Genomic DNA, 72,089 nt, shown 5'->3' on the forward strand with positions numbered 1-72,089 from the left:
GAACTTTCTGCCCTGTCTGGGGGCCTGAAATGGTATGTCTAGAAGATGTGAGGACACATCTAGAATCAATGTTAGGGTCCCCCCCCCCCCACCAGATCTCTTACTTGTTTGGAAGTTTTAAGGAGCAAACATTTTGCCCCACCATCCTTTCCCTCAAAGGGGGAAAATTGTAGACTGAGTTTTGGAAGGTTTTCAGGGTTTTGAAGGTGTTCCAGGTCACCCATTATAGTCCTTCAACATTTCTAGTCTACTCACCGTGTAAAAATTATCCTCCAAGATTCCATGGGACATCGAGGTGGAATATGTACTTGCATTCCACACACTGTTGAACAGTGAGCTAGAGAGAGGATTTGAGCTGATTAAATGGCTGACATTTTTAACAACAACGGTTATACTTTGGTTTCCCCCCCCCCCACTTACATTATATTTTAAATTGAAAGGTGGAATACGGTACATGCCAAAGTTTCTTAGCAGGATCTGTGATTGCTGATTGGCAATCACAAGCAAAGAGCATGGCTTAATTGAAAGAAAAATCCTAGATGATCATTAAGTTTTTCATTCAACTGCTGAAGTATATTGTATGCATATGGCTTATTAGCATCAGATCTCTAAGTTGCAATGGCAAAACAATGAGCACAACTGCCAAGAGTTTTGAAGAATCCCTCCTAAAGCTAAGAATACCTTTCTTAGGATCTGATATTAGGATGCTATATCATTTTCTAAAAGATTACCTTCACCTATACAAATATTCCAGATAGAAATCATCAGTATTCTTTTATTTCTCCTTAATATATGTCTGTGTGTATACATACAAACATCCATCCAAGCATATTTGTATTTTGTTTTGTTTTATTTTAGAACCCTTGATTGTTTCATTTTTTTTTAAGGAAAAACTGCCTGGCTGGCGTCTTGTCTTCATAGTAGGTAGCCCATTCTTTCTGGAACCAAATACCATTTCCCTAGATCAGGGCTAGGCAATCTCGGCTCTTTTATGACTCGTGGACTTCAACTCCCAGAATTCCTGAGCCAGCTCGGCTGGCTCAGGAATTCTGGGAGTTGAAGTCCACGAGTCATAAAAGAGCCGAGGTTGCCTACCCCTGCCCTAGATGAACATGATAAGCTTTTTCATTGTAGTCCATTGAGAAATGTCGCCTTGGACAGTCAGATGGGAGGCATATAAATTTAATAAATAACTAAAATGTACTTACATGCTTTCCTAATGATTTGAGGCCCAATGACTGGACAGATTAATCTGATAGGCCAGATATTCCCTGGCACATGAGTCATGTGATGTTCATTTTAAGACACCTTAAATTTCTTGAAGTATCTAACAAAACCTTCCAAGTTGTTGCATCTCTCTCTTAGGTCCCTTTTGCTATTTTGTGAAGGCTAATATGCAGGGTAATTATTAGATCATTGCATTAACCCTCTCTATTGTTTGAACCTTAGGGGGAAACATTTGATTTGCACTTTCTTTCTTGTCTTACTTGGTGTTCCCTTAAGCTTGGACAAAAAAACCACTATTGTCAGCTTGTGTAGCACCGGCATTGGGGATTGGAGAAGAATGTTTACTCCTAGGACTTAAAAGGATAAGAACTGCCTCCTAATTGCCCAATTAGTCCTAATGTCCCCTAGTGTTGACTGTTTAGTTACCGTGCATTGTGTACAGAACTAATTGTGGTGAAAGCAAATGAATGGGAAGGAAACAAACAAGCTACTAGAAAATAATTACATGGAGTGTTTCTCTTTAGTACCTGTAGAGCAGATTTCATTATAGTCAACAGCTTCTAAAGCTGCTTGAGATAGCAGTATTTGTCATTTTCATAGAAACTTGATAATGACATTAATTTATCTTAATGGTCTGTTCTATTGTTATAAATAGTAAAATTAGCTCAAATTGTCTTGCTTTTGCTGGTTTTGGATGGCTCCAAAGGGCCCCACAACAGCAGATGAGTAGGTAATTTGGTGTGCTTGACAGACTTCCAATAATTTGTTATGTGGAACATGAGTAATGTTAGGGCCATTAATGCTCATTTTCCTCTAAATTCATTACTGCCCTTTTCCCTTTTATCTTTTTTCATGCCTGGGCCATTTTTCTACATTTCAAGTGGCTCCCCCAAGCTTATTCATATTCCGCTGTAGTAGCTATTAACATTCTGAACATAGCGAACAGGCAGGTAGGAAAACAACTCTTTATGAAATGATGAGACAGCTGGCCATTTGTGACCCAAAAGCAGGTAAAACAAGGCAGGCTGATTATTAGCAAAGACCATAATTAAGTTCAATCTAATTGTAAAGAAATTTAGATGTTTGCAAAGATTAAGATGGGTAACGCTTGAGGAAATGTCTAGGAAGACTCAAATGCTTTCATAAATCATAATGGTAATAGCAACAATGGTGCCAATGACAATAATTTAGTGCTACTAATTTCTTTTCTTTAGCCTCACAAGACATTTTTATATAAAAAAAATTGACTTTGTCAGCAGCATATTGTATATTTAATTTTTATTTACTGGAGAAATTGTCCTGTTTGAATTAGGTTTGTCAACATGATTAACCATCAAAACAAACTAGGGAGCATTTGCCAAAATACCATCAGCATGCATCAGTGGGTTTGGAATTTTATCAGTTCTTAAATTCTGGTTCTTTCCCCTTCTCTGTTCCTGAACCAGGTTTTCTATTTTAGTTGAGAGGCACAGCGAGGTTTTGTTTTTGTTTTTAATGCTGAGGGTATCTTTTTCTGATCTGGGAAGAAGCATATTAATGGGCAATATCAATGAAAGAAATAATGAAATAGGGAAACTTTAATGCAATTTTGCCAATACACAAAAGATCAAAATATGTGGGGAGCAAGACTGTTGGTGACACAAGCCTTGTAATCATTCTGCCCCCAGATGTACTAATGTAATACACATTTGTTGCATTTGTGTTCTGTATATTTTGGGTGTGCCATTAAATCGTGTGTGTGTGTGTGTGTGTGTGTGTGTGTGTGTGTGTGTGTGTATCTTTTTGAAAAAGTAATTTGAGAAACAGCACTTCAACTCAGCAGTGTGTAAGGGTCAGGAAGATCAAGTGAAAACTTATTGTAAGAATTGTTACTCACATTAAGGGACTGTAGTGTCTGGGGAAATAGTTTTCATGTTGCATTAATTTACTATGCGTGCAAGTCGTGATGGCAGAGCACAAATTAAAGGACAAAGCATTTGTGAAGTTTATGCTACTTTGTGTATCTCTGGATCACGTTGAGTAGTTATGTGCCAATCTACAAAAGTCTCACATAGAGCAATTGACCTGTTCAAAATTCAATAGCCTTTAAGTTTATATGTCTAAGCCCATAAATCATGGAACACATATTCATGGCAGTTTTTTTCAGCACAGGTATTTATGGTATAACTTATTTTGCTCTGTACTGTTTATTAAGAAGTACAATATCTCCTTTGGATTTTTCTGCAGCTAAAATAGTACCACCAATGCACAAGTGGGGGAGAATTTAGCAAGCTGGGAGTTTGCAGAAACACAAAAAATGTATGTGTGCATGTGAGTGTATGCACATATAAAAGGACTTGGTGTATGTCAAAACATAAGAGCATAACCTACCAAATAAGTAGGATACACTCTGCTGGGACATGAAAATAGTATTTTGCCAAAGGGTAATGAATCTCTCATAGGTGTTTGGAGATAATGCCTAATTACACAATAGTTGTAAATTTTATTGGGTTAAATTACAAACATAAATACTTTTTCACTGATACCAAGATTTATGGCTCACATTTCCTTTCAGTCACTGGGAACTGAAGAGGGCTCTTTCTCAACTTCAGATATGTATCTTTGGCATCTTATCCCAGGAGAATTTCAGGGAATTTCTTTTTTCTTTATCATATATATTGTCTACTGAGAGTCAATTTGGATTTTATCAGGATATAAGATAAATTTTAAAATTTCCAAGGCTATATCAGCTGTGGGCTTTTCCAGGATATGCACACCTCTCCATCAGCATATTTATGTTTCTTTAAGTCCCAGGATAAACTCTGTTCAATGGCTGGTGTCCAATACAGATAACTGGACGCTCATCTTTACATTGCCAGTGCATTCCCATGCATTGCCATATTCCCACTAATATAAAGAGGCAAGCCTCCTATGTCTTTGGAGTATGTGTGAGATTTGAAGAAAAGAGGTTTTAAAAGGAGACCTGCCAAATAGTGAAATTGGGTTAAATCTTGACACAAAGTGATTTATTGGTTCCACATGACCATTACCCTCCTAGTATTTCCAATAAAAATGGTATCCTGAGGGAGAGGAGATGCTTGGAAAATGACAGGTGGATTGACCCATGGGTTTGCTGCTCTAGAGCTGTGGATGGGAGAGAAGGGGCAGTATACATTAGTGCAGTCCTATTTGCGCCATTCAGATTTTGTTTGACCCATACCTTGGATACACAAAGCATTCTGGATTTTGGTTTTGCCGAACTGTTGGCCTGAAACTGTCCAGTAAACCAAATGCAATGATTTGCTCTATTCAAAACAAAGCATTTCCTCCATTTCATTCCTATTGCAAGTCTTCTGTAAATGCACACTAAATATTTTTCTGACTTTCATCCTTCCAAAATCATGCATTATTTTCCAAAATGGATATTGCAAGTTCAGACTCAGTAGACAAAAGGACCTAGGGGATTAATTGTTCTTACACTTGGTTATTGGGTGCCTGTTTGGTGAGATTTATTTCAGTTTTTATACCCCGCCAACTGGCAGTTTACAAAAAAGCCTAATTAAAAGATTTTAAAGAAAAAAATCTTATTTGAAAAGTAAGATAGTTCATATTCACTTTCAAAACTAAAACTGAATTAGATATATGTGACATACAGGTATTTACTCATATATGTATAATTTTTCAGAGAATTAGATTGAATTCTTCCAAGGATCAGTGTCCTTGTATGAAGAACTCTGGAACTGATCATTTTTGAGAGGACATCTCACATTGTAAACTACATTGCAGAGTCTGATCAAACACCTACACATATTTGGATGGCTATGTGCATCAGTGCATATGTGAAGGACACAGCATATTTTACGACAGCTGCTACAGTATATTTATAAAGTAATGGGAGTGTACCAGCCCTAATTATATATACTTTAGCATTTAAGGTTGTCAATCATGATCGCTGTAGGAATCAAAGGAAGTTTGATTCTGTTGTTCTGAGATGAAATAATAGAGTAAAACTGTATTTGTAGAAAAAAATAATATACCATAAAAGGGTCATCATCATCATCATCACCATGTTCATCACCAACACATCAATACTATCCCTTTAACCATTTCAGCCTGTTTTTTAAAAAAAAGAAGAAGAAGAAAGGAAAATTGATGGGTCCTGGAATACTTACATATCCAAGAGCTGACAATGGACTTGCTGACTTTCACCTACCCCTTTTAAATAGTCATAGAGAGAGAGTGGCTAGTCTTCAGCCCCAAAGCCATCCATAGATTCATCAACGTAAGTGCAACTCTCTTAATCTATTGAACCAGTTGGCCAGTCCACATGAATAGGCACTAATATATCCCCAGATACCCCTCTTAATAGTCTCTAGCAAAGTTCCATTGGGATTTCGAAAGGTGTATTGGGAGATTACTAGAGAATTAATTTCATTTTTGCTAGTGTGGCCATTTTGTGAAAGGGCAAGACTCCCGGGCAGCCATTTTGTGAATGCAGACACCATGTACTTTCAAATGGCATACATGCTCTGGCCTAAAAAGGCAGTCTATCTTCTCCTGCTTCAGAATAATAACCTCCCGTTCAAAACGTTCTTGCACTGTTCTATTACTTCTGTATGGGTTTAGAAAACCACCAAGGTTCTGGAAAAGGCTTATTACCATAAATTTCATAATGCATATTTATGATAGAATGGATTATAATTTAGTCTCATTTTTCTCTTTAGAGTAATGGAATTGTAAACTTGCTAATGCCCTCTTTGAATCAATGGGTCTTATTAGTTATTTCCCCCTATTCTCCTGTCCCACCTTGCTTAGATTTCACCTGATGGTATAATATGCTGATCATATTTGGTTAACTGATTTACTATTGTCATATATGCTTGAAAATTGAAATAGGAGATTATTACTTTAAGATTACCTTTTCCATCTAAAATTATATCAGAAAATGTCAGTTTTCAGCTGTTGTTTAATGCTAACACTTTCTTTGCTTCTGAATAAGGCAGAAAATTAAGTGCAAAGATTACCCAACATTCATCACTAGGATCCTGCTATACGGCAGCTGTATAGTAAGGAGCACTGCAATCAATACAATAATGAAAATGTACTCAGTGGTAGATTGTTCTTTGTATGTGTTTTTTAAAAAAGAATATGGAAGATAATGCTTTTGTAATGCCGGGTATCAGAGACAGAGTTCATAAATATTTATCCTAATAATGTAAATGCATCCACCTGCTTCATTTATAAAATAATAGCTTTTGAGAAGAAGGCACAAACCTTATTCCATTTAACTGATTTTGCCTAGAGTCCATTAGACTCAGTTATGTATTGTGCTATGGGAACTGCCGCATGTCGGCAGCCCATAATGGTTCATGGAAGATAAATGGAATTAGGCAATTGAATAATTACAGAGCTACTCTCTATAGCGCTATAAGTAAAGGTCTGTCAGCATTTCCATTAGAAAAATCAGCCGCTCGGCTTCAGTGTACATCTGTAAAAGTTTGCTTGGGGATAGCATTCAATAAACCAGAACTTCAGGGGGAAAACAGTTTTCCTACATTTATTTCAACATTTGGTATCTAAACTTTAAAAAATCCTTTCATATCCTTTCTTTAATTGCACATATTAATAATGTAATGGTTTAAAATTATACCTAATAAAATGTAGGAAGAAAATCATCATCATCATCATCATCATCATCATCATCATCATCATCATCATCATCATCACAATCCTAAAAACTCATATGGAGATGGATAGCTTTACTGAATTCAGTGGGACTTTCATCTAAGTAAAACATTATTAGGATTTTGCAGAAACACACATCTTCCTAACTTTGGCTCAAAATGTCAACTTCCTTTAAAGACACAACTGTGCAACCCAGTCTCTTTCTCCTCCCCTGCTCATAGGTAAACTCAGCTAACATGAAAGTGTTGTGTGTTGTTTTTTTTAAAAAACACCAATTGCAGATGTAGAAAGAGATGAAAATGGTAAATGAAATTTTAAAACTAGCGAATCACAGTTGAAAAAACCAAAAGATAACTCCCAATATTTTCCTAAAAACAAAACTGTTCTCCATCTGCATGATACCACTTTCTCAAAAATTGTTCACTGCATTTGTTGATTATTTATAGGTTGTCTGTCTGTCTATTTATATGTCTGCCTGCCTGCCTGTCTGCCTGTCTGTCTATCTATCTATCTATCTATCTATCTATCTATCTATCTATCTATCTATCTATCTATCTATCTATCTATCTATCTATCTATCTATCATCTGATTTTGGAAAACATCAGTATTAAATTTATATCATTGTGCATTGTCAATAACTTATGATTTCATATCATGAAATGGACCCATCCTGAGCTATCATTACTTAGAATCACCATTAAAAATTTTACATGGCAAACTTCATAATGCTTCAACTGCAGAGATCTCCAGCCCTCCATCAAGGATAGCTCTTATCTAAAAGGACTATTGAGCTACCCATCACAGAGCTATAAGAGTCTGCTCTGAAATCTTTCTCACGGACTTCCATTGGAATTATTTCCAAAGATTTGTGTAACACTGTGTCTACTCAAAGGAAAATCCCATTGTGTTTAGTAGAATTATTTTCCAGGTAAGACTATATAGGATTGCATTTAAGAGATAGATATAAGGGTGTAATTCCTTGGTGGACCCTGTTCTTCGAGCAGAATAGATGCTTAGCATCTATAGTTTCTTAGATCTGTCCATTAGTGAGCTAGTTTTCACTGGTGATAAAAAGACTGTGATCCAGAAGAAGGGTTACGATAAGGCTTTGTATGTGGAGTTCCTATCTTTTTCATGTTCTATGTGCAGAATGGGGCAAGCATGACTCACCATACTTATTGGCATATACAAATCATAATAACATTGGACTCATTCACAAGTTCACCTAACAGCTGCACAAATATGCCCTACTACCTTTTTTTCCTAGCATATCCTCATGATATTGTCTTTACTACATCCTCGGATATCTGAGGGAACACCTGCTGCCGGCATCAAGCTCCCTTCGTCCTGTGCGCTCCCACAGGTAGGGTCTTCTCAGGGTACCGCCGGTAAAAGATTGCCGGTGGACAATACCCAGGGCGAGGGCCTTCTCTGTGGGTGCGCCTGCCCTTTGGAACCAGCTGCCTGTAGAGCTTAGGACTGCCCCTGACCTTCGTTCATTCCGCCGGGACCTGAAGACCTGGCTCTTTGAGCTCTCTGGCCTGGTCTGAGAATATTAATTGGGATTTTAACTGTATTTTAACTGGGGTTTTATTGCAAGGTCTATATAATCTTTTTAATTGATTTTAAGTTTTGCAATTGTTGTATTGTTTTTAAAAACCTTGTGAACCGCCCTGAGTCCTACGGGAGAAGGGCGGTATATAAATTAAATAAATAAATAAATAAATAAATAAGTAAATAAGTAAATAAGTAAGTAAATAAATAAATAATGCAGGCAGTTTAAAATCACCATTAGTGGTTCCAATTTTACAGTGGTGTTTTTCCCTTTTCTCTTGAATCACATCTTTATTTGTGAACCGCAGCATATAAAAATAAATGAATAAATTCAGTGGTTGGTACAATATGGTGTGCTTCACTGACAGTGTGGCGGACAATTCTGTCTGCACAGCCCTTATTGACCACCTGTGGCCTCTCTTCTGGTCCCTGAGAATTGCCTCCCAAGGCCATCTTGGAAAATGGCTTCTCTTTGGGGAAGAAGAAATACTGTGGCAAGCATCTTGTGTGCTTACTTCAACAGTACACAAAATTATGTGCCGATACTAAACATTAGATCTGTGCAGATTCTTCATGACAGGAGTTTTATGATGCATGAAATTGTGGATGAAGCACAACTTTTTTCAAATAATGAATGCAGCTGCATTTTTATCCATGTTTTCATGGCTGCTTTGTAATGCCTTCCAGCAAGCAGCCACACAAACCAAGAAAAAGATGCATCGCTTTAATATATTCCTATTTTGAGATGCTGGCAATAAATAGTTGTTTTCAATGGGACTGGGAAACATTTAGGCTTTATTTACCCTGCAGGCAATGGTCCTGATCCAGTTGAGATTATTATTCTGTTGTAATTAAACAAAACTGGAAGTGAGCTGAGATGATTTGCAGGTACCAAGCTAAGAATTGTAGTACAACACATGTGGAAAGTATCAGCTAGGAAAAATGTGTTTTCTTTGATGCTGAAAAATATGCTGAAATAGAAAATTGCTTAACGGTAGATTCCTGTTTATCCACCACCTCTTCATTTATACTTTTATTTATTTCTATTGAATTATTTCTATTTAGACATTACTGTTTTTATGAAAAATTCTGTTTTGAAATATTGAGCAGGGAAGATCAGATTCATACAGTTAATTATTGTTGAGCTATTATATCTTTAAAATCAGGACACGTTTTGGATTTTGTAACATCTGCCCCAGAGAAGGGGTTGTACTGTGTGAATTATTATCCCATTTGAAACACAGAACCTACCTCAAATGGCTTTAAAACCATATTGTAGTGAAATATGGAGTTTATTCCATTAACTACTGACTGAGTCAATTGGAGAAGTGCTGTTATTAATTTCAATGGAAAGCTAAAATGCAGTTCATTTTCTATAATTGCAGGCCCATGGCCTAAAGAGTTCGTAAAAGCTTTTAATCTGAGGCATTTTTAGAAGGGCATGATCAGAATTTCATTTAGAATAATCAGAAGGGACATAATTATGAAAGCCTCTGTAAAACTCAAATGTAAAGAACTTCACTTACTATGATCTAAGTCTCCAGTTTTTCAAACCAATGTTTTAAAAACAGTGGTTAAATCTGCAATCATCTTAATCATGATTCATGTGGAGTAAAGATTAATGTTAACCATATTTTGTTGTTTCTTTGGGCATCTTGTCAGAATTCATTGGATCAAGAAGCATCTGTGGGACATGATTTTAAAGTCAACATAGTAGCCATCCTGCTGCATTTGAAACTCTGCTTGCTTTTTATGTGTACCACACATAAAAGCAGAGCTTTGATCCCATTATTGTAGATACTATCTTCATTTTTTTACCACACTCTGCTGAGACCCCCTGCATGCAATTACCCCATTCTGTGCTTTCGAATACTTTTATGTAGTGTCGATCCATATCCACCACATGGATGCCAAAGGCCTTCATGCTTTCTACCTTAATTGATGAATGTCTTATTTAGCATTGTCTCCTTTTGTCAGTAATCCTTGTTTTTGCCTAGTAGTAGGGAGAAAAGCAACAGTTTCTGTTCTTTTTTCTCTTGCATCTATTCATAAACTCAGAAAAAGATAATTGAACAGGTAGCAGTGCCACGTAAAAACAATGCCAGGGGCCTCCTGTTTGGTCCACAAGCCTTGCTAGTGGAGCACAAATCTGCTTAACCTTAAATTGATATTTTCCCCCTATCTGCAGTAAACATGCTACAAATATATCCTTGAAACCTTTTCCTGCAATGTGCCATGTGTACATAATGTTGGCTTCATTTTGTTCACCAGGCCATGAGTGAGATAGACTTAAGTCATTATTAGCTGTCCTGGGAATTGATATTCTTCTCCTTATTCCAATATTCTCCAAGGGCAGCCCAAAGTACGTAAACTCTGTTAGGCATTGTCATCCAGGACCTTGTGGGGAACTTGGTGACCTTAAACTGAGACAATAAAGGCACCTAGGAACCGAAGCAACAGTGAGAACTGGACACGGAACCACTGATTGGTTCAAAATTGGGAAAGGAGTCCGGCAAGGCTGTATACTGTCGCCTTGCCTGTTTAACTTATATGCAGAGCACATCATGAGAAAGGCAGGGCTAGATGAATCAAAAGTTGGAATTAAGATTGCCGGAAGAAACATCAACAACCTAAGATATGCAGATGATACCACTCTAATGGAAGAAAATGAAGAGGAACTAAAGAGCCTCTTGTTGCGAGTGAAGAAGGAGAGTGCAAAACCTGGGTTGAAAACCAAGATCATGGCATCTGGCCCTCTCAATTCCTGGCAAATAGATGGGGAAGAAATGGAGGTAGTGACAGATTTTATTTTCCTGGGCTCCAAGATCACAGCAGATGGGGACTGTAGCCAAGAAATTAAAAGACGCTTGCTCCTGGGGAGGAAAGCCATGGCAAATCTAGACAGCACACTAAAAAGCAGAGACATCACCCTGTCAACAAAAGTGCGTATAGTCAAGGCTGTGGTCTTCCCAGTTGCAATGTATGGCAGTGAAAGCTGGACCATAAGAAAGGCTGAGCGCCAAAGAATTGAAGCCTTTGAACTATGGTGCTGGAGAAGACTCCTGCGAGTCCCTTGGACTGCAAGGCGATCAAACCGGTCAGTCCTAGAGGAGATCAACCCTGACTGCTCTTTAGAAGGCCAGATCCTGAAGCTAAAACTCAAATACTTTGGCCACCTAATGAGAAGGAAGGACTCACTGGAGAAGAGCCTAATGCTGGAAAAGATTGAGGGCAATAGAAGAAGGGGACGACAGAGAATGAGGTGGCTGGATGGAGTCACTGAAGCAGTAGGCGTGAGCTTAAATGGACTCCAGAAGATGGTAGAGGACAGGAAGGCCTGGAGGAACATTGTCCATAGGGCCGCGATGGGTCGGACATGACTTCGCAACTAACAACAAAGGAACCGACAGTGGGGATAGCAATGTTCACATCTGTTTCATTTTCTGTTGATAGGTAGGCTATGTTTCAATTTAGCTGTGGGGAAAGATAAATAAATCTTAAATTAAATTTGACTTGATTCTAAGTGTTATCATTCCAATCTATGGATCACAATCTATGGGGGAATAATTTTCATATGCTGTTTCAATTTACGAGATGTGCAAAATAAATTTAGTTGATGACACTATAAGGATGAAAATTATAATATGCAGAATGCAGGTGATGTATACTAACAATCTGCACTCTTGTTTTCTACTGAAATCAAGTGCACAAAGTAATGCACAAAGCATCTGTATGCCTCACATTGCTGTCCCTTAAATTGTGCCGAACGATCTCTGTTCCAAATCCCACAACGTCTTAACAGACATGTGCTTTGCCAATGACGAAAGTGATCAAAGCTGTACAACTTTCAGAACTGAATGACTAAGTCAGTAGATCAAGGAGCTTACTTTTAAATCAGTTCTGTTTGTTTTCAGTAAAGACATGTATTTAATTTAGCTCTTAACATAATGTGTATTAATGTAATGCTATCTGGATTCTTCTATAGTTAAATTGGCACCAGTGATGCACAAGAGAGGGATTTAGCAAACTGGGAGTAATCCTGAGATTTGCTACAAAGTGTGTCCATGTCCATGTGTGTGTGTGTGTATGTGTATAAAGAGAATGATTAAAACTTAAGAAGCCTAACTATTTCCCCTTCCCCCTGCCCAAATGCACCTAACCCAATACATTTAGAACATGGGAAGTGGAAAGCTGGATCTGAAAGTGACTGAAGCATTTTGGAAAAAGACATAACTAGCCTGAAACGTTCCATAGGGCTACACTCAGTTTCAGTTCACAATTGTACAATATCTACTTGTTGTTTTTTTTTAAAAAAAAGATAGTTATTTATTACTATGAGAGCACCTGTTTGGTGTCGTGGTTAAGGCACCAAGCTATAAACTGGGAGATCATGAGTTCTAGTCTATCAGGCACAAAGCCAGCTGGGTGACCATGCCCAGTCACTGTTTCTCAGCCCTAAGAAGGAGGTAAAGACAAATCTCTTCCAAAAATGTTGCCAAGAAAATTGCAAGAATTTGTCCAGACAATTGCAGGGGTCAACACTGACCTGAAGGTATATACCCAAATGTATTGATTACTATGGAACACAGCATCAGTCAGTTCAACGTGGTTATAAATACATAGGATGTTGCTACAGAACAAGATTGGGTCTCTGTTAAATGCAAAGTCAAGAAAAATCACAGTCTCACCATTGTCCTTCATATGGTTGAAACAAATGGAAAACATTGACCAAAAGAGGGGGGGGGGAGAAAAATGGGTAATGTATCCATGCTGGTTTTCTTATGCATTACCATGCCATTGTTCCTAGCAAAGAAAGTTAGACAACCTCAGGAACCCAAAGTTGCCTGCTTCCTTCTCTGTTGTTCTGTGGAGCTCTGCCACTTTTATTAACCTGATTTGCCAGTGTTTAATTATCTATTCTAGCGTGTTATATTGCATCATGTTCTTAACAGTTTTTATTTATCCACTATCTAAGTTATTCACTTAGCTTCCTATTTGTCTGGCTGTTAGTCTTATTAAGAGGCAAAAAAGCATCTGGTAGATTGTCACAATTTTAAGGAAGCTATTTAGACTGATAGAGACAAATTGGAAGGAGACATATTTTATCTTGGTTGGGCAAAACCATTCTTAACCGGTTGAGCAGATAAAATAGCCTTCCTAAGGTGATAAGCTAGGAGACCACTAGATGGCAGTACACATTAATTTTCTATATCTCTTTGCTATCATCTAGCAGCCATCCAGAGTTTTGCATGAATGATTTCATTTTTTTTTGCTACAGCTATACACTAGTTGAAATCATAATTCTTTTGATCCCACATAATCTGGATGGATGGGGGGAAGTGTTGCCTCAGCGGCCCTAAATAACTAACTTAATGATGGATGTCAAGAAAAATGGTCAGTCTTTAATCATATTTTCCCTATTCTTTGAGCTGTCTTGGGTTAATATGCCATATACATTGTACAATTCAATTGAAAAAGAAACTGAAATCTTTCGGGGGGGGGAAACTTACAATAGCATAGTTGCATAAGTATGTGCACCCTCTTCTAAGTAAGGATGTGGCTATGATATATACAGCATATCAGAAATGGGACTTAGAAATAGTCCAGGTGGTAAGTCACAAAAATATAAGCATGTCCTGAAACTACTATAATTGATGTAAAGGGAAAGGAGGACTTTTTGTGGTTATTGCGTGGGGACTCAATTTCTTGGGCCAAATGTTTGGTGGGCTATGATACAAAAGGTTTACAAAGCCAGTCTTCTGAAAAGATTGGATATGATAATTGAGCAAACCCGAAGAGCAACCAAGGCTACAGTCTTAAGCAGAGTTATTTAAAAAATAGCCATGCCTAAAATATATTGTACTTCTGAGATCAGGCTAAAATGAGCTTTTTGGTGGACATAGTATGATCACTTTCAAATGGCTTTTCTACAAACTTTGAATTCTTGCCTCCATCTTTTCTCATTTTCTACTCATGTTACAGAGTTTTTTTAAGGATTAAATTATGAATTGTGAAAGACTTTCCCTAGTCTAAATCGTTACTTAAAGAATTGACTCACAATACAGTAGAAAATGCAAACTAAGGTCCTGTCAATGTATAGTAGATGCTGGTTACCTGAACAAGCTGAGAGGATAACAGTCATGGTTCCGACAGATGAAACTCTTAAGGCATTGTTTACCTTAAAGAATCTTTTATTCAAGAAACAAAGTATTGGCACTACATAGTTGAAACCAGAAACTAAATTCCCCTCCCCTGGATACAAAGTAACAAAGTGCAATTCCCTTCTCCAATAAACAATCATAAATCACATTCTCCAATTAGCTTGAAGCCCAGCTTTCTCCCCAGCTCTCTAGCCTGCCAAAACACTATCAGCTCTGGGCCCAAACTCCTTGGGTTCCCACGACTAAATTATTACTGTTATGACTAGCTGGACTCTCATCCCTATTCCTCTCCCAGCAGCAAATAATTCTAAAAGCAATAGAGAAAATGGCTGCATTTCCATCTGTTGTCAAAGCAAGAACATCCGAAATTAGCACCGTTGACCAACATTATGAACAGAATGTAATATATATGAAGAATGACACCGTTTCTACCTCTGCATTGCAAATAACTGTTGTAAATGTGGTATAAATAGCATAATGAGATCCCCTTTATGGTGTGCTCCATTTTGGCTAAACACCAGTGGATTTTTGGATGTACATAATATAGGATGTACGTAACATAATATAGATTGGTCATGACCGTCAGTATATAGTGCAAGGGGGATCTATGCAGATGAAAACATCTGTGACATGCAGACGAACAGACACTTGCGACAGAACGTTAGTACAGATCATATTAATTTTAACCCATGTTTTAAATATATTGTCAGCGATCTCGAGGACTTGCAGAGTAGGAAGAATCTAAGTCAAATCAATAAAGCACACACCTTCCTCCTTCTATTTTCCCCATAGCAGCCACCCTGTGAGTTGAGTTGGGATGAAAGAGTGAGTGATTAGCCCTCGGTCACCCAGCTGCCTTTTGTGGCTAAGATGGGAGTAGAGTTCTTGGTCTCCAGCTTTGTAGCCTGATGCTTTAACCACTAGACCAAACTGCCTCCATTGCTATTGCTAACCATTGACCATTACTACCCTGTATGGCCAACTGACTGTGCTATGTGCTATTGATACAGTGCCCGGTCAAAATTTTGAAGCACTGATATTATTTCTACTCTCTTCCTAAAATGCATTCCCTCTTCATGCCTGTCATCTGAGCCACAAATTTTCCAATGATGATGAAAGCCATACTGCCCTACGAAAGAGGAATTTGATAAAAACCAAACCATGCCATTGGTGTGTAGCCAATCTTGGAAACACTAGATTCTGTGGAACACACAGTGAAATAAGATTGCTGACATTATAGACCAAGGAAACAATTGCATCACCATCATGTGAACAAGAGTCAGGTTGGGCTGTTTAGGTCATATATTAATTTCAAAAAAGAAAAGAAAAGAAAGATGCTCTCATAGAGTACGTGGGTTGCTTTTAAATGGGGATGAGAACTAGGATAATTAACCTGTGAGGTGATGCCCAAACAGACCATAAAACTGCTGGATTCTGAGGGTGCCTTTTCCATCCCAGCATGTAATGCCAAAGTAGACTTATGGAATTTAATATACCACCTCCATGAACAGAGTGTTTCAATCAAGAAGCATATCCTATTCACTGGAGCTGAGCCATGGAGTTCAATTAACTGTTCCTGTAATAAAGTACGCTGCCCATATTGGTACTCTCTATGATGGATTTCTTCCATGCAAGAAGAGATAGAAGAGCAACAATGGGATTTCTTCAATTGACCGGTTTGTGACAATATAAGCCAATGCATATAATAAAAAGATAGATAAAACATACATATTCATAGTAGCAGGAAGCTCAATAAAGTCATGATTATGTTAAAGAACTGAATTGCACTGGAAAGGTCAAGTAGGTTTGGCTCACCAGGAATAGAAAAACATTATAAGATAACAGACAAAAATCAAGACCATACACCACAGCAAAAGGAAAACTCATTTTTATTTTTCTCTTATCCTTCAGTTAATACCACAACACTGGATTTCACAGTATGGTATAGTTTAAGACAGAAGGCACTGAAGAACCAACCCAATGATATAAATGACAATAATAAGGAAATTGGAAAAAAAATAGGGCAAGGATAAGAGAATCCACCTGGTACCAGCTTCCATTAATAGAGATGGTAATCGATAGTACAAAAGCCTAGCGCAGAGTCTATGGTACTCTTTGCCACTATATGAGATGATAGTTTTGCCTGAGCATTCAGTGCAATGGCCTAACTTCAAATGGCATATGCTGAATACAAGACAGCTATGTTCCTCATTAGCATTTAGGCTAACTTGCAATAAAATGCAATGCTTTGTTTACGAAGTTAAAACTGAAAAGTTATATCCCATCATTCACTAAAGGAAGGAAAAACAGTTACGTAACTTGCCCTTGCTTATTATTGAACAAATGTTAAGGCTTAACCCTCAATCTTTGCATCTTGAATGTACTCATAATGGTGGCACAACACATCATGCCAGCTCTTTATTTTACAGCGATATCCTCTTAGCCACAGCCATATTTCTCTCCCCACAATCCTGACTGTTGTGGCTGCTGGGTCCTGAAATGTATCCCATCTTCAAGGAATTTCACAGTGGAATTCTTCACGAAGGTGGGCCATTTTATTACAGCACATATGGAAGCCCACGTACATAGCAATAACCTACTACAGCGTGAAAAGTGTTGCAATAGTAGTACCTCCTCTTATGCATCATATCAACTGCTTTTGAAACAGAGAATTCCAAAAGCAACATGCAAAATAGCATCAGAGACAGTTAGAAAAAATTCATGGAGATACAACATTTCTTATGCAACCCCAGGAAGTTCTTTGGACTTTGGTTTGTGTACAAATGGGAACTTTCACTGCAGTTCTAACTGGGTAATACTGTATGGATCGAAGTCAGGGATCTTCAGACTTGGCCTTTTTATGACTTGTGGGCTGGCTGATGAATTCTGGGAGTTGAAGTCCACAAGTCATAAAAGGGCCAAGTTTGAAGACCCCTGATCTACAGTGTGAAAGCAAAAGATCTTGCATTGCACAGGAGAGAAACAAAATCATATTTGTTGTGTTGGTTTGTTTTTTTTAAAAAAATATCAAAGTCTTACCATTTTCTTTAGAGCAAAGAACTTAAAAAGACATGCCATATTATTCCATATTAGAATGTTTCAGACATGGGAGTGAAGAGAGGCAGGAAAAATGCATGCCCGTATTAGGTAGATGTGAGAGTAAAATACATTCTCAGATAAATAATACTAGCATTATAATACACAATCATTCTAAACGTACTTAACCATTATAAATTAGACAGTTTTCAAGTAGGCCAAGTGACTTTTGCAGAGGGAATCTGGATTCATTTGAAAGCCAACACTGAATGCTTTACAAAAGGATGTCCATGCTCTCCAACTGAACGTTTGTCTTAGAATGTAAGTGTGAATCTGTGTATAAAATAAACCAGCTGTTCTCAGCTCAAAGAAGGTAAATAATTAAGGAAACTACTCCATAAACAACATAGGTTGTTTCAGCATTTTAGGTAAAGGCATCTGGGCTTTTATCAGGAGACAAAATAACGAGGGGAAAATACCATTCTTTCTCCCAGTTACGGGTGTTGAGTTCCTTCTTCCCATTAGACTTCCTGAAATTATAAAATAGCACTCCTAGTAGTAGTTTATCCCTTTTCTAAATTATTTCTCAGCATTTGCATATAAGACACACAAGAAAGCTACAATTAGCTGCGGTATAAAGTGTAAAAATGGTTTTTAGAAAAACATTTTTTTACATAGCAAAACATTCACTTTGGACAGCAATTATCAATGCATGTTAATATTGTAGATCAAACTAATGTCACCTCCAATTAATTTTTGTCACTGTTGCCAGCACTGTTATCATACCCACATTACATTTTATTGGAGGGTACAACCCCCTTTACACATGAAATATTCTAAAACATAATCCAATTATTGCAGTTCTTTTTTTTAAGGTAGGCTTTGGTCCTACTCAGTGAACATAGTCGGGATGAAAAGAAGTTCAAATAAATTTTGTAGGGATTAGCAATTTCGAGATGCATACATCGTTTTGCTCTTTTGAAATGGATTATGAAGTCTTCAAAAACATACATCTTAAGTAGCTAGATTTTTGCTATTAAATCTCTTTAGCAAAAGAGAAAACTGGCAGGACCTAGATGACCATTTTCCAAGAACTGTAATAGGCAATTAAAGTTATATATAGACATGGCAGATTTTCATAAAGCATCACTTTTTTGAAATAATTTATATTGTATCTACTCTAAAATGTTATATATTTCATGAAGAGTCATTGTACACTCTGTCCTTCACTTTCACTTATCAATGTAATCTTTTACTTTTAAAAAATCTAGATCTTTTAGTTGAAGAAATATATTTAGTTCAATGCTCCCCAGTCTGATAAAGTTGACCGTGGCTTCCTTTTATATAAACTGGAACCGTTCTGAAATGGATGATTCCAGCATCAGATGGATTCACTGTTGGTTGAATAGTACCCAATGAATGATCCTTAGCAGATCAAAGGGAGCTGGTACTTCAGAATTCTTATCTAGACCCAATGTTCTTCAGCATTATTATAAATGACTGAGAAAGCTATAGAAAGGATGCTAAGCAGATTTGCAGATGACAAAAAGCTAAGAGGAGAAATTGGTAATACATTAGAAGACCAGCTCAAGGTTCAAAGGATCATGATAGACTTGTATATTGAGTCCTTTCAATGAAATTCAGTTCAATGGCCAGAAATGTAAGGTTTTGCAATTAAGGAGGAAAAAAACCCGATGCACAAATACAATGCAGGTGGCATTTGTTTTGAAAGTAGTGTTGGTGAGAAGGATGTCTTTGTGTCCTGGTAGACCACAGATTAAGTAAGAGCCAGCAATGCGCTGTAACTGCCCAAAGAGCCATTGCAACCTCAGGCTGCTCCAACAGAGGTATAATCTTGAGATTGTGGTAAATGACAGTTCCACTGTGTGCTGGCCTGATCAGATTACATACTGTATGAATAATGCATCTGGTATTGGCAGCCACAGCACAGGAATTGGAAAGAAGGCAGAGAAGAACAAGAGATGAAGAGGGATTTGGCAATTAAATCTTATCGAGAACAATTAAAAGGGCAGGCGATGTTTATCCTAAAGAAGATAAGACTAAGGGGAGACACAAAAATTTGTAATGCCAGAAGAGCTAACATAGGGAAGAAGATGTACATTTATTCCTCATAGTGCCTGCGACAAGAACAGGTGGCAGCTTCACAGAGAGAGATCCAAATTTAAAATTAGGAAGAATATCCTGATTGTGATAGCTATTAAGCACTGGAACAGCCTGATTCTTGGAGTTATGAGTGCTCCATCTCTAGAGGGTCTCAAACAATGGTTGGTTATTTGTTCTAGATAGCCTAGAAGACCTCCAAGTTCCCTTCCTGCCCTATTATTTTATGAATCTTGAAAGTTAAGGAATGGGTGAGCCAAGCTTCCTGTGGCAAAAAGTTCTATTGTACCTATGCCTTGTCCAATGATGATGCAAAATACACAATGAAGACTTAATGGAGGAATAAATTATGCAAAACAGAAAATGCAGACATAATGGCAAGTTCTCATAATTTATTTAGATTACAGGATTTGGAATTATCACAAAAGATACCTGCCTGTAGAAAAGCACATAATATGCACATAGAATGTGCACTGCTCTGAATCTGATGCTGCTTTCATAGGTTGGTCATGCATCAGTGCATGCCTTAGATAATAATACTGATGCAGTTTCAAGCCTCGGGGCAACTATTTATGCTACAAGGGAATCACATAGAGGGGATTCTTACAAGCTATTGCCATGCTTCGCATGAAACATGAGCTTGCTGATTACATGTAGCCAGGGACAAATTGGTACACTATAATTATGATGCCATAAATACTTTTGTTGGACAATGGCCAATAACAATTTTTTTTCTTTCCACCACTCCCTGCTCTCCAATGCATTTGATGATAGAAGTAGAATATCTTTGGGGCAGCAGGCCTTCTTATGGGCTGCTACATGGAACTACTTCCTGCAGCTTCTATGTGGCAGCCATAGCACAAAGAATTGCTCAGGTTCTCATATAAATAGAATCATACTGAAATGTAGGAAAAATATGTAGAAGTTAATCTACTAAATGTTAATGCAGCAACACATTTTAACAATTGAAACAGATGGTTCCAGATGTGCCTTCCATGAACAAAGCTGAAAACTTAAATAAAAAGCACCTTACAGAATAACCATCTCTTGTGTAGGAGGCCTTACATGTCAATTGTTGTTAACCTACTGTCTTTAGGTTATACATCAGTATTTAACAATGCAGAGATCAGCCTAGCAGATAGCTAACATGCCAGCATGTTGGCACCCAAGCTAGGTACAATCCTGCCCCCACTACAATTACTGGAATAGGCTGACCTCCTTAAGCCAACCAAGAAACTGAAGTGTATGCACATGGATACTGCAATGACATAATGATGGGAAATAAAATAATAATAAACAAAACTTGGTAGAAATGGCTACTTTAGGATGGGAAGAACAACACAGTACAATTAAAAATCTTCCTTTCCCACACACCCCCTGTTCACACATATTTGTCAGATATGAAGGTAGCAATTTTTGGCCCAGCTTATTACCAGCTGCATTAGTAGAAAAAAGGTGGGGGAAAACAGCTTTGCCTGAAAAAGTCGAGCCAGCTATTAAAAAAAAAGCTGCTTCAACCAATGTATATGTTCTTTGCGTGTTATACAAGACTTCCTGGCCAGCAGATAACAGTCAATGTTACTTTATTTCTTTGTTCCTTCAACATAGGAACCAGCGCTGAATGGCTCATGCCCATGGTTGAAAGTCCATTGACAGCAACAATCATATCACCACATCTAAAGAGGGAAACAAATGAGGATTAGTAAGTTGCACAACCCACATACTGCAGGAAATGACTTCTCTGAGTTTGAACAACCAATTCTTAGATGCCTCTGTTTGGGTATGATGCAAAACTAGAGGTGACACCATTTTAGTTGCAATGGTTGTGTGAACTGACTGAGGTACACTTGCAAAAAAGAATCGTTCCAAAGACGGAAGCATTTTTTTTTACATTAAATAGACATCCTACAGCAAGTACAATCTCCCACCAGCTCTCTGTCCCTACCGCGCAAAGGGGTATATCTCTTTGAAGGTTATGCTGGTAATTCAGGTTGAAAAAAGTAACAGTTAAATTCAAATGATTTTGAATTTTAATTTCTATTGCCTGATTAATTGAGAACACTTCAGTTAATGGAACAATTTATGGTAGCTTCACTAAAGAGCATAACTATGGGAAATATCTGGAAAGGCAAAAACATTCAGCTTAACATTTAAAATTGTGGGGAAAAAAGAGGAATGTGGCCTGATTTGGTGGGCAGTGGATTCTTTGGTTTGTGGCAGACATTTGAAGGACATCAAATTGGAAAAATGATCCAGATCCTCCTGGGGAAGTTGGAGTCAGTTGTTCACTAGCAAGATTGCTGTGAAGAATTTACCAGGGATCTGTTAGTTAAAGTATTTGCTAAAAGTTGGACTCTAGCCTTGAAGCAGGTGCCATGAAGGTAAATGAGGCTCAGTCTGGCTTGGTTATCTGGGAGGAATTTGATCCTGTTTGGGTACAGGGTTCTTAGAACTTTAAGCTAGGATCTCTGTTCCTCCCAAAAGGTGACATGCAGTTAGGATCTGGCAATGGGAATGAAGGAGTGGTCCTGCCAGTTTTGAAGGAGGAACTGGTTCATTCCCTTCTTAAAAAGAAAAAAGCCATTGTGGAACATAATCTGGTAGACAACTTCCGTCCTGTTTCCAACCTTCCCTTTCTGCTGAAAAACAGCAAAATAGTCCCAACTCAGGGTCACATGGCCATGGAACACGACAACTGGTTGTAAATGCAAGCAAGTTGCCAACCAGCCCAATTCTGATGATGTGACTGCAAGAGGGGGAAGCAGTCATAAGTAGCTTTGAATGGCCATCAATGCCAGTTGCAAAGAGAAGACTATTTTGAGAACACTGTAAATCAAACTCCTTGCCCATTGCAGGATCTGTACTTTACAAAGAACTACTCCTCAAACACAAAGTACACACATTTCATATTGCCCTGAGCAGTGTTTCTCAACCCTGGCAACTTTAAGATGTGTGAACTTCAACTCCCAGGATTTGGGAAGTTGAAGTCCATACATCTTAAGGCTACCAAGATTAAGAAACACTGGAGTTGAGAATGAATCTGCAGTATCAACTGTAAGCCCTGATGACTTCCTTACCTTGTTAAAATTGATAAAAAAAACAAAAAGGAGCCTTACTTGAGTCTTCCATCAAAATATGCTGGTGTTCCTAGAACAATTGTTTTAATGAAGAAAGGCTGGTTTGTGTGATTTTCCTCGTAGCCACCAACAATGCTAAATCCCCAGCTGGCTAGATTGCTCCTTCTTAATACAACATCATGGTAACTATGTAGGCAGCTGTGGGGGGAAAAAGGCAAGGAGTCGTAAAATCTATTAAACAAATCCGTTAGACCTCTAACAAATCTATAATAACTCTTTCAGGCTTGCCTGTGTACAACGAATGAATGATTTTTAATACTTAACGCAGTAATTATTCAGTAAGATACATTTCTAAAGAAAAACTCTTCTTTCCCTGACGGGTGTGGCACACCTTTTTAAATTTCCAGGCAAAATGTTAAGTCACCTGACCTCATACCCAACCTTGGTCAATATTCTATGAGATCAAGAATGCTGATGCTTAGACAGTAACTAATTTTTGGAGAGCCTTGGGAAAAATAGCCTGAGGTCTTGAAGGGGGTCGATACATTTAAAAAATAAAATAGCAAATAATAAAGGTATGACAAATCACTTTTGTGGGCCCTTTTAAAATGGACTCCTTTTTTTTTTTTACCAAACAGGGCCTGCTTCTTTGTTTTGTTGCTTTTGGTTTTCACAAAGCAAATACGGGTTAATCCTGATAGTGTGAGAGAAATGCTAAAAAGAGTACCGCTCTACAAATCACTTATATTTATAGAAACATTCTTAAAAATTACAATAATGTCTTCTATTTTTAACACACTGACTGTACAGTAAGAGAATGGTACGTGCAGGACTTACAAAGAGCTTCTAAGGCTGAGCACAGAAGACGGCTTGATTCTTCAATCCTGCTCAGAAAAAAAATTGCAGAAGCTATAGTGGAGAGGAAGAAGATGAAATTACTCATACCTTGGAAGTCCTAACCACATGACCCAAGATGGCGACCAGCTAGCATCATATTCATTCTCACTGATGGTGCTCAGCTGCTCATCATTTGCCTGGGGCTGTTCTTCTGCAATCTGGACCTCTAGAGCCTTCAGAACAACGACCGAGGAAGCAGCACTGGCTTTGAGCATAGCCACAGCCTCGCTGTGACTCAGATTGGTCAGATCAATGCCATTAATATTCATCAACACATCGCCTGGATAAAAACAAACAAGAGATCCTGTTGAGGTGATATTCCATTGCAAATGCATCCCACTAAGTTGTTATTGTCTGTGCTTATCTAACAACAGGATCTCATGTATGTACAGATGCGGGGGGACATGTGGTAGCTTGCGTCATGCCTGACAGAACTACAATGTCTGCTATTTCTAGGCTTCAATGTCAGTGGCTCTTGTAAACCAGCATTTTCCAATCAGGCTAGTATGCTGAAAAGGGGCAGTCCTTCCTTCCTTCCTTCCTTCCTTCCTTCCTTCCTTCCTTCCTTCCTTCCTTCCTTCCTTCCTTCCTTCCTTCCTTCCTTCCTTCCTTCCTTCCTTCCTTCCTCCCTCCCTTCCCTTCCCTCCCTTCCCTTCCCTTCCCTTCCCTTCCCTTCACTTCCCTTCCCTTCACTTCCCTTCCAACAGACTGGCTCAATATTGCCTTCTGATGTTACCTCTTTTGATCCTGCCATCTCTTGCAAGACAGCCGTGAGGTTGTACACTTGTAACAAATATTGGCAATTCCCCACTTTTGCTGCCTCGACCTCCTGCTACTGTCATGCCAAGGGACTCGTGGGGCTCCTTCTTCACTGTGATGTGCTTCTCTTGACAAGTCACACATTGTGAGAGGTCCTACAAAAATATATATATTTAAGAGTTTAGGCATACATTTCACTTGGGTTAAATCTGAAGGAGGGGAGTCAAATTATCTGCACATGCAGATCCCGATGTGGAACAAATAGTCATGTAGACTTTGCCAGCATCCATTAACTATAGCTCAACAATTTTTAATATTTAAATATGCTTATAAAAAGTATGCACTATGCATTTTAAAATATATTTCACAGAAGATTTCATACCTAAAGGAATACCTTAAGGATAATAGTTTAAAAATGGGATATATTAGAGTTGTTCACCACAGAACTGTTATTAAAATTGAGTATATCGATGCAAATGGATTTCTTTAAAAACATTTTACAAGTAAACCACTGCCACAGCCTTACTGACAGATCTTTCATTTAAAGCCTCACATAACTATTTAAAAGACAGTAATTTTTCCCCCAACGACTTAAATGCCCATCCACAAATCTTCTTACAAATACAAAATATTGGTAGTCTGCCTAATCAACCTGTATGATCTAAAAATCTTTTTTTTTTGCTGTTTGGATTGCTTGTAAGCCGCCCTGAGTCTTCGGAGAAGGGCGGGATATAAATGGAATTAAAATAAAATAAAATAAAATAAAATAAAATAACAATACAATATATACAATTTTGGGGAGGGAGAATATGTGTGTGTTTTTGGAGGTGGTACCTAGGCTCATATCCTTTTGGATCTGAATGTACATTTTCAAGTTGAGAAATTGTGTAATGGAAGGTGGCACATTCCTGTTTGTTCTGCTGGGATATTTTAAGTGCCTGTCCTTTTTTAGAGGATAATATTTTTAATCATAAAGCTTAACAGATGACTGTGGGAATAGCTATGCTATCCAGTAGAGGGTGCATTTTTCCAACTTCCTAGACATCCAATCATACAATATGTTTAATCTTAACAAAAAATGTATAGACCAAGTCATTCTTTCAGCAATCAACACTATAGAGGTAAGGGGTAAATCTTGTTTTTTCATTCCCCCCCCCTTGATTTCCCAATTTTGGGTTCGTTCCATTTTAGTCTACAATTTCTTAAAAAGAGTACACATATTTTCCCCCATTTCTTAGTATACATTTCCCTTTAGTAATACCTATTTTATATATTGGTTTGCTTAATACCTACACTTTTTAAAAAACCCAGTTCGCTAATACATTACTTTTTATATATTATTTTCATTCATACATTAAATTTGTATGGATATTCCCTCCCATATGGATTTTAGTACCTAGTTAACTGGAAAACTGTATTAAGAATTCTGTAAAAATATAATCACTGAAATGCACTGAACGCATTTCAATTCATTTATTTGTTTTTAGGAAATGCAGAGGTAAATTTACATTAGAATATAAATTTAAATAACTTGTCCATTCCCAAACTTACTCTATGTGGGCTTGGCCTGTTGCTGTGATACAGTTGATAGGATTGGTGATGGCTGTTGAGATGTGTTCCCCCATCTCTGAGAATGCTTACAATTTGGGACTTTGTAGGCCTTGAAATGGTTAGGTTCACCCTCTCGCCACTGGCCTGCGGATTCACATGAAACATGAACAGAGGATTGGGGCATAAATACTGGCTACCTCTGAGAGCAAAGAATAGTCAAAATACAGGCAGTCTTCGTTAAGCTTAGCTACTGTTTGAAGTTACAACAAATCCACCAAAAGCCATTCAGGACCAGTTCTGGAATTCCATCACACACACACACACACTCACACACCATGGTCACATGACTGCTTGGCAACCAGCTCACCTTTATGGCCAGTTCAGCACTCCTCAGTCATGTGACCATGATTCACAATGTTTTTTGCTGGTTTCTGGAAGTTTTTGTTTGGTTTCCGGCAAAACATGCCCATAGAAATACACAGATTCACTAAATGACTGTAGCATTCACTTAACAACTGCTACAAACAAAGTCGTAAAACTTTGTGCAGTCATGTGGGTGCCTCAATGTATGACATCATAATTTACGATGGAAATTCTGGGGCCGGTTATGGACATAAGTGGAGGACTACCTGATTTCTAATCATGAACCAGCCATGAAGACTACATTGTACTACATATGAAGGAAATCTAACACTTTTCCTGAGGATCTAATACTGGTCAGACTCTATTTTCGCCACATAATAAAACAATCCATCTTCTGGCATGGCGGGGGATTAGATCAGTCACTTTGCCAACCCCTGATTTCACTATCATCAGCTCTGGGTGCTCAAACAGAGCTCTTGCTGTTTGCTATCTCAGAAGTTAAATTCACGAGAAAAGGAAAAACTTATCAAGTAACATTCACTCATCCACTGAATCTAAACCCCAATGGCTGAGCAGAAGAAAACAAAGGGATGCCGGGGTATTGTTTTATGATTAGTCTCAAGTGGCCCACAGGAAGCTTCTCAACTTTACCCTGTGGGGGAAAAAGCGGGGGGAAAGGTCTTAGAAAACAGTGCTATATAGTTATAATAGGGTTGTTTCTTGAGCACAATCCTGGGCAAACACAACTTTAAGGAGTTGCTGGCAGGTGCTAGATGCCATTTTCCTTCTGACACACCTTCTCCCCCTGAGTCTGCACGCTACACCACCCTATTTATTCTTGTAGGGGAGATCTCTCTAATAATCATTCAGTATAGAGTGTTCATCTATTTATGTGTCTGTTAGTAAGGTTTCACTGGAGTGCAATTTAGGGCATCAACATCCATGTTTTTTTCAGAAGGCTGGTCTTCCTTAATCTGACAACTTGCAGGTATATTAAGGCAAGAAACCCCACCATTCCCAACCGCCATGGTCCAGCTTGGGAAAAGCACAGTACACAAAAGGGAGTGAATCCTCAGCCATGGGACTTTACCTGGATAATATGAGCAGCCAGTTCAGGTGTGCCGTGCTTCAGGTCATGCCCATTGATAGCCAACACCTTGTCATTGCTACAGAGTCGGCCATCCTGAGCAGCCAACCCCCCTTCCAGAAGGTCAAGAATAAATACTCCTGGCTCATCTGTTCTGCGCACCAGCTTAATGCCAAGCTGTTCACTGGAGTCTCGCTTGTGCAAGGTCAGGTGGAAGCTATCGTCACGCTGGGGAGGGCTATCACTATGATTGTGTGTTCGGCTTACAAATCGTCTCTCTCGGAGGACCGTGAGATGCAGCGATGTACAGGGCTGGGAAAGGATGGCCCTGGCATGGTTGTGAGACACGTTACTGATGTCAAAGTTATTCACCTGAAAGAAAAGAAGCAGAAAATGTATGTCGGACCTGTGACAATTTCTCCCTATTCAATGTTCCAGATGGGCATCTGCTTCCCGGAGATGCCGTTTATTTTGGTTCCCATTTTCTAGCTTCTCTGTCTGTTCCTACAATAATCAGCAAGACTACATTTAGGTCAAGGATTTTGCATTTCTGGATGTTTTCCTACCATTTTTTTTCTGCGTGAAAGGTGCTGTTCTGGGTGCATAAGGTTAAGCTTTCAGAGAATGAGTAAGCTATTAATATACAGAATTCACACTTTGTAAAATTGGAGCCGAATGTACTGAACATTTTTCACAAATATTCTTGGCAATTTTAAGAATAGCCTTTGGGGAATTTTTCCTTTTGTACTTAGGTAGAACATTTAAAAACAGCTTCATATTTACCTATATCTGTCTGCTTTGGCCATTACTGATAGCCAGGAATGATGCCTAGAGCTAATGGTACACTCTGTATAATGTATTATTCTATCCTTATCAGCCTTCCTCAACTTTGCGCCTTCCATAGATATTGCACTACGATCCCCCAGTTACATCAGACCGGGGGGAGCTTGTGCTACGTGATGAGGAAGGAAAATAAAGAAGCACCCTGAAGGAAAAAGCCTGAAACAGCAGAAAGAAAGGTGTAGTATCACTTAATAGGATGAAAAAAGACCAGTCCCCATTCTAAACTACTAAATGTGTTAACACCTTATGAATAGAATAATCACTGAGACTCAAACAACTGATTCCTTTTCACATTCTGTGTGAAATAGTTATTTGCCACATTCTTGAGTATTAGTAAAGGTGTAAAAAATATACTCCACTTCTTTTCCTTTTAATCTATTTTTCTCTCTTTTAACCCACAACGCGCTTCAGTATCCCCAAGGCTTGTTATTTAAACTTTGTGACATAGTCTCCATTTCTCACTTTTCCTGCCAGTAGAGAGCATATTCTCAGATAAGTGAAATTTGGGGGGAAATTCTGCAAAATCCTTCTCAATTGCATATTTATGAATTTTTATTTAGACTTTACAGAGAAATGAAGGAACAGAATTTGCCAAAGCAAAATAATGATAGTTCATTGATATTGTTAATATTTGCATAACATAAGAGAGAGAAAGGGAATTCCAGAGTCACAAGAGTAACACTCTATATCAGACATGTCAAACACAAGGCCCGGGGGCCAGATCCGGCCCGCGAAGTGGTTTCATGCGGCCCGCGAAGCCATCCTGGAAACAGTGAGGGAATGGCCAACACTGCCTTGGCCCTGTCCCAGAGACCCTCCTTCTGCCAGAGACCCTCAGATCCGTCCCACTCCTGCCCAGGCCCCCATAGGCACCCTTGATGCGAACGATGTAGAGCTGGCCACACCCACCCAGTAGGCCATATGCACTCTAGCCACGCCCACCCAGTAGGCCACGCCCACCCTGGCCATACCCACCCAGCCCCCTGAGGGCAACCGCAATGCTGATGCGGCCCTCAATGCAATTGAGTTTGACACCCCTGCTCTATATATAGAATGGCCCAAAGCATCCATTTTGCTAGAGAGACGTTCCCAGAGGATGGGCTCCAGGACGAGTCCAACAGCTCGGAAGAGTAAACCTCTGGTCCTGGTGGCCAACCCAGATTGGATCCTGCAACATTATCCTGGGACATGTATGTTGGTCTTCATTCGTGAGTCACAATAAACATGGAAAGAAGATATATTCAGGAAGTCCAAGTGAGTCTTTAGAAAGCAACTCTGGAATTCTTTCTTGCCTTATATTGGCACTGTAGCTCTTGTTTTCAGGCTCTGATTAGCTATTCTAGGCTAAACCTATGCACAAATATTGACTTCAAGGATGGTTCTGGAATGATTTTATGAAGGTTAAAGTAAGTTCAGCAAGCAGAAAGTGCAGTCCAATATATTTCCCAATGTTGTATTTGTATACTACTTCTCACACTCAAGCATTCTCATCAACCCAGAATAAATACCTTGGATACACATCTGAAACTGAACGATGCTTGGGTGACACCCTAATTCTTTTCCTATTCTAAGTAGGCACCTTAGACAACATTCAGTAGGAAAACATAAACATCCTATTATTCATCTCTCTCAAGCTATCAATTATTTTTGAGGATTTGAATTCTTAAAAGGACTGCTATCTTTGAATAAATTCGTTGAAACCTTCACTAGGCATAAGAATAGAAGGAAAGTCCAGATGGATCAGGCTGTAGTCATACCAAGACAAATACTCTGTGTCACACAATGGCCAACTGGCCAACTTCTCTTCTGTTGGTGCCAACTTTATATATTTGGGAAGCTCACAAGACTAGACTGGAGGGAGATGTCCCTTTTCACTGCTGCTTTCCAACAACCAGCATTTAGAGTGTGCAGCCTACAATTTAGCATCAACGATGTCTTCTCTTCCATGATCCTGTCTAGTCCCCTTTAAAAAAAACTCAAGTCTGAGGATCACTGCCAAAATTCAAAGCAGGCAAAAGGCCAAGAGAAGCAGCAGACATGCAACCATCCCTGACACAATATCTATCAGTTTGGTGGGAGAAAATGCAATGGTGGCATTCAGAATGACAATCGCTGTGGCCTTCTTTTCAGCCTGTAAAATTGCCTTTGCCTTATTGTGCTTATTAAGATAAATTCTCTGGGGAAGGAAAAAGAAGGAACAGTACAGAAAGGAATTTGTCGGGGGAGGCAAGACTGGGCTTGAATCGATCCTTCCAGTAGGTTATCAACATGAGGAACTGATAACTAGAAAGTTCCATAAGTGATTTCCTAAAACTCCAATAAGATTTTCCATCCTGCGTGGCCCCTCTTTCACATATACAATGCAACACCTAGTTCTAATTTGAGAAGACATGAACACACACACAAAGGCAGCTCAAAATTCAGATTTTAATTTCATCTTAAATCTCTTAGCATTTTTATGAAAAAGGAAGACATGAAATATGATTCGTAAACTGGGGGTTGGAAGCAGAGAGCTTTAGAAATCAACAACTGTAATTCATACTGGACCACTAAAAATGACATAGCTATAATTTCCAATGTATTATACAGAGGTCTGCAGGTAATGGAAGTATTTCGTATCACTCACAAAAGAAGGAATAAACAATCATCCTGATTTCCTTATTTTTTGTTGAAACATATTAAATATGAACTACAGGGTATAAAAAAATAAAATCCTGTTAAATCAAGAATAGAGCTACTGAAAAAGCTTATTTTCTTTGCTTCAATTATGCACATTCTGGCCATAAACTTCTGCATTAACTTTTATCCCAAACAGAAAATTCCAAAATTGTGCCAGGAAATCTTTCTTGCTTACTCATTATCTAATATATAGCTGCACAATCTAGACACACCAGAGTTGAGAAGAATATATAATCAGATATATACCTGCAGTATTTGATCTCCAGCAAGGAGCCGTCCGTCTCTGGCAATGATCCCATCACGATAAACCTCTTGAATAACAATGTTGATCAAAGGTGTTTCATTGCCACCCACTATGCTAATTCCCAATTCAATATAAGGATTAGACCGATGAATTTCAATGGTGGTGATCTCACCTTCCGGTAAACTTGATGGCTGATGGATTGCTGCCCAATTGGGAAAGAAGTCAATATGTACAAAGAAATATATTTTTCAATGCAACATGCTGCTAGATTAAAATAATAAAATAAAATCTGTTATGAAAACCAAGCTTGCATGACTTTTTAATCAAACCCAAACTGATAGTAAGGGGCTAATGTGGGGACACCTGAAAGGGGCTTCTAACAGGGCTGCTAAAGTCCAAAACAGACCTGCAATAGCTACATGGCTAGCCAGAGACAGTCCAGTAATTATCAGACTGCCATTCAGCAGCTTGTGCTGGAGAACAAGAATCTCCCATTTTTATTTATGTATTTGTGTCTCAAATTTATATGGCTGCCCATCTCACAAAGGCCTGGGAGGCATACAAACAAGGATATAAAACAGCAAACATATAAAAAAAAGGAGTCGTAATTCAAAAGTTTTAAAAAGTCATTAGGCAGAGAAAGACAAAATGTTAACAGCGATAATGGAGCCAGTTCATTGGATTTTTGGAAAATAAGTTTTGTAAGGTTTCATAAGGTTATGTGGGATAATCATGATGGAATTTTGGAAAATTGTTTCACCAAATGATGTACGTGAAAGCCAAATGAAAATTCATATTATTTGGTTTAGACAAATTCAAAATTGAAATAGCCACCCACTAAAAGGATATCAGAGTCATTCATATGAATGTGTAAACAAATAGGTTAAAACTGATGTTGTACATATACAGCATGTCACTGGTGTAAATGCTTTTTGCTTTATAAAATATTGATATAAATGCCAACATAGGCATGGAGCTCTCCAGATCCTGATTCTGAGCAAATTGTACTTCCCAAGTTTTGCAGATTAAAAATTAATGCTTGGCTGTTGTGTCATTCAACTGACTGTAACAAGAAAGCTGAGGCTAAATAGGACTTTAGAAAAAGCCCTCCTGGTTATTGTTAACACAAGCATTCGTTCTATGTAGCTCTAATTAATTCTCAAGGTTTCTATAGACAAATGTGATAAAAGTTTAAAGAATACTGTTTTGGTTGTTTTAATGTTCTATCTTGTTTTTTATATTGATTGTAAGTTGCCTAGAGTCGCCTCTAGGTGAGATGGGTAGCATGTAAGTTTATTTATTTATTTATTTAATTAGTTTTCTATACCGCCCTATTCCCGAAGGACTCAGGGCGGTTTACAGGGCAGCATATAAAAGACAATATAAAAAGATAATATAAAATTAAAATGAATTAAATTAATTAAAGCCCAACAATTAAAACAATATTAAAAAGCTAAAACCCCTTCAGTCCAGGCCTGATAGATCGAAAAGCCAGGTTTTCAGGTCCCGGCGAAATGAACGCAGATCGGGGGCGGTCCGGAGTTCCACAGGTAAATTATTCCAAAGGGCAGGTGCGCCCACAGAAAATGCCCTCCCTCTGGGGATCACCCGCCGGCACTCCCTAACCGGCGGCACCCTAAGGAGGCCCTCTCTATGGGAGCGCACAGGACGATGGGAAGTTGATGCTGGCAGCAGGTGCTCCCTAAGATAATCCGGACCCATGCCATGTAGGACTTTATAGGTCATCACCAGCACCTTGAATCTCACCCGGAGGGCAACTGGAAGCCAATGCAGCTCGCGGAGAAGAGGTGTTACACGGGAGTATCGGGAGACTCCCATCACAACTCGCGCGGCTGCATTCTGTACCAGCTGAAGCCTCCGAGTGGTCCTCAAGGGCAGCCCCATGTAGAGAGCGTTGCAGTAGTCTAACCGGGAGGTCACGAGCACATGAGTGAAGTTATATACATACAGGGCTTTTTTTCTCATAGAACGCTCAGAATGGCGTTCCGTCACCTTTTTTTTTTTTGCACACACACACACAAAAGCTCCCTCTATTGGCTTTAGGAGTAGGCAATCTTGGCTCTTTTTTAAGACTCATGGACTTCAACTCCCAGAAATCCTGAGCCAGCCACGCTGAGGGGTGAGAGGTTTCCAAGCTGAGCCATGCTGGCTCAGGAATTCTGGGAGTTGAAGTCCTTGAGTCATAAAAGAGCCTGCACTAGAGGAGGACATTAAAATTATTTACAAGGTTACTTCTTTAGGAACTAAACTTTTAGAATCTAAAACAGCTATTTCAAAAAAGCCAACAGGAAAGAACCTCACATTTTTCATCTGCTTCTGTCTTTTGGAAGGTAAAATTAGATAACAAAATAATCTATTTCCTATGTTAACATCTCTGCAATGAAATCAATAAAGGTAACAGGAAACATTTTTCTCAATGTAATATGTCTAATTTAGCTGATGGTAGAAAAAAATAGTATCTTTTGTACACTCTTGAAAACTATTTTGAATCTATAACCATCTATTACAATTAAAGCACTTTAAATTAAACAATTCTTAAGAATGAAATATTCTTAATTTGGACTTTACTTTTACTGTTTGGACTGTTGTGTGTTTTGAAAAATAGATTATTTAGAATCTAGTTATGTTGCACTTCAGTCTTTAAATAATTAACCTAGTATATACATATTGTATTACATCCAGAAATGCCAACTTTGCAACCAATATTTCTCATCCATAACTATGGCACCCTAAGGATACCTGCATACATGCAAATGCTTCTCTGGGATCAGTAACGCAGCAGGGATTGCTTTTTCCTTCCAGTAACACACTGTTGGGAAATACCAAACATGGCCTTGAGAATTCCAATGTTTGTTACAAATTTTTCTGGATGTGGTTGGAAAGAGGCTGTTTGGTGTCGGAGACCACGGCCACGAGGAACACAGCTCTGGGTCGGGGTTCAGAGCAGCTCTGGGTGGGGGCTCAGCACGGGCCATGGCATGGCAACTGCGGGGAGAGGAATCCCCACGGCGGCTGTGGGGAGGGGAATCCCCGCGGCATGTGGCTCTGAGCCACAGGGGTGGGGGTGCAAAGGACGGGCGGTGACACCGTAGCAAGACACCAGCATCACTCCCAGTGACAGCACCTCTAAGTTCCGGCACCTTTTTTTTTTTAGAAAAAAAGCACTGCATATACATACTTACAGTAGGAAAACAAGTTATTTGCTTGCAGGCCAGGATAAAATCTGATTTTGAGATTTCTTAAAGTTTACAGTTTAAAGTGCACCGATCAAACTGAGTACTAAAGGGAAAACAAAACTCACTCTCAGTTCCTATGTTCTCCTCAAAAGCAGGGTTATCAAGCCCAGACTCATCTGTCCACGCCGAAACTGTCGCCGATGTCATGTTCTGCTCCACTGATGCCATTCCGGTCCCAGCATGCTCTGCTTCAGGTGACTGGGAGTCCAGATGATCTATCATGGCGTTTTCATTTTCGCTTTCGGTGGCCGCCTGCAATTTGCTGTTTATCCTTCTTTCCAAGGCAGCCCTTCGATTGGAAGCCCCAGCACACCTAGAGAAATGCTTCTATTTTATCATAAAAACAGGGAACAGGTGCTTGAAAAAAACAAACAAACTATCTTTACTGTAGTTTTATAAAGTAATGTAATATACAGGGACGCAGTGGCTCAGTGGGTTAGGATGCTGAGCTTGTCGATCAGAAGGTTGGCAGTTTGGCGGGTCGAATCCCGAGTGCTGCATAACAGAGTGAGCACCTGCTACTCGTCCCAGCTTCTGCCAACCTAGCAGTTCGAAAGCACATAAAAATGCAAGTAGAAAAATAGGGACCACTATGGTGGGAAGGTAACAGCGTTCCATGCGCCTTTGGCGTCTAGTCATGCCGGCCACATGACCACAGAGACATCCTCGGACAAGCGTCTTGTTCTGCTAAAGCAGAAGAGTCCTTCGTCCGGAGCATTTCCAGGCTTCGGGGCGGCTCTCACCCTTCATGTCCCAGAACAAATGTTCTGGGGCTCCAGGGGAGCTCTACCCCTACCTGGAAGCTCCCCCTCCCCTCTTTGCCCAAGGAGAAGGGTTTTCGAGCGGCAGAACAGCTGATCGTCGGCTATTCTGCCGCTTCAACGGGATCGAAGGGCCAGCGGTCGAATCCGACCATCCTTGCTGCTGAAACGCCACCAGGATGTCACGGGAGACTTCCGGGAGCTATAATTTTTAAAAATCTGGATATAACAGGAAGGCTTGTGGCTACAATATGGATATTGTACAGAAAACTAGCCAATGCCACGACTGTCCTTTGGATTCAGATCTTCCAAATTTCTTCACATACACATTTTGTATAGAAGTTCCAGACTCTGGAACTTCCGCTGACCGCTTGGCGCTCTCTGAGCTTTGTTGTTTGTTTACAGGGGTTTCATTACCCAACTTGATAGTATCGTCAGTGTGAGTGAGTGTAGGGTTTGCTCCCTGTTAGTGTTAAAAACAGAAAACAATGCCCTAATCAAGGAACTATCAGGGAGAAAGCCACACCCAAAACTGGCAGGGCAAGCTAGTGCATATTAACAGGGTGCAAATGTCACACTCAGTCACACTGATGATGTTACCTAGTTGGGTAATGAAAGCTCTATAAACAATAAAGCTCAGAAAGCACAAGAACTCTACAGTTCAACCCTGAGCTACAAATATTCTCTTCTTTGGTGATTCCTATGTGAAATGATTGCTGGTGATCCACCGGTATTTATTACTAAGAACGATTAGTACTTTCAGCACTCTTTCTTATTGCCATGATTTGGGGTTTTTTTTTAAAAAAAAGAAAGGAAAAAAGTCTACAAACTTCAGAAAAATGAACTTTGTCTTAAGTTCAGAAAAGGTGAGTAACCTTCATAGGAATTCTGGTATAGCAGAGATGAAGAAGAGAAGGGAAGGGAAGGGAAGGGAAGGGAAGGGAAGGGAAGGGAAGGGAAGGGAAGGGAAGGGAAGGGAAGGATCATAAGTATATGCTTTTGACTACTCTGGCCAGCTGTAGATTTTGTTTTGTTTTCATTTTCTGTAAGTCAAGGAACTAACATATTACAAAAGAAGTAATCTTTGGCCTCACGCTTCGAAGAAATGAAGTCCTGAAAGCAATAAAAACATATTTAGCTGATTTGATAGCTACCCGGAACCAGAGCAAAATGACATTTGTGACATCATCACACAAATGTCCAAACCTATGTTTTGCATCAGATGTCAGAACAAAAAATACATAATGGTTCCATTTGTTCAATGACATCATTATGTGCTTGTCATTATTTCAGCATAATTTCTACCCATCACATTAGGTTGGGCAGGAGAGGACATACTCCAGATTTTATGTATTACGGAGCTAATGGAACCCAGAAGCATGCCTTTTCTGTAACTGCACCTGGAACACCAAAAGCCTGTCGTTCAGCTGGCCCTGACACTGCTTACCTTTCAGACCTGGGTGTTTTCCCAGGCACAGGGGTCAGGAGAGTAATCAAGTCCATGCTATTAGTGAATGATGTGCTTGGGAATGTTGGCTGATTTGGAACAGGATTTTTTTAAATTTTACATACATTATACTTGTATGTTTGAGGTCATTTAGCTGTCCAAAGTTGAACTGGTGAGATCTATGGCAAACAACAATTACACTTTGCTGTGCATATGGTTGGCTGCCTTGACACCCAAAGGTTTTACTATATTATCTGTGATATTAATATATCACAGATCATTAAACTTTTTTTTAATCCCATTTATATCCCACCCTTCTCCGAAGACTCAGGGCGGCTTACAATTTAAGCACAAACCAATGTGCTTAGCAATAGCCTTCATTCTATGTATATGCCTGCTTATTAGGGCTTTCGCCCCCGCCCCCCAAGCGGCATTATTACAAAGTCAGCTTATTGCCCCCAACAATCTGGGTCCTCATTTTACCTACCTCGGAAGGATGGAAGGCTGAGTCAACCTTGAGCCTGGTGGGATGCGAACTTGCACTAATTGCAGGCAGCTGGTGTTACTTAAGGAGGCATTAGCCCACTGCTAATACTTATCAGAATATAATAATATAATATAATATAATATAATATAATATAATATAATATAATATAATATAATATAATATAATATAATATAATATAATATAATATAATATAATAATATAATATAATATAATATAATATAATATAATATAATATAATATAATATAATATAATATAATATAATATAATATAATATAATATAATATAATATAATATAATATTATCAGTATTCAGTGGGGACCTCAAATGGGTAGTTGGGGATTGTTCCTTCAAAGCTGAAATTGTATAATCAATTTATCATTTATTAGAGCTATGCATAACCAGTCCATTTATTTATAAAATTTACTTGCCACCACTTCTTGTATCCAACAACACTGGACCGCTTACAACATAAAAACGTTGAAAAACATTAAAATCATCCACTGTAAAAAAATACAGCAGATAAAAACATTAACGGATACAATCACCAAGACAAGATGGCAAAGAAGAGAGTACTTGACTAAATTGACTAAAATCTAATCCCATCTCCCCGACATCTCTGGTGTGAAGCTCCCCCATTGGGTGGTCAAGCCATCTGGCACAGCCAGTTCTTAAGGCTCTTACGAGATCTCAGGAGGCCAATCTCACCTCAGGAGGTAGACGTTCCAGAGGGTTAGGGCTAGGGTTAGCCATAGCAGAGAAGGCTCTTATGGATCTTGCCAGTTGAAATTACTTGGCCAACAGGATCCACAAAATGCTCCCTCTACTGGTGCAGGTGGGGTGGGTCATCCCATTGGGATGAAATGGTTCCTCAAGTAGATTGGACCCATGCCGTGCAGGGCTTTAATCTTGAATTGCACCTGGAAGCAGATCGGTAAGCAGTGCAGCTTTCAAAGCAGTGGTATAACATGGGCCAGTGTAGCAGCTCTACGAACTGCTTGCACTGCTGCATTCTGTGCCATTATAGGCTTCCAGCTGTTCTTCAAGGGAAGAGCACATTCCAATAGACATGAGACGATTAGGGCTTGTGTGACCTGACAGAATCAGGGATTCTTGATCCAGGAAAGGCTGCAACTTGCAGTTGTGCAAAGGTTCTCCTAACCGTGACTGCCACCTGCTCTTTGAACAGGGCTCATGAGTCCAGGAGAACCCCCAAGTTATGGATCAGGTCTGTCTGAGGTACTGCACCCCATCCAGAAGTAAAGATGTTAAAGTCCCAGTCCTCACCAGACTAATTTGCCAAGCAAAATGTCTACCTTTTTTATCTTTTAGATTTATAACTCTGCCTTTCTTTGGAGCAATCAAACTTTCAAGCACAGCATCTGCTCCTTCATTTTTTTCCTGCCACAATTATGTACTAAGTTGGTTGGGAGGTAATCTGGGTCAGAAATGTTAAATTTACTCAGGCTCAAAATTTAAGAGAAACTTTTTATAAAATGTTTTATAGATGGCATTTGGATCCCAAAAAGTTGTCTAACATGTATCCTAACCTACAGTCTAAATGCTGGAGATGTGGTAGTTTAGATGCTACTTATTTTCATATGTGGTGGACTTGTAGAAATATAAAAGCTTTTTGGATTAAAATTTGGTGGAACATTCAAAAGATTTTTAAGAGAAAGATAAAATTTTCTCCACAATTGTTTTTATTGGGTATTGTTGTAGATGGTGATACTAAAGAAATCAATTTGATGTTGAACTTGATAACAGCAGCACGGTTACTGGTGGGACAATATTGGAAGAAGGATAGTTTGCCTACTATAGAAGAATGGGTACTTAAGGTATCGAATCTTGCAGAAATGTCTAAGATTTCTGCTTATTTGAAGGATCACTCGCAAGAAAGATATATTTCAGTTTGGAGGAGATGGATAGATTATATTCAGAATAAATATGGGACTAAAAAGTTCCATTTAGCTTATGAGTAGATTTTAGATTGTTATTAACTTTAGTATTAGTATTGATTATATTTTTGTTTAAGTTATTATTATTATGTTTCTAATAATTTGAATGTATCTATTTTAAAGGGGAGTTAAAGCACATTATGAATTTGGTTAATTTTATAATGGATAATCTTAGTTAGAATATGATTATTATATCTATAACCCTGTATTCAGCTCTGGGAAGTGGGGGGGAAGGGGGGTGGTTTGGGGTGGGTGGGTTTTGGGGATATGTATTGTAAAAAAAAAAATTTGTACCTCTTTAATAAAAAAAATAAAAAAAAATGTACTAAGTTCGGCTGGGAGGCAATGAAAAGCCAAAAGTTAGGAAAGGAGGTTTTCTAGGAAGAAGACAATTAATACTGGATAGCAGTTTGATCAGATAGATGCTATAGTAGTAGCTCCAAGCAGCTATGAGCAATTATTCAATTTTTCCTGAACCTCCCAAATGCCTATTTCATATTTCACATTATCTTTAACCATCCCTTGAGCCCCATGAGAATTTTTTCCGTGACCTACAAACAGCTTGTAGAGCAGAGATCTCTCTTTGGGTGGGCACCCTCATGTTCATAGGTTTGATACCACCTTCTGTTTGTTACTTTGCAATCCAGAGCATGAAAAATAGAATTTTACTTATCTTTGACAGGAAAGGGTCAAAAGAGAAAGAAAAATGAGAATAATTTAATTTAATTAATTGATGTTCTCCATTGGTTGTTTAAAAGATAGGAGAGCAAATTCAAGTAGTCTAGCTCCATTATTCTCCCTGTTAACCACATTTTGGAGGGACAATTCTGTTAGAGAATCTTTTCTATGTCTACATTTCAGACAATCAGAAAGGGAGAGAAAGATTCTTCCTTATTACATGATTTTTCACCCAAACAGAATGCAAACATAGGGCTAGAAAGCTGTAAAATATCAACAGTCCCAAACATAGTTTCACCCTCCTTTCATTTTGCTTTGTTAAGAAGCACCAGGCTGATCTACCACTATTCATTTATCATCACCTTTAAATAACATCCAAAGAGGAGACAGAATGGGAAGGAAACAAACTATATGAAGGCAGGCAGGCAGGCAAGTAGCATAGAGGATAAGTATAATAATAAAAGTTGATTAGGCGCATTATCGCACTATTTACCTGTTTTTCAGGTGTGCTTCCAGGTCACATCTCTGCATTACCTCTTCGCATACTGAAGTAAAGGGACACAGCACCGAGAGCTTGTCAAGCAGTTTGTGAACAAGGATGCTAGATTTTTTGCACAATTTAAAATGGAGCCTTTTGCGATCTAAGGGACAGAAATCCTTCTCTTGCAAAAAGTTTCGTAGGCACTTATAGCAGAATGTGTGACCACAAGGCGTGTCTAATGGCTGTAGCAAGGGTTGAAGGCAAATATGGCAAACCAAATCATCGTCCACCTCGTTCTGATAATTGTACAAGTGATTCTCTCTTGTCCAGTGCTGCTGGCCACATTCAAAGCAGAGTGGGTTCAGGTTCTGTTCTGTGGAGACCATCTCTTCGTTTGACGTGCCCATTGTATGGCAAATTGGGTCAATTCTTTTTTCAGTAGAGATCTTGCTTTGTAAAGGTCCTTTAGTAAAGAGTCATTACTCTGAAACATACACAAATATACAATGACTGATGGAAAAAAAAATCAGCTGCTAAAGCTAAGATGAACCAGAATACTGAAAACATAACACAGGAAGCGACTTCATGCTTTTGGGATGTCTATATCATAAGACTAAAAATTGGCCATATGCAGGAAAAGGGGAGGGGAGGTGACAGGAAGCACATTGATTTCCCTTTGAAGTGTTGTGGCATTTAATTCTCTTGCTAGCTGCTCATCCCCAACAAGTTCCTTCCCTAAAAGAGGCAGCCAAGATTTTATCATACACAAATGTGTATAAGTTCTAAATCATAATTCAGTCTTATGGGCTTTAGCACTCTGAAACACTGATGATCAACCATAACTAGTAGGATATCCTAAGTACTAATCCTGACTTTCTTCGGAATGTTAATTAGTTATCCAGTATCTTATTATGCCTTTTTTGTTCCTTCTCTGTATCTCTGTGTATGCAGGTAATTCTTCCTGCCAATGCTGTATATGGAAATAAATATATAGCACTATATGCTCTTTTCCCACAACCAAATTTCTAAGGTGGCATACTTTCATTATGGACTTTTTGACCATAAGTGAAAAAACAGCTGGAGCTCTTAGTACATAATAATTATTTTTTTTTAAAAGTACTAAATCAAGGCTCCCATTGTTCAGTAAAGTTGAAGAGACCCCATTAATCTCTACATGGGGCTGCCCTTGAGGACCACTCGGAGGCTTCAACTGGTGCAAAATGCAGCCGCGCAAGTTGTGATGGGAGTTTCCCGTTACTCCCATGTAACACCTCTGCTCCGCGAGCTGCATTGGCTTCCAGTTGCCCTCCGGGTGAGATTCAAGGTGCTGGTGATGACCTATAAAGCCCTATATGGCTTGGGTCCAGGATATTTGAGGGAACACCTGCTGCCGGCATGAAGCTCCCTTCGTCCTGTGCGCTCCCACAGGGAAGGTCTTCTCAGGGTGCCGCCGGTCAAAGAATGCCGGCAGATGACACCCAGGGGGAGGGCCTTCTCTGTGGGGGTGCCTGCCCTCTGGAACCAGCTGCCTGCGGAGCTTAGGACTGCCCCCGACCTTCGATCATTCCGCCGAGACCTGAAGACCTGGCTCTTCGAGCTTTCCGGCTCAGGCTGAGTTTTAATTGGGGTTTTAACTGGGGTTTTACATGTTGCAGGGACTTAGTTTAATCTTTTTTAAATTGGTTTTAATTTTTGTATTAATGTTTTAAAAATTATACCCTGTAAACCGCCCTGAGTCCTTCGGGAAAGGGCGGTATATAAATTCAATAAAATTAAATTAAAATTAAAATTAAATTAAAATTAAATTAATCAATCCTTGCCTTTAAAGCTATAGGAAAATGACACATGTCCTTTCCTTTCCACTTTTAGGATTGCTGTCCAACTAAACAGGCTGCATATCAGAAGTCAAATGCTTACAAGAAAAGTTTACATTGTCTGCTGATCTCAGTAGTGGAATATTAATAGTCAGAAGGTGTTTGTACCTTTGTAAACGCCTCAAATAAACAATCTTGCTAGATGAATTATTCTGCACATACTTTAATCTTTAACTGATCTACAATGTATTCTTGTTCATTGTTTCTCCCAGATTACATGAAAACCAAAAACAGTCATATTGACCCAAAATCCAGAAACTATATTAGGCTGTACCTTTATTATTGCAGACCAATTAATGGTTTACAAAATAGTATGCAAACGTCTGTATTTCTAAGAATTCTTTATGGGAAAAAATGCTGAAAAATCCAAGAAAAGGTGCACTGCATATGCCAAACTGTGCTTATTGTCATCTCTCACAGCCTTTTGGTCAGGTTTTGGCATTTACTTTTACCCTATTTTTCTTTTGGTAGGGGAACAATACCAGTATTCTTCCAATTCCCAGACACAGATATAATCTTAACACACACATTAAACAAGTTCCACAGTTTCTTCATAAACAACTGTTATATTTCTCTTCTTACACCTTTTACATCTGCAGCCTTACTGTTTTCCAACATTCTTGCAACTTTTGACTCCTGTTCATCATCTTTGCACATTGATATTTATACTTTCATTCAGTTTGCTAGACGTTTTATCTTCTTGTTTAGAGTTGTTAATCCAATTCCAAAACAAGTTTTATTTCCACCAAAATCATTCTATATTCTCCCTCCCTTCCTCCTCCCCACCTCTCTTCCTCCCTTCCCCTCCCCCTCCTGTACCCTCTTCAATTACATTGTTTGCAGCTATTTTCCTTTCTGGCACATACTGTGTGCCCAGAATATTATAGACTGGTATATTACATTTTTATTCTGCTCTCATAATTACAATCAATTCTAGCCTCAACAATTTACATGCTAGAACTTTTGCATCATTCTCTTACATGCATGTTTCTCATCCACATGCTCCTTTACTTCTTCATTTGATCAGACTGTTTTTTTACTCAGTCTACGCATTTCAAGGGGACATTGTAACATAATTATTTTTATTCTTTTCAAAATAACTTTCACATCTTCTCTAATATATCTAGTTTCCATTTATTATGTTCACTTCCATTTCATTTTGATACTTTTCATACCTGACTCATATTTTCTTTTCTTGTGATCATTCTGCCTCCAATTTCTTTTTTCCTTTATTTTCCCCCAAAATATATTTCTGACATCACAAAGAAATTGTCTGTTCCAAATTCAGAATCTCTCACTATTCTTCCTGAATGTTCTCAAACTTTTTTCATAAAGCAAGCTAATCCACCACACTTTGTTTGCATTTATATTCATTCTTTCTCATGCATATATATGATAAAATGATACTTAAAATGTGTATTTGAAACAAACCATTCCCATATTTTCTTGGGCCACCAAATGGCCCAATCATTTTTTCTGAATTCTTTTGTCTCATCTCCACTCCTGTATTCACTTAGCGACAGAACAACCAAGAGAATGGGCATCCTACGCCACGGGTGTCAAACTCAATTGTGTCACGTGACATAGGACATATTGTGACATTCTTTGCCTTTGTGGAGATGAGGTGGACGTGGCCTGCATGTGACGCATCTGGCCACAGGCTGCCAGTTTGATACCCCTGTCCTAGACCCTTCCCTTTAATTTTATTCTAAATTTATTTACCTGCCTCTTATCCCTTTGATTCACAAAAACTAATACCTTGAAAAATGTGTAACCCAGTTAATAGCAAAGCTGGTCCTCACCTAGGTGGCAAGCTTGGGATGTTTCACTGCCTAGTTATTTGGCAGGGTTTATCCTAAGCCTTTATTTCCTCCTTGTACAAACAGTTGACACACACCTATCTCCCAAGCCTTTCATAACTAAAAAAAGGGAAGAGGAAATGGAAAAGAAAATGGGAATGAACAGAGAAATTGACAAATATGTAGGCTGCCTAACTAAAACATAGGTTGAAGTTTGAGACAGGAAGACTGAAAACATAGAAATAATTAATGATATGCTTTGAAAAAGAGAAAGAGAAATATGGTGATATTTCCTCTTTCCCGAATTATTTGGGCATTAGATTATCAACTTTCCCAAGCACTTAGTTTGGCATTCACAGAATCGCAGAGCTGGAAGTTGTCATTTAAGGCAGCCATCAAGTCCAACCTCCTATGCAATGCAGAAATCCAAAGAAAATCCATCCCATACATATCGCTGTCTATCCTGCCGTCAGAGCTTTTGAAATTTCACCCACCAACAAAAATGTAAGCTTTACTCTCCAACTCCAATTATAATTGTGACAACTTGGACTTACCCATGGTGTTGAATTGTTATTAATATTTAAAATTGTTATTCCCAATGAATATATGGTAATGATTTTGTTTGCTTTCATTTTTAGATGATACCAGAGGTTAATTATAACTCTTCACAAAAAGTCTGTTCTGTAACGGAGTCTGCAAATTGTGCAGTACTGGGATCAGTGCTTTTTATTTATTCATAAATGACACAGAGGTAGGCGGCTCCTCATGCAAACTGAAAAGGGATGGCAACAAAATTCTACGTAAGAAATTCTGTAATTAAAGGAATGGGCATAACAGGAGAAAATGCAATGGAATATTTAAAAAGTACATATTATTTTACAAGGTTTTTTTTTAAAAAAAGCAAACTTAATTTCACATATAACTGATGGGACCTTGGCTTGAAATGACTAAACAAAACAGGGATCTTTGAACCAACTGAATCTGCCATGATCTGCTTGGATCATTTATATTTTCAGAATAAGGGGCAGTAAATTAATTTAACAAACCACCTACTTAGGCGAGCTGTATTTTTATTTTCTTCAAACAATATTACTATGAAATAAAAGTAGTGGTAGCGCTCCAATATTTGTAGCAAAAGATACAGCACAATTTAGAGTACAAGGATTTTATCTACAGGACCCAAGAAACACCATGCCTTTGGCACGTATCTTGGTTTTTTATTTTTTTTATTTTAATTCCATTTATATCTTGCCCTTCTCCGAAGACTCAGGGCGGCTTAAAATTTAAGCACAAACCAATGTGCTTAGCAATAGCCTTCATTCTATGTATATGCCTGCTTATTAGGGCTTTCGCCCCCCCCAAGCAGCATTATTACAAAGTCAGCTTATTGCCCCCAACAATCTGGGTCCTCATTTTACCTACCTCGGAAGGATGGAAGGCTGAGTCAACCTTGAGCCTGGTGGGATGCGAACCTGCACTAATTGCAGGCAGCTGGTGTTACTTAAGGAGTCATTAGCCCACTGCTCCACCAAGACCCGATTGGTTGCTGATCTGTTTGCACCTTTCTCTCTCATTCATCTTGGACAGGCAACATGGCTGTTAGAAACTTTTTCCTACCTGTCTCAGTAAGATTGAAAAGACGCTCTGGGCACAAAAACCAGCATACTCTATGGTGTTTATTACTTTCCTCTATACCAGCAAAACCCGGAATGGCCATTTCCTCTTCACCTACAGCAGCTTGTGTAAATGGGAAATTGTATCATTAAATATTCTGAAATAGTTGCAGGAAACTGAAGGAATGTTTCCACAACTAAGGTTATTTTGAGGATATCTGCAAACACCTGAACAATTGGTGGAAAAGACAGCATTGAGGGAGGGTCTAATATGTTCTTTTCCTTTTCAGTTATATTTTAATCTTGTGAATGGGTTGTTTATTTCCTCTCTGCTGGGAAAGCTCCAATTTAGACTCTCATCACTACACTATGGGGGAAAAATACAGACATTTCTTCCAGAACAAAATCTATGTATCACTAAACAATATGCTGTAATTTTAACACCTAAATACTATGCTTCTTTTAAAAGTCTGTGTTTGCATCATATACTCAGAAAAAGAAAGACTAGAGTATTGCTTTATCTTTGACAATGGAAAAGTCAGTGCTTTTTTTGTAAAAGAAAAAGGTGCCGGAACTCACACATGTCATACAACCTGCCTTGCCTACCCTACAAGGTTCCATCCAAAAAAGGTGCCGGAACTCCGTTCTGAGCGTTCTATGAGAAAAAAAGCTCTGGGAAAGGTACACCCCAAATTTCAAAGTTCAAAAGGTTTATGAAGTTCTTATCTGCCCATTAATGGAAGACCTGTGAATTTAATCACTTTACAGAAAACAAACCACAAAATGTCCTACTGAAAGTCATGTTATCTTATTGTGACCTATAGCAGAAATAATTGCCACATTTTGTCTACAATAAAAGGACTACCTACTTCTGGCATAAGTGGAATCGATTCCTTCAGTACTCATTGAATGAAATATGTGTAATCTGCTGTCTTCCCATCTCTAATTTTGGCCAGCTTCATGAAGGTAACTTTTTTTTTCTTCAATTGTGTTTGATTGTTGGAGATTGCCTGGACAAATTCCTGCAGTTTTCTCGGCAAGGTTTTCCAGAAGTGGTTTGCCATTGTCTCTTTCCTAGGGCTGAAGGAAAGTGACTAAGCCAAGCTCGCCCAGAGGCTTTTATGCCAAAGGTGCAATCAGAAGTCACAGCCTCTTGGTTTCTAACCTGATACCTTAACCCACAGGTCGGCAACCTGCGGCTCCGGAGCCGCATGCGGCTCTTTGAGCCGTCTCTTGCGGCTCCCAGCCGCCCGGTGCGCGCGCACCTCTTCCAACGGGCAGTGGTGCGCGCGCACCTCTCCAAATGGAGAGTGGCACCGCCCGTTTGGAGAGGTGCACGCGCACCTCCCCGAATGGGCGGAGGTGCGCGCGCACCTCCCCAAACGGGCAGCGGTGCCGCTCTTTGAGGAAGCTGCCGCGGCCCGTCTGTGAAGCTGCCGAAAGCGGCAGCTTAGCAGACGGGCCGCGGCAGCTTCCTCAAAGAGCGGCGCCCCTGCCCATTCCGAGAGGTGCGCGCGCACCTCTCCGAACGACCGGAGGTGCGCGCGTACCTCCGCGCGAATGGGCAGCGGTGCCGCTCTTTCAGGAAGCCCGCCGCGGCCCGTCTGTCAAGCTGCCGAAAGCGGCAGCTTAGCAGACGGGCCGCGGCAGCTTCCTCAAAGAGCGGCGCCCCTGCCCATTCCGAGAGGTGCGCGCGCACCTCTCCGAACGACCGGAGGTGCGCGCGCACCTCCGCGCGAATGGGCAGCGGTGCCGCTCTTTCAGGAAGCTGCCATGGCCCGTCTGTGAAGCTGCCGAAAGCGGCAGCTTAGCAGACGGGCCGCGGCAGCTTCCTCAAAGAGCGGCGCCCCTGCCCATTCCGAGAGGTGCGCGCGCACCTCTCCGAACGACCAGAGGTGCGCGCGTACCTCCGCGCGAATGGGCAGCGGTGCCGCTCTTTCAGGAAGCCCGCCGCGGCCCGTCTGTCAAGCTGCCGAAAGCGGCAGCTTAGCAGACGGGCCGCGGCAGCTTCCTCAAAGAGCGGCGCCCCTGCCCATTCCGAGAGGTGCGCGCGCACCTCCCCAAAGGTTTGGGGAGGTGCGCGCGCAACTCCGGTCGTTCGGAGAGGTGCGCGCGCACCTCTCGGAATGGGCAGGGGCGCCGCTCTTTGAGGAAGCTGCCGCGGCCCGTCTGCTAAGCTGCCGCTTTCGGCAGCTTGACAGACGGGCCGCGGCGGGCTTCCTGAAAGAGCGGCACCGCTGCCCATTCGCGCGGAGGTACGCGCGCACCTCCGGTCGTTCGGAGAGGTGCGCGCACACCTCTCGGAATGGGCAGGGGCGCCGCTCTTTGAGGAAGCTGCCACAGCCCGTCTGCAAAGCTGCCGAAAGCGGCAGCTTTGCAGACGGGCCGTCGCCATCAGGCAACCGGGAACCGGTTCCATCTCATTTTTTAAAAAATGGCAGCCGCGTGCGTCCGCGCATGCGCAAAAAAACCTTTTTGCGCATGCGCGTGCATGGACACACGCACGCGGCTCCCTCTTTTTTTAATTTGTGATGGAACCGGTTCCCAGTGGCTCTTTTTCTTTTTTAGGTTGCCGACCCCTGCCTTAACCACACCACCACAACACCAAACTGGCTCTCCACAAGGTAAATAAGTAATCTTAAACTGTGTAAGATTTAAACAATCTTACATGTGATGGTGCAGTGGTTAGAATGCATATTGCAGGCTAACTCTGCCCAAAGCCTGGAGTTCGATTGTCACCGGCTCAAGGTTGATTCAGCTTTCCATCCTTCTGAAGTCAGTAAATTGAGACCCAGATTGGTGGGGACAATATGCTGACATGTGTAAACTGCTCAGAGTGCTGTAAAGTACTATAAAGTTATATATAAAAGTCTAAGTGCTATAGCTATTAGATTTTTAGTTTTTTTCATGTGACAAATGCATTGAGAGCTAGAGTTTCCCAGACCAGAATTTCCATTTGTGTTAAGAATCAGCTGCCACCTAACACCAATTCTAAGTAATGCAGAAGAAGACATCTATTGGCTGTTGGAAAGGAAAGAAATTGAAAATGCAAGGGGTAAATGCAGTGGGTATAAGGCAGGGGTAGGCAACCTCAGCTCTTTTATGACTCATGGACTTCAACTCCCAGAATTCCTGAGTCAGCTGACTCAGGAATTCTGGGAGTTGAAGTCCATGAGTCATAAAAGAGCCGAGGTTGCCTACCCCTGGTATACGGGATGTAGAGAGCTAGTTTGGTGTTGTGGTTAAGGCATCAGACTAGAAATCAGACCAGGAATTCTAGTCCTGCCTTAGGCAGGAAGTCAGCTGGGTGACCTTGGGCCAGTCAGCCCTAGGAAGAAGGAATCAGCAAGTCACTTCCAAAAGTGCTGCCAAAAAACATGCAGGAGATGTCACCAGGAACCAAAATGATTTGGAAGTGCAACTTTACTTATAAGAGGGAACTGCACTCTCATATCAACTGCTTAAGGTGGCTTCATTTTAGTCTGCAATATTACCTTGACAACAATCATTCACAAATGTGAGAGTCTGTGGGGTAGGCTGGAAAGGAAAGGGAGAATAACAAGAACACTTAAGAGAGAGAGCAAATCCATCTGCATGAAGTCCACCCACATAAATTACAATTCTGACTTAGTGCCAAAAGACGTGGGGGGGGGAACGTTTCAAATCACTCAAGGCGACTTACTTTAAATGACTCTTGGTGACTCTTGTAGTCACCAAGTTTCTGTATTTATCCTCAAACTAGTGCTAAACATGTCTTACTGAAGGCATTCTTGTTTTTTTAAAAACTTGCCCAGCTACATGGGGCTTGACAACTAATTTGTTTCTGAGTACAATCCGAAGTGTTGATTATAAACGCTCTGTGGCTTGATTCTCAGGTTTAATATTGTGCGCCACCCAGAGTAATGCAGTGTTTTTCAACCTTTTTTGGGCAAAGGCACACTTGTTTCATGAAAAAAATCACGAGGCACTCCACCATTAGAAAATGTTAAAAAATTTAACTCTGTGCCTATATTGACTATATATAAAGTAATTCTCTTGAATAGGAATCAAATAAACACAAAGAAAGTATTTTATAATTACTTTTCAATTTTTCCCACGGCACACCAGGCAACATCTCGCGGCACACTAGTGTGCCGCGGAACAGTGGTTGAAAAACACTGGAGTAATGTATATAACATGACCATATTATAACAATACCATGGCTATAGAAATCCAATAAATACGTCAATAAATCTATGGGGTTATCTTTTCTGAACAGAATCTGCCTATTCTGTGCATTCAATCTCAGAGAGAATGCTTTGGAGCCTTCCACTTACCTACAGAAGGAGCTGGACATTTAAAAATAGGACTTTCTGTCTTTGGGTGATTCACTCTCTTATTAGCACAACTCACCTCACAGGGTTGTTGTTGTGGAGATAATAAGAGGAGGGGCAAATAGGTATGTTCATTGCTTTGAGTTATTTATAAAGTAATAAAGGCAGGGTAAAAAAAAATCAAATAAATAAAAAAACAAGTAGTAGCCTATTTTCTGACCCCTGAGTTTAGGTTGATATATTCTGCGCTTTGAGGAAGGCAGAAAAGATGATCCCTTTTTTGCTGTGTATTCAAGTCCTGAAATGTTTTCACCGAGCTGTTGGTTAACGTAATTGAAGTTATTTTGGTTTTAATTTTTAAATCCCAGTTTAATTTTTAATAATATATTTTAACTGATTTGAGTTTGTTGTCATTTTAATGGAAAGCTGCCCAGAATCTTTAGATGGAGATGGGGTGTAATTTTTGTGGAGAAAAAAATTGAGCCAAGAAATATTCTCATTTAGCCATCTTGTATCAAGTCTTTTGCTGAGTTAAACTAGGAAGCTTTGGAGAGAGAAAAAGATAAAAGGGAAAAAATAAATCTGAAATAGAACATTTCTGACTGTAATAAGAACATTTCAGATGATAAGAAAGACAAATACATCCCCTGTACATAGAAATCTATTGAGATAGGCAGAGAAATAGATTAAAAGGAATTTGTATGGTACTCAAAGTGATTTACTGAACTGCCAGCTCCAAAAGAAGCATATATAATAACAAAACACAGGTTTAAGTTTTATCCTGTTTGTGGAAAACGTGTCTTTAAGATCTACTATTCTTAGTTAGATTCTTAGTTAGAGGGACGCGGTGGCTCAGTGGGTTAGGACGTTGAGCTTGTCGATCAGAAGGTCGGCAGTTTGGCGGGTCGAATCCCGAGTGCCGCGTAACAGAGTGAGCGCCTGTTACTCGTCCCAGCTTCTGCCAACCTAGCAGTTCGAAAGCACGTAAAAATGCAAGTAGAAAAATAGGGACCACTACGGTGGGAAGGTAACAGCGTTCTGTGCGCCTTTGGCATCTAGTCATGCCGGCCACATGACCATGGAGATGTCCTCAGACAAGCGCTGGCTCTTCGGCTTTGAAACGGAGATGAGCACCGGCCCCTAGAGTCGGAAACGACTAGCACGCATGTGCGGGGGAACCTTTACCTTTATTCTTAGTTATGTGACATCCAACTTCCAATGAAGTGAGTATACCCAATGACCATATTACGTATGTCACTGCCAGGTTATTATGGATGGTTGAAGAAATGTAAGCAATTGAAAACAAGTGTCAATAAGAAGAGGAAAAAGCGTACAAGTATAAACATATAATTCACTTGGAAATAACCCCTTTGGAATGATAACCAAATAGCAGAGGTGATACCCTTGTCTCTCTTTAAAATTATAGACCACAATTGACTAGCCAGATGCGTAATCATTAATCTGCAGGTTCTTTTCCTCCTAAGCCTGTTGTTTCTTTTTTCATGACGTAATCAGGATTCTGATTTTGCTACTAACTATAATTCTGCGGTGACGAGACACGTTATTACCTAGCCTTGGAAGGGAGGTCCTACATATCAAAACTTGTTTCTTTCCCTCTTTCTGAAAAAACAACAACCCAGCAACACATTGTCTTCAAAGTGAATTGGAAATGGAAATGTATAGGAAACAAGAAAAATACCATAGCAGCAACAGTACTACTAGAAATCTGGCAGAAATAGAAACAAAAAGCCCTCTTAATATGGGAAGCCTTCATTAAATGTCATAATCTTTCAGTTACCGAAAGATCTTTCCCCTAGTCTCAGCCACATGGACCTCAGAAGACGTTACAAATATGTAAGTCCTTGACTTACAGCCATTCATTTAGCAACTGTTCAAAATTACAACAGTACTGGGGAAAAATGACGACTGGTTTTTGCATTTAAGAGTATGACCGTTGTAACATCCCCACAGTCACAGTGATCAAAATTCAGGCACTTGGCACTGGCACATATTTATGATAGTTACATTATCCCAGGGTCATGTGATCACCATTTGTGACCTTCCCAATTGGCTTCCGCCAAGCAAACTCATTGGGGAAAGCCAAATTAGTTCAACAACTGTGTGATTTCTACAACAACTACAGTGATTCACTTAACAATCATTGCAAGAAAATTATAAAATCAGGCACAAAGTTAAAGAATCCAGAGTTCTCACTCGAGGCACAAACGTCAGGCTCAAATTATCCTACTTTGGACACATTATGTAAAGACCCAGCTCTCTGGAGAAGGCTCAAATGTTGAGAGACGTAAAAGCAAAGAGGATGACCAGCACCAGGGCAGATGGACCCACAGCGGTGATGAGTCCACGGCTGGGAGACTTGAAAGAACAGGTTCAGAATAGACAGTAATGGAGAAAACCTGTCTATGTGGTCACTAGGAGTTGAAATGACTTGATGGCACATAATCAATTAAAGGAACTGCAGTATTCTAAACTAATGGTGGTTTCTGAGTATTGTTCAAGGGCAGCCTATTGCAATAACCTAGACATTTTGTACCTTACGTGATATCCCAGTGATACCTAAATAGAGCCAGTTAGGTATAGTTGTTAAGGTACCAGGATAGAAAGCAAGAGACTGTGAGTTCAAATCCACCTTAGCCACGGAAGCCAACTGGGTGACCTTGGGTCAGTCATTCTTTCTCAGCCCAGCTCACCTCACCGAGTTGTTGTTGTAGGGAAAATAGAGGAGGAAGGTGTGTTGGACATGTTCATTGCTTTGAGTTATTTGTAAACATAATAAAAGATGGGTTATAAATAAAAATAAATAAATAAACCTACCCATTTAGTTTGCATTTTCTTTCTCTTGTCATATCATGAAACATCCAACTATATGAATTAGATCTAACTCAGGAAAAAATGTGAGAGTCTCAAATGTTTAAGCTTCTTAAAAGAAATCAGATTGGCTGCAGTAGATTTGGATTAGGTATACCTTTAGTCTGAACCTGCAAGGCTCTTTGTACAGTCATGGGCCAAATGGTCTTGAAACATCAACAAGACACAAAAACTTACTCGTATACCAAGACCTACAAAATAACTGCTTTTGTTCTTTTGGTGGATTTTCTAAGCTATTAACAAATCTAATCAGTTTAATTTAATTTAATTAATGTGCAAATGAATATATTTTCATTACAATAACTGTATTACTTAATTAGCAATGAAAATACAATTTAAAGATTAGAATTATTATAGAAAAACTCACAAAAATGCCTACATTGGATGCCTGAACACTATATTAAATGAAAAGTGTAATATATGACTATATATAAAAAGCATCTAAAGGCAAACATATAAGGAATGTTCAATAATTTCCATATGGCAATCCTTAATCTAGGAAAGTATTAATTACCATGTAATGTCACATTTTTCTATTTCTGACTTTCGCAGTTTCTAAGAGTTGGCCGGCATTCATCATCTATCGTTACAGAACAATCTGTAATAGGAAAGCAAATTGGATTTTGGCATCCTGAAATGTTAATGCAGTAGAAATGATTAATCATGTGCTTGTTCCCCAATGATCCTTATTTAGTCTGTACATTTGTAAATAACTGTAAATTTTTGTTTTTATACAGGATGTGATTTTTCTCAAGCTGCATCTTTCCAGACATATTGGGCTACAATTTCTATAGTTCCCAATAACAATTAAAATAAAGACTAGAAATTGTGGGGGCTATTCAGTCTACAAGGCACCCAATTGGAAAATATTATACACAACTTCCTTACATTTTCCCAGAAGGAATAATAGATAATACAGCTGTCCAGGGAAATTTATTTTAATCACAAACATCTCCAGGAACATTTGTTAATCTTACTGGAGTTATGATGTGCCCAGAATTTGCTAATTCTGCCCCTCATGGTCCAGTTAAGTCTAGTTATAATTATAGTCAGTGCTCTGTGGTACATATTTTTCTGTTTATACCTTGCCTTTTTTTTTTACAATTGGATCAGCATACGCAGTTCTTCACTTCTTTTTTATCCTCACAATGTCCAAGAGTAATAGATTAACTAATTGAAAATATATTAAAGGTTGTGGTGGACTTAGAGCTAGGATCCATTCAGGGTTTCTTTTCAGCTTTATTTCCCCTTTTGTAAGGATAAGTCCAGTACTTTACTAAAGCCAAATGGGATCAAGATGTGATCAACATAGTAGGTCTTGAATCTATAATCTGATAGATATCAGGAGGTTTTGTCCAATTTATCTGAAATTTGGCAGACTGAGTGCCTTAAGTCTGGCTGGATCTCCCACTGAACTCAGAAACATATGAACGAACTGATTTCAAAACTATTCTGACAGCGAATGAAAAGCAAATTGAAGATAACAGATGGTTGAATAAGATATTGAAGGGAAAGGGGAACAGTTTCTCGTGCATCCATATCTCTGAAGCAGGCGAGGCTGGTTGAAAGATTTAGAAGAATCTGCACTGACTACAATGACTGCCAAATGCTTCATCTTCAACTCCACTGGTGCCAGCTCTGACAACAATAAATAATCATCTGACCACAACCAAAATCAAACCATCAGCAAAATTCAGATTTAAACTTAATTATGTCCTGGCTCCCAAGAAAACGCTCAATCCACTTCAGCAGAATTATAGCAGCTAATGTGGGACTGAGCTGACTGTCTTAACGAGGCAGTGATACAGCAGTGTAATTAAAGATGACGTAAACTGCTTCATATTTTGGCCTTGTCTTTTTCATGACAAACACCTGATGCTGTAAGCAAAAGCAAATATCCATGTCAATTTCTGATGACTTCATTCTCTGTCAAACGTGACATGCCTCAGTGGGTATCTGAGTTATTATTTAAAAATGTACAGACAATGGACAAGAGAGAACAGCAAATAAATGATGCAAAACTGTAAACTATGTTGTTCTAACGTCTCTACCGGCCTGTCTTCTGTTCTTTAAACTATGCTAACCTTGTAGCAAAACAGAAGCCACAAATTTATCTCAGCTTAAGAATCCAAACCTTTTTTCTCTCATTACCATGCCCCCACTTCCAAGTTTTCTTGCACAGCAAAGTCAAAGGAGGGACTTAGTATTTCACCTTATGGTAGGTTTCATAGTGAATTCCTCCCTCCCTCCCTCCCTTCCCTCTTAAAGGCAAGCTCAAATCAGACAGATTGCATCCTTACCAGACATTCCTTTCTCCAAAATACTCTAATCACTGAGACAGTTTAGATTGCTTGACCACTCCCCAGTCCACATCCATTTCCGGAACTTTTATAAAACTATACAGACAGAACCCTTTGGTAAGAAAATTTATAGTCTGGCAATAAGTCTGCTAGGCCAATTTGAAAAAAACTTCCTGATCAGAAAAATAAACAAGTTCATCTTATAGAACCAGTTTTTATTTTCGATGAAGAAATTAGGAGTAGAACCTTTGAGGAACACCGTAAACAGGAATTGGTTTTATTACTCCTTTCAGCATGGGGTACACAAATTCAGACTGGAGGGATGTTGAAGAGGGAGGACAATTAGAAGCCTGAGAGACTAATAACAGCGTCAAGATGACTGACGTTTAAAACCTACAGATCTGATGTGAAGGGCTCTTTTAGCTTGGAGACGGTTTTAGCTGATCTGAGCAGAAAAAATGGTGAGTCAAGATAATGTCACTGATGTTCTCCCTGGCTTTTACTGAAGCTATAAAAAGTAGAGGAGGAGGAGGATCATGATATTGCATCAAAAGGTTGGTTGTCAGATTGTGGTAAAGAGTTTACACACATCTGTTAGAGAAATGATTCTAGAAGAGCAGTTCCAAAGACTAGTGCTGGGGTAGGCAACCTTGGCTCTTTAATGACTCATGGACTTCAACTCCCAGAATTCCTGAGTCAGCATAGCTGACTCAGGAATTCTGGGAGTTGAAGTCCATGAGCCATAAAAGAGCCGAGGTTGCCTACCCCTGGACTAGTGGGATAGCATTACGGTTAGTGACACAATGGTAAGTAAAGCTATTCTTCTGAGAAGGCTGAGGGGAAAGGGAGAAGGGGGGAGGGAGAGAGAGGGGGGAAGGAGGGAGGGAGAGAGAGGGAGAGAGAGAGAGAGAGAGACAGACAGAGACAGAGACAGAGAGATAGAGAGTTCTACAAAAAATGTTAATATGTGAATTAATTCAGTTTGCTCATTCCTTGTGTTCAGACACTGAACTGTGGTTTGACATAGAACTTTAAGTAGCAGCCACAAAGGAATTAGGAGTAATGCGCGAAAGATAAACTGATTTTTTTTCATTATTATTGGTTGTATTGATATCATCTGTTGTGAACTATCCTTGGCTGAGCTCAAGAATGCTGATAATATTTGGATGGCATCTAAATAGGTAAGACAAAAAAATGAGATTCCCCACAAATGATATAGTTCTCCATTTCTCTAGACCTAATGCCTCTGCCATGCAAATCAGCTCTACAGAACAGAAGAGAAGAACAGAATTGGAAGGGACCTTGGAGGTCATCTAGTCCAACCCCCTGCTCAGGAAGGAAGCCCTATATACCATTTCAGATAAATGGTTGTCCAATTTCTTTTTAAAAACTTCCAGTGTTGGTGCATTCATATCTTCTGGAGGAAGGTTATTCCACTGATTAATTGTTCTAACTGTCAGGAAATTTCTCCTTAGTTCTAGGTTGCTTCTCTCCTTGATCAGTTTCCATCCATTGTTTCTTGTCCTGCCGTCTGGTGCTTTGGAAAATAAGTTGAACATCTCTTCTTTGCGGCAGCCCCTCAAATATTGGAAAACTGCTAGCATGTCACCCCTAGTCCTTCTTTTCATTAAACTAGACATATCCAGCAAACAATCTTTATATGTTTTAGCCTCCAGTCCCCTAATCATCTTTGTTGCTCTTCTCTGTACTCTTTCTAGAGTCTCAACATCATTTTTACATTGTGGCGATCAAAACTAGATGCAGTATTCCAACTGTGGCCTTACCAAGACATTAAAAAGTGAAATTACTTCACATGATCTTGATTCTATCCCTCTGTTAATGCAGCCTAGGACTGTGTTGGTTTTTTTGGCAGCTGCAGCACACTGCTGGCTCATATTTATGTGACTGTCCACTAGGTCTCCAAGATCCCTCTCACAATTACTTATTGAGCCAAATACCATCCATACTGTACCTGTGCATTTGGTTTTTCTTGCCTAAATGTAGAATCTTACTTTTCTCACCACTGAATTTCATTTTGTTAGATAGTGCCCAATGTTCAAGTCTGTCAAGATCCTTCTGTATGTTAAGTCTACCCTCTGGAGTGTTCGCTATTCCTGTCAGCGTGGTGTCATCTGCAAATATGATGAGTTCCCCATTTATCTCCTCATTTAAATCACTGATGAAGATATTGAAGAGTATTTGGCCTAAGACAGAGCCTTGGGGTACCCCACTGTATAGTTCTCTCCATGTAGATGCAGTTCCACTGAAGACTAGACATTGAGTGTGGTTGGTCAGCTAGTTACGAATCCATTTGGTGGTAATTCTGCCTAACCCATATTTTTCTATCTTATCAAGTAGTAGGTTGTGGTCTACTTTATCAAATGCCTTATTGAAGTCCAAGTAATTTATATCCACAGCATTTCTCTGGTCCACTAATTTTGTCAATTTGTCAAAGAATGCAGTAAGATTTGTCTGGCATGATCTGTTTTTGACAAACCCATGTTGGCTTTTGGTTATGACTTTGTTTCCTCTGGGTATGTCTGATTATCTTTTCCAGAATCTTCCCAAGAATTGAAGTAAGACTGAGAAGTCTGTAGTTTCCTGGATCTATTTTTCTCCTTTTTTGAAGATGGGAACTACATCAGCTCTCTTCCAGTCCTCTGGTAGTTCCCCTGTGCTCCAGATTCTTTGAAAGATATAGTTCAGTGGTTCTGAGGTCACATCTGCCAGTTCCTTCAGAACCTTGGGTTATAATCCATTTGGTCTTGGTGTTTTGAATTCATCTAGGATGGATAGGTAGAGCTCACTTACTATTTTTTTGCCTATTTTAACTTGTATTCGAAATCTGTTTTTTACGGTACTGTTTTTGATAGTTTGGACTGTTTTTTTCCTTTTGTGTAAGGACAGATGCAAAAAATGAGTTAAACTGTTCTGCTTTCTCCCTGTTGCTCATCACCCTCTTATCATTTTCTCCCATTAGTGGATCTATCGTTTCCTTGACTTTTTTCTTATTCTCAAAATCCTCCACAACCTTAGTTCTGATGCTGGCTGACTCTTGATACTGCATTCATTCTTTTTCTTTTTTTTTTCTCACAGAGGAAGAAAATAGCCTTTTGCAGATGCTTAGTCTTACCACACAAAAATATTTGAAGTTTTACATTCAAAAAGCTAAATAACAATTCTTTCAAGACTCATCTTACAAAATGATACTGAGCATCCTTGTTCTCACTGTGCCTAAATGACAAAGGTATTATATTGCTGCACAAAGGATGCTGACAACATGAAGTTGGAGAGGCTGCTAAGCAGGCAGAAGGGAATGCTAAGATTAGATCAGTGTCAAATTTACAATCAGAAGAATAATTTGTTACCCTTTTCCCCAGTGCTTCCAAATACATCATGTTCTCCCACCTTGCAAAAAGTCAGTGAAGATTAAGCCCTTGGTAAAAAATAAAAAAGAAAAACTATTGCCTCACAATAGAAATTTACTTGAACTATGAGGGTTTCTTTGAAGAAATGGAATGGACCCCCAACATGGAGAATAGCATTTTCTTCCCTGTATTTCCAAGGAGGCTTTTTTTTACACAAAATAACTTAATACACTTAATGGTTCTTACTCATTTCTTAATTTTTTCACTTAACCCTTATCACTAAACTTATACTATATTATGCTGAGACTTACTTATATTGTTGTTGTTGTTGTAAGCTGCAAAGTCGTGTCCGACCCATCGCGACCCTATGGACAACGTTCCTCCAGGCCTTCCTGTCCTCTACCATCTTCTGGAGTCCTTTTAAGCTCATGCCTACTGCTTCAGTGACTCCATCCAGCCACCTCATTCTCTGTCGTCCCCTTCTTCTCTTGCCCTCCATCTTTCCCAGCATTAGGCTCTTCTCCAGTGAGTCCTTCCTTCTCGTTAGGTGGCCAAAGTATTTGAGTTTTAGCTTCAGGATCTGGCCTTCTAAAGAGCAGTCAGGGTTGATCTCCTCTAGGACTGACCGGTTTGACTTACTTATATGTCCATTCCCAAATCTATTAGATATCTGTTGTAACTTGTAATACCTCAACTGTTGTGAGTCTCCCAGAGTCACCCAGGTTAATGGCCAACTAAGGCAAGCCACACCAAGACAAACCAAACCAAACCCCTATATTCTCCTTTCTCATGCAAGTATGCTAGCTTGAGCTATAATTAATTCTTCTGTTATTATTTAGCCATCTTAGTTGGCTTCTTTTACTGGCTAATTTTTGATATTATCTGCTCAGGACTGCTGGCCTGTGATTTTGAACTGCTGAGAATCTCTGACTTTGAAAACTATTTCAGTTTGTGTTTTGAGGAGCTGGACAGAGTGTTACCAGCTGTTGTAGGCTGTCGGCATTTCTGCTGGAGTGGAGCAGGTGCTTAGATTCCTAAAGCTACCAATATATATATACATATGTGTTAGTTACCATATATATATATATATATATATATATATATATATATATATATATATATATATATATATATATATATATATATATATATATATGTTAGTTCTTTCAAAGTGTGCAACTTATTATCGAGAGGCAATCCCAGTAAAAATACCAATATTAAGAAAATAATTCAAGAGCTAGTTAAAGTCTTCAATAGAGCAGGGATACCCAAACAGTTCCTCACAGATAAAGGGCCAAACTTTCAATCTACCATATTAAAACATTACTGTGCTGCTTTAGGAATAAAAGGGGTATTAACCTCTCTTTATTATCCAGATGAAAGGTCTTAATGGAGGGAATGAATCAAATTGACTGGTCTTCTTTGCTATTCCTGGCCAGTAAAATTGGTCTACAATTCAATACAGAGTACTGTTATTACCTAAAATGTCCAGCTAATAGGCTTTCGCGAGCCAACCATAAGATTTGTTCTTTCTATCTGTCAGGAACAATTATTCGTTCCAGGACATCACCTAAAAATAAGCCCTAATGTGACTTTTGGAGTAAAAATTAATATAAGCCCAGGTGTTATTTTCGGGGAAATTATGGTAGGTCTTACTCTTTTCAATGGCTGACTAAACAATAACACATGGAAGGAAATATCTTTCCTGCCATAGTTCCCAATCCTTCTAAACAAATAAGAGTCGAGGTGAATATTTTTGCTCTCCCATTATTGCACACATAAACTAAAGGAATGTTAATATACTACTCAAACTCCTAGTAGAAAAGTGGGGTATATAATGTTCCATTCCAATACATTTTTCAGAACAGTTAACACAGGATCCATTCACAAGCAGCATTTGGGCTGTTCTGGAATCTGCACCAAAATGTTCTCAGTATCTATGCATTTTTGCAGCTAAGTCTTCAACTAACTTGTGGCACTGAAGAAAAACGATGCAAGAACAGTCCTGCAACACTTAATCTTGTGTGCATCACCCAAAATCAAAACTGTGAGATTGGCAGCCATACAAACGAATGTAATGAATTAACACTGGAGGCAAGAGCATTGGTGAGAACATTTATGAGAACATCATAACTCTACAGGACTCCTCAACTTACAACAGTTCATTTAGTGACTGTCTGAAGTTACAATGGCACTGAAAAAGTGACTTATGACCATTTTCCACACTTATGACCATTGCAGCATCCCCATGGCCATGTGATTTACATTCAGATGCTTGATAACTGGTTCATATTTATGATGGTGGTAGTGTCCCAGGATCATGTGATTACCGTTTGTGACCTTCTGGCAAGTAGAGTCCATGGGAAAGCCAGATTCACTTAACAGAGTTGTTACTAATTTGACAACTGCAGTGATTCACTTAAGAAATGTGGCAAGAAAAGTTGTGAAATGGGGGAAAACTCACTTAACAAATTTCTCATTTAATAACATAAGTTTTGGGCTCAATTGTGGTTGTAAATCGAGGATTACCTGTACTTTTAAAACAGTGTATTTTTTCATTTTTTGCAAAAACCAACAAGGGATAATAACAGGCTTAGTTGCACCCAGACCTGTCACAAACCTGAGTGGCGACATGTCTTGCCATGTCTCCATGATCTTTCCTTTGTGTTGACCCACAGGTAAATCTTAATTCATCCTTAGTTGTATCAGTATTAGAATAATCTTTGCTACTTTTTATCGAAAGATATTTTTAAGGTATATGTTAGGTAGTGCCACTCATTATCTTGAAGGGATTGCAAATGACTTGTAGAGGTAGTAGAGGCCACATTGAAATAGGCAAATTTCATGATGGCAATGGGAATTCAAGGATAGGCAGCGAGCAGATCAATTCAGCAGTAGGAAAAGGCCCTATGAGAAGATGCTTCCTAAAAGCCAATTTTTCATTTCCCCATTAGTCATCTGGAGGCATCCTGGCTGACTCAGGGAGAATTCAGATTATTGCAAAGATGACTATACTAAGGAGACTTGTGAACCAGTACTGACATGTCTTTGAAGGATTGAGGGGCAAAGGCATTGTCTATGTGGAAGTTCCACAGATATACCGGGGGAATCAGACAGGAAAGCAAGTCTCTCTCCTTGTATGGAAATATATCATGCCTGAATCCAGATGTTTCTTTCACTACCTACTGATTGTCTTGAACAAAACAGAACACAAATATAAATCTCATTAGCTTAGGCTAATTTATACCGATTATACTGCCTATTAAAATTTGAGATGAATACATTAAGAATGAGATTGCTCTAGCCCAGGGATAGGCAACCTTGGCTCTTTTGTGACTCATGGACTTCAACTCCCAGAATTCCTGAGCCAGCCATGCTGACGAGAAATGGAAAGGTTTCCAAGCTGAGCCATGCCTGGCTCAGGAATTCTGGGAGTTGAAGTCCACGAGTCATAAAAGAGCCAAGGTTGCCTACCCCTGCTCTAGCCCCATGGTGGCGAACCTATGGCACGCGTGCCACAGGTGGCACACAAAGCCCTCTTTGTGGGCATGGGCACCATCGCCCCAGTCCTAGGCCTTCAGCTGGGTTTTATAAAATCTTTTCGCTTTAAGCCTCCGCTGCCGTGTGCAAAAAAAAAAAGGTTCAATCAATCAATCAATTTCAACTTCTCATGGAAAAAAAAAAGATCTTGCAAAGTTGGAATTGGTTGACTGAACTTTTTAGTCCCACCCAGTCTGCTGTTACCACTGCAGCCACGCACAACCAATGGGCTACACCCACCCAATGGGCCACGCCCACCTGGCACCTGACGATACATAAGCAGGTTTTGGGTTGCAGTTTGGGCACTCGGTCTCTAAAAGGTTCGCCATCACTGCTCTAGCTCTTAACAGTTGATTAACTTATGCTTGACATTTGAACTTCCAAAACATGGTTGACTCCAGAGGAAGACGGAAGAACGGGGAGAAAAAAATAAGGCGATTTCTGGGCCTACCTATTGCTGACAAGCACATCTCAGTAGATTATTCCCAAGTGAATTTTGCCCTTAACGTGAAAAGGGAGGAAGGAGAGGGGTTTCTATAGGTCTTCGGTCTTCTATTGTGCACTGAAGTATTTGCAAATATTTTCCACTGCAGTTTACGGGAAACGTAGGCTGCCAGAGGAGTGGCTAGAATATGGAATAAAAGCATCTCCTATTTAATGGCCATTTTCCACAAGTGGGTTGTGCCGCTTTGGATTGTAGTTCTAAAACCTGCAAATGTCTTTTCTTTCAAAGCCACCTACCCTCTCATCAGCATCTCATCCAGTAAAAAACAAGATCTTGTTGCTGCTTCTTCCTCACAAGGAGGAAGTATTGGAGCAGACTTAAAAACTGTACAGCTCTAAAACTTGCAGTTCGTTGTGTTTCACTTGTGTTTCCATAGTTACTGAAGGCTTCAGGCTTTAATTAAAGCAGTGACTTTTAAAAACAGGACTAGTTCCTCTCCCTTTCAAGGACACTTCTGTGTGTTGTCTTATGAAAAGCTAATATTAGGTTCAAGTATAAATTATACACAGTGCCTCTGTGTACTTTGCTGGGGAGGGGATAAATCAAATGCTGTCTCTTCCTTCATGCTAAATGCTATTAATGATCAAAGTTTGTTCCAAACAATCTGCATTATGTTTATTTTTGTTCAGGGCCTTTACATGGAAGGGTATCTGTGGGACACTGCATGGCACCCTGTCTCTGCTGCCCCATATCCTGGAACTGACTTGTCATTATTTCCTGGGATGTCCTATCATCAGCTTCTAGGCCTCTTTAACCATATTTGGCTGCAAAGAAGAATTTGAAATTTTGCTTTGTTTTAAAAGAAAAAAAAACCATTACATTTCTGAGCAAGCTGGATAATATGAGATATTTCCTTGCTAGCACTAAATAAAAACAGCATTGAACAGTCTTCAAACACAATCTTAATGATTTCCTGATTTGTGGATTTCAGCTCCCAGCAATCTTAGCAAAAACCACGGCAACTTATAATTTACCTAACTGGAGGACAACCTGACAACCTGGAGGACAAACTTTTAAAAATACAACTTTTAAAAGAGCGGTTTCACTGACCTATCACTGGTCACAGTGATAGACCAACTTCAGTTCAAGCCAACATAAACTCTTGAATTAAAAGAATAAGAAAGATTTGGATTTTCAGCCCTTATAAAATACAAAAGATTTGTACTCAAAACTATCTTCATTTTCAAAAGATTCTCACAAACTCCTCATTAGAAAAAAATAAAACTTTGACTCTCTATACTGTACTTACAAGTATGTATCTATGAATAATCATTAAAGGAAACAATGCATTGTATTATGGAAAAACACAAGAGCAGAACATTTTCTTAAAATCACTTAAATTATTTTTATGGTATGTTTGTTGTAAAAAAAGGCAATGTATAACCAAAGATGAAGCAAAGGAGACGAGCCAAACAAAGAAATTTCCCTCAAAAATTAGCAAGTAGAATTGGTTTTGGAAAGGAGGAAAACATTCAACTTTGCTGACTAACAGCTTTTTTCTAACTGATGCTGATTCTCACATGTTTGTTCGCTAAACTAACGGCTGAAGGTGTTATATTTTCTGAAATACAGAGCAGAGTCATGGGTACATTGTGCCATAATTTGAAAAATGCAGTTTGGTAGCAATATGAGCATCAAAACCTGACACAACAACAGCAAGTAAAAAGATGAACAACAGGATTAATAGGTTGTAATACATATAAGAAACATTGATAAGATTCTGCTTCCATTTAAAAGGAGAAGCTATGCATCTATTCAAATAACGTGCAAGAAACAACAGAACAGCTGAAATCTAAAACATTTATATTAAGCGAATATATTCAACTCAAACCAACATGTCATGTTACCACAAGGACTACATCTCTATATTAATTTATAATTCAAATAGAAAAATGCCATTTTTACATAATAGCAACATAAATTTCCAAAGGATCAGATTAAAGGAAGCATTGCTCATACATTAAAGCTTGCAAACTGAAAAGCGTGGACTCAGTCAACCTGACTTTCTTTGTAATGGTTACTTCCCACCCTATTTTCCTCCACCAATTATTATTTTATGATTTGTTCTCTACCGAAGGATGTTCTTTACTGTTCCACCACTTTCCTGACCCATCCCATAACACCAGGCAACATTCATAAAATTGGCAAAAATAAGTGATTCGTCCTTAGTAAATGTCCAAATCTCTCCCAGGGATCATTCATGAAGAACCATTAGGTAGGATAACCCCTTTGATGGCAAGATTGTCACTCCAGGACGGCATTCTTGTAGACCAGCGAACAGGATAGTGTAATTTCAATAATCTAAGATTCCCACTGTTATGTCCTTCAGTTCTTGTGGAATTCAAAACCCTGTATCTCCTTGTCTTTTGGGTAGACTGATGGGAGTTCTTCACTAGTGCCATTTCTTTTCATTAAAACAGAAACGGGCAATCCGGGCCATTTTCCTTCATTTTCTTTTATTTTTCACCATTATCATTCCCTAATATTGCCCACGCAAAATTCAGCTGCAGAAGTTATGATAGCATAACTATCTCTCTGTTTGGGCAAATAAGTATTAAAACTGATATATGAGTTTCTGGCAAACTGAATGCACCTCATTTTTTAAAACCCTTCTCCAAAGATGCTGAAAATGCTAGAGCAAAAGGCTGAAAACCTTGCTTTCATCTCTTCAGGTACCCTGAGAATGTCTCTATCAGGCCCTCTGTTTCTTGGGTCTATGACAATTTGCAGTGGCCAACTCGCCATGGCCAACTTGCCATGGCCAACTTGCTGCGGGACAACTCATCCCAGCTAACTCGCCATAGGACAACTCATTGCTGAACAAAAGTTACACAAATAACAAAGAAATGGTGGAATAGAATCTTTAAAGAAAGGATGCAAAAGGAGGGACAGAATGAAATGTAATCGACAAATTTTTTTAAAAAATATTTATTTTTGATAATTAAATAGAATTGTTAAATTGTTCTGCAGTGAGTTATCCCATGGCAAGCTAGCTATGGCAAGTTGTCCTGCGGCAAATTGGCCATGGTGAGTTGGCTATGGCAAGTTGGCCACAACAAGTTGGTTGTGGCATGTTGCCCCGTTCCCCTGTTTCTTGGCCAACATAAAAGGCTACCTTGAAAGATGGTTCAGTCCTGCCTTGGATTAATACCTGTTCATAAAACCTATTATCAGAATACTCAGATCAGAATTTTTAAAAACAGAACTTCTTCATACAACATTATATACAATTAATTAAAAATGTACTACCATGACATATGGTGCTGGCCCACAAAGACAGATTGATATAGGACAGACACACAAAGAACTACCTCTGTGGGGATCAGCACATTGACCTCTGGCTGGATAGTTTCTGAAGTTTATAGCAGAACTTCCACTTTGATGTAAGGCATCCCTATTTGACCTTGCCTTAAGTATTAACATTAAGTTAATACTGCTTAAGATTTTGAGAGATGTATTAATCTATAAAAGACTGAATTACGTTCCAGTGGCTTGACTGTATATTTGTACATCTTTAATAAATGTAAGCTTGTAAATAAAAAACAATTTTACAGTACATGGGATATCAATTAAAAATATAGAAATGCACATAGACAAAAATCATTAAGCAATACTACAAAATACAACTCCTGGAGTGTATTCCACAACTTTATCAATCAAGATAAAATATATGAAACTATGTATTATTAAGTATTATTATTATTATTAAGTCAAATATAAAAGCTCAGTTAATTCATCATATCACATGCTGAACCATCTCTCTACAATATAGAAAAACACTTTAAAATATACCTGATTGCATCCACGTTGATTACTCCACTGTACTCTTTATAAATCTGAATAGAATATCTAGCTATAAAATGCTTTCTTCTCCACATTTAAATAATGCTAATCCAGATAGGCAAGATCAGTTCTAAGACAAGACAATGCTAGGAAAAAATAACTACAAAAGCTTGAAGAGGCAGAATTTTATGCCTGCAGTCATGTAATTAAGAGAAAGGGAATAATTAACCAAGCCAATTCCTTTTCACTGATCCAATGAGTTTTGGAAAGAGGAGGAATAAAAATGTGCTTGCACAGGAATTTCATTCTTACAAGACAAGTAAAAATACTCAATGCTTTTTTCAGGTTTCAAAGTCTAATGTCATTAGTCAGGCCCACTCTTTTCCAGCAAATATATGTGCTTTTAGAGATCAAAAAGAACATGGAAAAGTTAAGGTTCTTTAATAATTATTGGAATGAAAAATGAATCATTCTAGATTTTTAGCAATAATGTTTAGAACAAAAAAAAATGAGAAAAGGTTGCAGAGCTGAATTTCCACATTTATGTAAGGAGGTTTTTAGGGTATCTTTTCCCCCAAATGTACAATTCTTAGAACTCCATCTTTTTGTTCACCAGACTTGAAAAATAGAAGTGCAAACTGTGTGAAATGCCTCCCTTAAATTTGTGCAATGTTGTGCAATGTATTATCATTATATGTAGTATTGTAGAATGCTACAATATCGGTACAGTTTAGGTTCTAGATTTTCCAGTACTATGTGCCTGCCTACTCTATGAGAGCAAAAATATAACTGTTTGGTTTCAGAGAATCCTATCTGGCAGATTTTATGTCATCTCATTTTCTAACTGAAGCACAGTAAAAATGTCATGGTAAAAAATACTGGACTTTTTCCAACATCGGTTAACTTTAGCAAAAAATGGTTTTTATAGAATTATTTCTACTGATTCTAATTTTTATGAAAAGGTTGGATACTTTCCAAGATCATTAGCTGTAGCTTTCTTTTTCTTTTTTTAAGAATTGTTTCCACTGATTGTAATTCTTTAAAGTTGCACATAATTGGCCATTAATGCATATTCTGATATTCTACTAATTGGCCATTAATACATATTCTGATATTCTACTGTAAGCCAGGGGTCGGCTAAATCTTGGCTCCAATGAATGAGATTTTGTGGCATTATGAATACTGGTTTGTCCTTGATATGTTCTGCCATGTTTTTCAACTTCCCAATCTAGCCTGCAGTCTTATTCCCTTCTGATGCTCTTCAGTGTTTCTTTTTGCCACCTGCCTTCCTTTTCTTTATGCTCTCTAGTCTATTCAGGATTATGTTTGACAGGGAGATGCTAAACACATATAAGGGACCACAGAGGATATTTGCTCCCTCCCATCCATCAACCTATCCTTTGTAGGCTGAGTGGGAATCTCAGTTCTACTATAACCATAAGATTGTAAATGAATTCTCTATGCAACTTCAGAGCCTCTAGAAACTTGGTTCTACTCCTATTCAGTGGCCTTGTGCTGCTTACAAAGACTTCTTTATCTTTTTTTAAAATCTACATAAACATATCTACATAAACAGTGCTATATCTGATATATCTTCATGGGTGCTTCTGAATGAAAGCATACTTGTTGCAGCAAATTGGGTGAAAAAGCAGAAGGACACATGAATAGGAGACTAGCAAAGGTGAAAGAACAGATGGAAAATTGTGACAAGTAGGGGGGGAAAAGTGGGGACAAAAGGACACCTAAAAGCATTGGGATTTTCCACCCTTATGTGCTGTGACTCAACTTTTTCCATTTTCGTCACTTCTACTCTAGCATTGCCAGAGCACACTGTTCCCTGAACTGGATCTAGCTCACTGGTTGCCCAATGAACTATGTTAACCTAGACTGTGAGATTAGTATATTTCAAATGTGATTTGTAGCATTTCTTTAGACAGAGAGTTTGTATAAGCAGTTGTCTACAAGTCGTCTGCAGTCAGCAGCTGGTATTGCTTAAGGTATATATTGGGGTGCTTACTTTTGAAAAATACAATAGAAAAAAAACTTTCTCGATTGATTTGAAATTATATGTTTGCCTGTTGAATGCTTTCTATACCAAAGTATGGACTTCTTTAAAGGTAAAACATCTGTGAGAAGAATCCCGAGAAAGAAATATTTTGGGAAATATTAAAAAAAGGCAGAATATATTTTTCCAAAGGAATAATGGAGAAGATCTTAAAAAAAGACAGAAACCAGCCCCAGCCCGTCTCTCCCAAGCAGAAACTAGGCAGAGGCCAGCTTTTAGAAATGCAGATGTAATAATCCATTCAGGAAGGTTAGCCCCAGGAAGCTAATAGGAAGACAAAGATACCTAAAATCTACATACTCCCACTCAAATTCTAAGGACAGGAGACATAATAGGATTAACCCACCAATACCAAAAGGGCACACTCAGACTCAGGTCAAAGTACATGACACAAGAAACAATCTCAAGAGCCGCAGAAGCTAAAAAACCCACCAGTCCCTGGTACATGTGGTCAGTTTTCCCAGAGCCATCTTCCTGTCTGGCTCTCCTCTTCAATAAACTGTAACCTTCTTTCTAAAGTAGTCTCCATTTTCTTTATTCCCGGCTTGGACTGGACCCAGATGAAGATTTTTCTTTCAACACATCCTACAGCATTTTATGCTTGTAGAGGTACTGTTATAGGAACATTGTTTCAATACAGGTTCATGACATTTATTGTTTGATCAGCAAATAAATAAAAGTAAGTGTCTCATCTGCAAAAATCACTAATCTTTCTCCAGCTTGTACCCTCCAAATGTGTCAGATTACAATTTCCTTTTTCTCTAGCTAGATAGCTGATGGGAAATGGTTGAGAAAGAAAGGAAGAAAGTGGTCTGCCTAATGATCAGACAAAAAGAAATAAGATGAGAGGTGAGAGACTTAACAGTTTTAAAAAATAAAGAAACATCTTGTTACATTTTTAACCCAATAGGTATCTTATTTTTCACCTCAGATAAAAAGATTGTGCTAATGTTGCATATAGCCAAGGATTAGGTAAAGGTAAAAGTAAAAGTTCCCCCGCACGTGCGTGCTAGTCATTTCCGACTCTAGGGACCGGTGCTCATCTCCGTTTCAAAGCCGAAGAGCCAGCGCTTGTCCGAGGACGTCTCCGTGGTCATGTGGCCGGCATGACTAGATGCCAAAGGCACATGGAACACTGTTACCTTCCCACCGTAGTGGTCCCTATTTTTCTACTTGCATTTTGACGTGCTTTCGAACTGCTAGGTTGGCAGAAGCTGGGACAAATAACAGGCGCTCACTTTGTTATGCGGCACGCGGGATTCGACCCGCCAAACTGCCGACCATCTGATCGACAAGCTCAGTGTCCTAACCCACTGAGCCGCCACGTCCCTTAGCCAAGGATTACACTGTTACAATTATCTTGGTAACTCAGGTCTGAAATGGGACTACTGGCTCAAAAAGAATAGATGAAAAAGACTATTTGGTATATTTTGTTCTTTCAAACTGGCCCCAATGCTTGGTAATATTAAAAACTTCTATGTGGATACACTATCAATTCAAGATGTTAAACATACCTTTAGATGTACAGTGGCACCAATGGTTATACATATCAATGCCTATCACTGCAGGACAAACAGAATATACCATTTAAAGTAATACTTCATTTACCCAAGTAAAAAATGCATCTTATTTCAATCTCATGAATCCAGCCATACATTGGACTTTACTAAGAAAGCATCTGTCTGATCAAATTGATGGTCTCAAAGTCTTCTCATTATGCTTTCCCCCTCTTTCTTAATACATAGGTTAAAATTCCAGAAATTCTTTTGGCTATTTAATGACTTCTTTAAAATTAAAATAAAGCAAAAATAATTAACACAGAATAGAAGCAAAAACACCTCCAAAGTACTGAACTCAAATTCAAACCTGGTTGAACCTGACTTAACATGGAAGGTTAATCTCACTGTGTAAAAGACAAACAGGCTTACATTTAGTCCCAGATAGAACTGGCCACAACCAAGTTTCCCAACCTTGGCAATTTTAATATGCAACTCCAACCAGCCATGGGAAACTTTGGATTAAGTGACCAAGGGGCAAGTGACCAAGAGGCAAAAGAGTTTTTCAATTTTCTCCAAATTAAGAGGCTTTTGTTTTCACATCTTATTCTTTGCAACTTATTTAGAATTTATGTAAATGCTGTTGCTACTGTTTTCTGTTGAATTTGTTTGCTCCTCTGCATCCTTTCTGGCTCCATAAAGTGAAAAAGGCCCAGGGGAAGGAATTCCTTCACAGAGCCTTCCTTTTGAACTAAAATGAAGTGTTGGAAGCCAGAGAGGCTGTGGAGCACTGGAAACACAATTAGATATTGAAACTACACATACAAAGGTACAACAACTAGTCAGGAACCTTGCAACAAGGGCAAGTTCCAAGACCCTACACTTTGCCCAGAAGACTTTCGTTCCGGTGTTACTTTCATTGGAATAGGCAATTCTTTTCTATTGAATCAAATGAAAAACATCACAAGAACATTTTGCCCCAAGAGATTTATCTACCATCCCTGTACAGCCAAACTACTCAACAGCATTTAAAATCACCTTTATTCCTCTTCATTCTTGTTGTTCAGTCATTCCACATTAGAGGTTAGACTTCCCTTCTTGATGACAATGCATGTTGCTGCTGATTTTACAGTTGGCATCAAACTGCCAATGGGTAAACAGCAGTAGTAACAGCAATAGCACTGACTTGTATACCGGTCCATAGAGCTTTACAGCACTCTCTGAGTAGTTTACAAATGTCAGCATAATGCCCCCAACAATCTGGGTCCTCATTTTACTGACGTCAAAAGGATGGAAGGTTGAGTCAGTTTTGAGCCAGTCAGATGAAAGTCTTCCATCTTCAATTAGCTTCTGTGGGTAGTTTAGCAATAAGAAAAATGGCCAACCATACCACTGTGTCACTAACCAATTTATATATCCTTCTCTTTCCAATGTCATTTTTGCTAATATGTATTAGAACTTGTAAAAAATGTGAACTGCTAAAGATATTTGAACCATAAGGCTTCAAACAATGCAACTATTTTTAGTTCTTGCTACTGTAAAAACAGATCTCAAAGCATATGGGAAATGCCTCAGTGAATACATATTGATTATATACCATCAAGTTGCTTTTGACCAGTTATTTTTGACTACATAAATTCATTTTTCTGCATTAATACTCTGCATTCCATGTGGTTTATGCAATAGTATATTTGTTACATTCCAAGATTCTTTGCTTTTAATGAGGGCTACTTTAGAGACTTAGCAAATCTCAGCAACCAGATATGTGGCTAAATCAGTTTCTCCAGAGTGCAACTATATATTTTGTTATATTCTGCCTCCTCTTTGAGTCTAAGAGATCTTAAAGAACAGAAACAAGCAAAATATATCCAAAGAGTCCTCTGAAAGTAACTTAGAATAAATAATACACACACACACACACACACATACACACACACACACACACACACTGGGAATTCAAGAAAGTCACCCACCAGCCAAATCCTATTTAAAATTTCAGTTTTTCTCTTTAAAATCTGACTCAACTGCATTATTTGGATTAAAAAAACTTTCTAAAGCGAACACATACCGATATCATATATGTGAAACCCAGAACTTTCTGCTGATAGTAGCCTAATAATAAAACATTTATAGCCATTGCTATGCGCTATAAAGCTCTATAAACAAATAACTGGCATGCTTGACAGACTGAG

At 39.0% G+C, this 72,089-nt stretch overlaps 1 protein-coding gene across 1 annotated transcript; it reads right to left on the bottom strand.

Annotated features, from left to right (window-relative positions):
* Positions 1-20,208: 20,208 nt before the first annotated feature.
* LNX2 (ligand of numb-protein X 2) lies at positions 20,209-40,759 on the bottom strand (the record flags this gene model as incomplete). The annotated part of the gene is made up of 9 exons (XM_081328076.1): positions 20,209-21,440; positions 22,881-23,039; positions 23,787-24,018; positions 24,475-24,652; positions 26,049-26,192; positions 27,502-27,870; positions 31,267-31,466; positions 34,587-34,834; positions 40,365-40,759. The coding sequence occupies 9 exons, from the start codon at positions 40,757-40,759 to the stop codon at positions 21,305-21,307; spliced, it is 2,061 nt and encodes a 686-aa protein (XP_081184202.1). The 3' UTR covers positions 20,209-21,304.
* Positions 40,760-72,089: the final 31,330 nt, after the last annotated feature.

The sequence above is a fragment of the Vipera berus genome (assembly GCF_964194415.1).
Source record: "Vipera berus genome assembly, chromosome: 4".
NCBI classification, from domain to species: domain Eukaryota; kingdom Metazoa; phylum Chordata; class Lepidosauria; order Squamata; family Viperidae; genus Vipera; species Vipera berus.